The 62,500-nt window shown below is 37.3% G+C and overlaps 1 long non-coding RNA gene across 2 annotated transcripts; it reads right to left on the bottom strand.

The window, feature by feature from the left end:
• Positions 1 to 32,645: 32,645 nt before the first annotated feature.
• LOC135279357 (uncharacterized) lies at positions 32,646 to 53,934 on the bottom strand. Of its 2 annotated transcripts, XR_010346624.1 has the most exons (3): positions 53,798 to 53,934; positions 43,030 to 43,114; positions 32,646 to 42,380 (listed from the first exon to the last, which is right to left on the bottom strand). It is a non-coding gene; the product is annotated as an uncharacterized LOC135279357 (long non-coding RNA). The 2 variants fall into 2 exon arrangements; XR_010346623.1 differs by having other exon boundaries at positions 32,646 to 43,114.
• Positions 53,935 to 62,500: the final 8,566 nt, after the last annotated feature.

Genomic DNA, 62,500 nt, shown 5'->3' with positions numbered 1-62,500 from the left:
GCATATAACGTGCAAGTCCAAGCATCGGGACAAAATGATCTTACACCTCTATAGACACACTAATCCATTAACATTGCAAAAGACTTTGATGCACATTTGGGAATTGTGTTGCATTGATTTTATTGTCATCTTTTTGCACAAATAGTAAATAGGGTAACATTTAAGGAACAGTGTAATTATTCCCAAAAAGCAAGACATCAATGTAAAGTTTATTGTTGTAGAGCAGACATTTTGACAGGAATACTGTAATATCCCAGAGGTGTCACTAGGTTACTGAAAAGGTTAAAAATTGGTGCATTGTGTCGGAGAAGAAAGGCAGTAACAACAAACAGCATTCAAAAAATCACAGGCACTTCTGTAAGAAAGTGGAAATGTGTCATGTAACAACACACAGCTTCTGTAAGTGGATTGCTGCACCGAGGAAGAAAGTGAAACACACCTAATGAAAATGCTTCCTCCACTGCCAGCATTTCAAGGCTTGCTCTCATTATTGAGGTTGCAAAAACAACTTTCTTCTCAGGTTCCTCCTTTTATTGTATCCAAACCCCAAACATCCTCTCTTGTGGAGTTTGAAAGGTCTGTGCCTGAAAATTTCATTTCTCTTCTCTGTTAGTCATGGGAGAAAATTCCCACTTGATAGTTTATTTGCCAAAATCTGCTGTTTTCTCCTTACTAGCCATGTAACCTAAATCAGGAGGACAATGGTATTTTTTTTTACAGAGTGCTATTTGACAAGGAGAAAAGTACTTTTTGTCTTGTGTTATAGTTGACCTGCGGAGCAGCATTCATTAGAATCTGAATGAGAAGAGAGAAGGGGATATATGGCAATTTATGGTATGTAACCAAGAGCAACATGTTTTATGTTTAAGTATATTGTTGTTAAGCATTCTAGAAGACTAGGAAAGAGGCACATGGGTCCCCTAGTATGCTGAATATAGTATGTCATTGGATCAGGATTAAAATGTATTTATAGTGACATTTTGAGTGTTGTACAGTGTCAAGAACTGTAAGGTTTGATTTCTTTTTCCAACCAAATTTATTTCCATTATTAGCTCCCAAATCCTAGTTCTGACTTTGAACATTTTCTTAGCATTTCCAATATTTTTTTCAAGCTACTCAGCTCGATGTGCAATTGTGTTTACTTCAAGAAGGAAATAGGAAGTGTAGAAAATGTCTATCATTGAGGCATCAGTATGGCTTGAATTTGGGAGCCTAAACACCACTCTTCAGTGCTTGTTTGTGCCAAGGGAAGAAGTCTGCTATCTGGCAGCACTGGCTTTTACCCTGCACTTGGATTAGTCCTTTCATGTGCTGCACAACATATTTTACAAGCATTATACAAAAGCATAAGATGAAATATGCATATGGTATGTGCCAGACATTTCCAAGAGTACTGATATGAATACACTTAACAATATGTCAGTCCCTCACCTTTGGGCTCCGTTTCCATGTTATTCTAAATTCTAAAGGGTTTAAAACCCCTTATCAGTTGGTTAGGTGCCTCCCAACACAGCACCTTGAGCAGCTTATGGCAGGGGTGGTGTTTTGGGAGGCTGGTGAAGGCACCTTTCATTTATGCAGTCCCTGGAGGTTGTCATTAAGGCTCCTGCTGGCAGAAAGGAACTTTTGGTTTTACATATGCAATGCCACTCCTTCCTTCCCTTGTGAGTTTAGAGCTAACTTTTTCCATCTGTTCATGGATAGGTCTTCTTCTCTGGTGCCACAGGCCATGAAACCCCAGGACAGATTTCAGCTGGAGACCTGCCACAAAAAGTGGGATTATGGCATTCCCTGCTTTATATCCAGTGCCTTTGGAGTTTTTCCAGTGAGGTGGGGTTGTGTTTTCCAGAGCGCTGTAAGGTGTGTATGTAGCATAGTGGCTCTACTAGTTCTTGGAGGAATCACAGCCAGGAGCTGTCACTTGAAATGCACTGTTCTAAAGTTTTGAATAAATAATTGGTGTGTGAATCCTGCATCCTCAGCTGACCTAGATGTGGTAGATCTAATTATGTCAAGGCCGCACACTTTTAAATGATTTTTTTTTTGGCCAATACATTTATTGTATTTCTTCTTAATTAACCAGGACAGAAAAAGGGATTTAGCCATGTTTTTCTTTATTTTTATAGGGTTGTAATGGGAGAATTCTTACTCTTTTAACATAGGAAAATATTGTTTTTTATTTTACAGAAACTATGAACAACTTATGTCTTAATGTAAAAACAAAGTCTTCAGTTGTCTAGGAAATCTAGCACTGTTATACAGAAAACAATGAATGAATCCTTTTTTTCTTGCATGTTCACAGAATGTGTGAGGTCTGCTAACCTCAAATCACTCTGTTTAGGAAGCTGTGGAAAAACTATTCCTAAACTTCCCACTAAGCTGTACCAACTTGCAGAATGATACAGAGCTCTTTTGGCTACTGATGGGGCATACTGCTGATTCCGTGTCCAGAAAATCTGGAGAGAATTCAGGGCACACAGACTGGTTTCCCTTCAGCCAAGATGAAAAAGCCTGAATTCATTTCTCCAGATTGGAAGATTAAGAGGTGCTTAGCTGCCCAGATTGCATCCCCACTTCTATGTACAAAATTGGCCCTTGCTATATTTATGTAATTTTGAAACAGAGAGAAATTAATGCAGTCTCTAAAATATTAGGGATACAATTCTGTTAGGGATACAATTGAAGAGAAGCTCTATAAAATTTGTGAAATGAATACATTTGGAAGTGAGTATGGCATGTTAATAATCATAAAACAAACTCAGGAAAAGCTGTATTCCTTCAGTGAGCATTCTCACTTTGCCATTCATGTCCAGGTCATATGAGCACTATTTTGGTACAATCCATAAAAAGCAGAAGCATTTCTCCATAGTGGGAAAGTCCATATTTGTGACATGGATTATTAGTTCATTTCTTAAAGTGGTGTCTTCTCACAATGGCCTGTTCACTGTTATGTTTCTGTGGTGGCTTTTTTTTTTCTGGTTTCAGGGAAATGTGAGCCCCTTTACACACTGCCAGCTTTTAAAGGAAAGGCAAAGCTTCCCCTTAGGTATAATTAATATGTTATTATTGCTTGTGGTACAAATAAAGAGGGGTGTCCCGTGCTCTTAATAGAAACAGGGAGTTCTCTTAACTCTGTTTCAACCACTTGTAGCAGTTGTGTGTACCTCCAGTGTGCTTTTGCAGGCAGCAGTGACCACCAGTATCCATCTGCATTGGACTTGGATTAGAGAAAAATGAAGAATACAGAAAAAATTAGTAAAAAATTGATCAAATAAGGTGGCACTTCTTAGGATAATTCAGGTGGAGAGGGAGCTCAGGAGGTCCCCTCAGTCAGTCCCCAGCCCAAGCTGCTCTGTCAGTGTTTATGGCTGTTCTTATTTCAGCCCTCTAACTCTTCATTCATGCTTCTAACTCTACATTCACTGATGCTGTGGGGAGCTGGGTTCATCTCAATAGTTAGCACTTCTTGAACGTCTGTCCAATCTGCCTGTGAAGGTTGCATTCAATTCCTTGTAACCTTAGAAGAGTTTTTATTGGGTCTAGATACAGCAAAGACAGACTTGTCTTCTCACTCAGCTCTGAAAGCTTTCGTTTTGTTTGACAACATTTATACTGAGCTTGGCTCATTCTCTCACAAGGAGAAAGTATGCAAACTTTACATAGAAGTGGGCAGAAAATTTGGCTACACTTGTTTGCTATAGCAAACACCAACTCACAGAAAGGCAAACATTGTACTGATTTTGTTCAAACTTGAAGAAAACATGCCTGGTGCCCAGTATGGAATTTTGGATCAAAATGACAAAGGAAAATGAAGAAGCAACTGCAGTTTGAGACCCAGAGTATTTATATGGAAGCTGCCTACTTGGAATTCTCATGTTTTATTGTTTACTCCCACCATCTCTCTCAGTCCTATGAATCATGCTTTTTCCAGGTGTAATACTTTTGAAATGTCAAATTCTTTGTGGCTTGGAAGAAAAAAACAACCAAAAAAACCCTCACCATTTCCATCGATACCACATCTAAATATGAAACCTCATCTTTTGTGGACTGAAGTCCTGCTTCCAGAGAAGCAGCATGTGGCTGTGCTGGTTTGATGACCCCGTGCCATCCCTGGAATACAGTGGAGGAGACTGCTTAGAACATTTTGTGCCACTCTGGAGTGAATTTCACAGCCAGGCCCTGCTCTGACACATTTCCATCCATCCCCTGCAATGCATGTGGCAGCAGTATTCCATCTGTTTCTAATGAGGCATAGCGGGGGAGGAAATCTTATGCATAAACATCTCCCACATCACTTATGATTCCATTGAAGAAGATCTCTTCAACACTGTTTGTGACAAAGATTTTTAGCTATTTGTTTATTTTAATACCTGTGGATGTCAAACAGAAGAGATTAGCCAGTTCCTAAACCTGGCAAATTCCTTGGCTGAAACTTTCCCTGTATTTTGAGAGCCAATTCCAGCACAAATTCTTGTTGTAAAGGTCTCGCCTATATTCTCCAAAATATAGATAATAATTTTGTATGTATCTATTCTATTTCAGGGATGAGGCAGTTGTAGCTAGATTTAACTCTAAACAAAGAGCAAGCTGTTCTTTATTTAAATCAGTTCTAAACGTGTTATAGCAAAATATAAATGGAGGGCGAAACAAAGGAACAAAAACTACCACTTTGGAGAGGAATTCTTTGAAAATGTATGTTTCTTTGTAGGGAAGAGCGCTGCAATGTTTTTTTAAGAGGCAAATAGTTTACTGTGATGTGTATGAAATAGAATTTTGATAGACAGAATAAGCTGCAATCCAGTTCTAAACTATAGATTTTCAAGCAGATTGATGCAACAAATTGTTAGCAAATAGCAGTTTGCAATTTGATGCTAATTAGACATAAGGCAAATATGTGCCATGACAAATTAGCAGCAAACCATACTGAAAAGGATTAGCAAGAGCTGGCACAGAGACTGCTCGATTTTGCATACTTCCTTGTCTTAGTCTAGGAGGTCTGAGCCAGTTTTCCTTCTCTGTAAATAAGAAACCAGAGCAGAGATCACAGGCATGCTAGAATGCCTTTAATTGCATATTTGAAATGTTTTAACTCTCTCTTAATCCCATGGAGGCTTTTCTCCATACCACCAGCTTTATTATCCTGGGAGATGATCAAGTACTTTATCCATTTAATATTATAACTAAATACATTATGAGGTAAGTAACTCACAGGGTTATTTACTTTAGCAAGTCTATTGTACTTATAGATTTAAGAAAAAGCCCCATTCTTATTCAAAACACCTTTGCTTGACTTCCTGCAAATGTGTTTTTCAGCAGATTTAATTATTCATTTCATTAATAAATTAATTTTTGCTAGAGGATTATCACAGTTCTTTATTGATGTGCACAATGCCATTGTAGTAGTTAGTGTATATCAAACTCATCACCATATCCAGACGAGATAATGCAGTTGTGTTTTCAAACCAGAGAGAAACAGGAGGTGATTTTCAAGCCAGTTCTTCAGACCTATGCCTGAATACCAGCACAGCTGTAAGTGTGACTTCAGAACTATAGCAAAAACTGCTCTTGAATCTTTGAAGGGTGACATAATTTCACTAGGATCAAGAATGGTAAAGAAAAAACATAGTAAAAATACATGTTTTTTAAAATTTAACCAGCTTGTTCTTTCTTTATGTGGCTGTTTTTTTGTTTAGTTGTTTTAAATTAAGAGTTTCTGAGGTAAACCATCACATTCCCCAAGCTTTCTACTCATATTTGCTGGTGTGTACTTCAGTTTGGATATGTAAAATGACATGTTTATACTTCAAGGAATCATTGGGTAGATCAGAGGTTCTTCAATACAGTTTCTCATTCAAATCTGACTTTCTAGGGCATAAAAGACGTTTAACTTACTAGGCTGGTGGTTGTTGTCTAAAATTATATATATATATTACATTCCCAGCATTCCTATGTCTATATATGGATGAAAAAGATTGTTAGAAATAGTTCAAAGGTGCTAAAACATTATGTAGTTAGATGTAAACACACATTTCAGTTACCAAAATAGATGAAGTGGGAAAATAAAAGGATATTATGCACAAAAGATTGTTCTTTCATAAGTCTTAGAGAGAATTCCTCAGACAATTTCAACCACGATCAGTAACAAGTTTTGCCACAGACTGTCTTCCCACATAAACAGTATGATAACACACTATTAAGGATTTACAAAAAGGTGATGAAAGTAGTTGTGCTGTTTAAAAAGAAAAAAGTGAAAACTCCAGGTTTTCCCTGCAATTTCTGAAGGCATCTATATATTATTCACATGAAAAGCACTGTCCTGTAAAAGCTCCTGTGTGCACTGAGGCCTGGAGAAGATATTTCTAGTGTTGCCAGGCTGTCTCACTGAGTGTTTGCCTGCTCCCTTTTGCCAGTGATTTGCCCACTTGCCACATCACATCAAAAATTTGGGCAGTGATCTTCATGCTGGGGCAAAATCTTAGAAAAGTGAATTGATTTCCCTCTGGGCACAAAACTTTGTTTCCTTTTTGTTGTCCCTGCACAGGCTCGTGGTAAATTCTTGGTAGGCAGCTATTTGCCTGTATTAAAAGAGTGTGGCAAGCTATCAGCAGGCAAATGTAGGCTGAAAATTGTAGTAGTTAAAAGAGATGTTGTTAAGAGTTTTAGGATTCCATGCAATGTATAAATGGTTATAATTTCCGAAGGGCAACTCATTTCTAGTCAAGCCTTTCCACATGCTATCTTCCCTGACAAAATTATCACCAATTTTCTGCCCATGAAGTTTCTCCCAAACACCCCCACTGCTCAGTTCAATGACAGCTTTCCTGGCAGTGCCTGAGCAGATTTTACATTTTCCTGTAGATGCAGTGTCAGCCCAGATACTGCCTGGGAGAGCTTTTCTGCCTTTGGCTGCTGTGGCAAACCCTTGTGCAGGGGTACAGTTGTTCTGCACCATGCAGGGGACCTGGGTCATGCAGCACCCATGGACTTGGAGCATGTTGGCTGCTGGGAATCTCCTCTGAGGCAGCCACTGGTCACAGCCACCTCCCATTCCAGGCCTTGTCACCAGCTGTGAATAGGGTGTTGTTTTGGTTTTTTTGGGATTTGGCTTGGATTTTTCTGTTCTGGTTTCTCCCACATGCTTTTGGGGAATACAAAGCAGTTGTGAGTTTTTTGAATGTACATTTATTTATAAAAATAACAATCATGGGGCAGGAAAAAATACTTGATGAAAAAGAAACCTACATAAATTTCTTAAACTGCTAGAAAGCAACACAAACAGACAAAAAGCCCCATAATAAAGAAAGCAGTACTTTTATGGGTTTGTGCAGGTTATTTCATCTGGCTTGGAAAAGGTTGTAGGTGTTAGGTTAGAGCAAATTCATCCTGATAAAGCACATATTTTTCGACAAATGTATTATCTCTTTAGATCATGGGATTAATAAGATACATTGTCCCCAGGAAAATATGTGCACTCATGGAGAACCTCATTGACATTGCTGCAGAGAGGTGAGTTCAAAAGGCCAGATATTAAAAACAGCTTTTTGAGGCCATGAAGACAATTTTTTTTTTACTTAAAACCATAGAATTTGCATTTGTATCACTTATAGGGGGTTACTGTACACTTACCTAAGTTATGTGCACATTTATTTGTGTAAAGGTACATATGCATGAAAAATGCAGATGTGCTGCAAATTTGACTTTCCAAGTCCTGTTTGTTTCTGTTGCACCTGGGAATGAGAATCAGAGGATGGTTGTGGCTGGAAGGGATCTCTGAAGATCACTGAGTCCATCCCCCTGCCAAGGCAGGGTCACCTGGAGCAGGTGACACAGGACCATGTCCAGGTGGGTTTGGGACATCTCCAGAGAGGGGGGCTCCCCAAACTCCCTGAGCAGCTGTTCCAGTGCTCTGTCAGCCTCCAAGTAAATGCTGATGGGTGCTTAGCTGTGTTAAAAATAACTTTGACAGTTTTACTTTAAAATAATTTAAGTTATTCTTATCAATATTATTAGTATTTGCAATGGAGATGGTATGATAGAATCTGACACTTCTCCCAGACATTGAAATATTTAGGGTTGCCTGGGGATTCTGGAATGCTCATAATAATAATGAAACATTTATTGTCTTTATCTGCATATCTAAAATTCATCACTGAATAAAACCAGGAAATCTTTAAAAAAATAAAACAAAATATTATCCTGCCGTAATTTGTAGTTGCTTTCTTTTATCTGTTTAAGATGCTTCAATTCACTTTGTTAGCAAATTTCTCTTGACAAGCACACCTATTTATTATTACTAAGCATCCTTTTTAGGAATGTCTGAAATGACACATGTATTGTTTTAAATAAGATCATAGAGTTAATTTTTAACCACACAAGCAATGCAGTAAGAATAGCACGAACAAAGCATAATTAATACTTTTATGCCATTCGTCAGGATCATTTTATTTGCTGCCAGCATATGCCAAATGAAAGCATTTTTGCTTCAATTAAAAATTTTAAACAAGATTAAACCTGTTGTCATTGAAACCATAGAACATATATGCTTCTAGGTATTGTGTGCATTCCTGAATATTTGCATGTCTTCAGCAAGGAGATGTCCCTGGGACAGCAGAGGTGTGTGAGAACTTCAACACTCTGCAGAGGAGAAGGCAACAGTTTCTGCATTCCCCCACTTACAGTGACACAACTTCCCTCTGGTCTCAAATCCACATTTCATTATTCTCTGGAAAAGGAAATGAAAGAAATAGCACCGCATCTATATTTTGTGTTTTATGGAAAAAATTATGATACCACAGTATATTAGGTGTATGAAGAAAAAAAATTTTTTACTTCTCTGCATGTGTTCTTTTTTTCTTGCTTAGGGCTTTATTATTGTTATAATTAATTTGATTTGGTATTTTTTGATTTTTAGAAAAAAAATGTATCATGTTTCACGATATCTGTATTATTGCTGCCTCACTAGATAGGATCTTATCACTGCCAGGCATCCAACTGTCTTGCTGAGTTACTGTCACAGCAAAGGATATTTTAAACATGAAAGACCTGTTTCATCCTGGATTTGTGGCTAGTCAGAGTTTGAGTTTGGGTACCAGTGCCACCTCAGCAATTTGAAACCAAGAGCATGACCTAGAGGAAATGAAGTAGTACATATTGTCAGACTCCTGCTTAGTAAAACACTTAAGTGCTTATTTAACTTTAAACATCCCTAAACCATATTAATTCCTTATTAATTGCTGATTTGTTAATTTTAGTGGATTTATTAAATTGAAGACTCAAGAAATGAAGAGCCCCATAGGATGATAGGACTGAGGAAGATCCTTACTGAATATCTGAGCTAGTTCCCCTAAGGGCCCTCAACTGCCTGTTTACTTAGGCATGCAACAACATGCAGATTTCCTGCCTAGTGCATGGGGAAAATCCCAGATTATTTGCTACCAAGTTGGTACCTTTGATGTGATACTGTGCAAACCATGCAAAAGCAATTCCTGCCCACACCAATGGGGCTATCTCAGTGTAAACCTTCCCCATGGGCCATCAAGAAATGGTGTTGGTAATGCTACCAAAGTTTGCACTTGTTATTAAGGGGTTGGAACAGAGATTGTGTTCTGCTCCTACATTGCTTAATTCTGAAATTGATAGTTGGATAGCAGCAGATAGCAGAGACTTCTGCAAATGCATGGTATTTTCAAAATAAATACACTGTATGGGACTGAGCCACAGAGCAGCATTGTAAATGGTAGATATGCAGTGAGGACTGCAACTTTTCTAGCTGTCAATTTAGCTTTTGTTCTCTGTTCCGTTCTGGAACAGAAAATCTTCATCGGTTTGTGAATTTAGGTTCACCAGAAAGGGAGGAAAAGATATCTGAATTTAAAACACTAGCAACAATAATAACAGTTTAAAAATACTTATAAGAGGGCACAGGTAGTAAGAATGGAGAAATCATCATAAATGATACCTCTGAGGCTACTAGAAATATTTGCATTTGCTGAGGAAAGGGCAGTTAGAGAAAGGAACCAGCTTAATCAAATGCATGTGGACCCTTGGAAAGATAATAGAGATTGCAGAACTGTCCAGTGTTGGGCACAGGTACAAGTTAACAGGGCTCCCACAGACCCAGGATTAACAGTGATGTAGTCAGTATATTTATTGGATTTATTTGCATTGTAAAGACTCAAGTGAAGGTGTGTATGGAATGCAAAATAAAAGGCAAAAATATACATGACAACAATTTTTGCTTAGTCAAGTTCATAGCAGCCACTGAGGAATTCTGGACATGTAACTGACTGAGGCAATTAGGGAGCAAAAAATCCAAATATACTCAGTTTTGACAAATTTCCTGCAATGTAAATTTTACAGAATTATTTGCAGTATTCATAACCATTGATTGAATTCTAAATTAGCTACAATGACTTGATAGAAAAAACTTCAGTGAAATTCAGCTCCTACTGAAGTCTCTGGGAGTTTTGCCTTTTCTTTCAGTGGGGATAGAGTTTCCCCATGATCATCATTACTGCAGACAGCTCAATAGAAAAGGCTGCTCAGTTCACAGCGGTGGTCTGAGCAGCCAGCAAAATGGTTGGGTGAATAAAGAATGGCTTGGAAAATAATACTGCAAATATTATGATACCTATCAGAGATATCCCCTTGCCTTGAATACACTGCTGAATTCATACCTTTCTGCTTGAAAATTTACATCAGAACGGAAAGAGTAAAGCAATAGTAATAAAAAGTGTCCAGAAGCATAGAGAATTTTATGTGCAAAGAGTAAAAATAGGGGGACTTATGTTAAGTGAATGAGAAGATAAGTAAGGTTTTGAGAAGATAAGGTTTAGTAGGAAAGGAATGATTTACACACGGTAAATCTGATTTCTTTCTTGGCTTTGTCCCATACTGCAAACAGAGAAGTGTGCCAACAAATTGGAAATTGATAAGGAGGAGGTTTTGATGGTATGCAGGATAGGACATAGAGCTGAAAGAAGTCTTTGGAGTGAAAAGTGTGACAGGATTAGGCAAGAAAACTGGACATCCATGTTTATAAGGCAGGTCTCAGAGATGCAGTGAAATAAAGTAGGAAAGCACAAGCTAATTCTTATCATTTGACAACAATTTCTGTCTCCCTTTGGGATAGTGATGATTTTGTTGTTGGTTTTGGTTTTTTTCCCACAAATCCTGGAACCTGTTTGCTATGGGCAATGGGGTGGGATACTGAATTAGGTTTGTGTAACTTCTCCCTCCAGCACCTGGGGCTGTCACGGGGGTGCAGTTCAGGGGGGAGGGAGCCAGGCTGCTCAGAGTGTCACAGGCTGGCTCTGCCCTCCTGCTCTCCAGAGCTGAGGAGCTCTGCAGAAATCTTGTGCTGAAGGAGGTTTCCCTTCTCCCCATCAGAGCTCAGGGAATCTTTAGCCTTTGATGGAAAGTAGGATTTGCACTTATAAATTTGTCTTTTGTCTTGGGACAATAAATAAAGTCCCAAAGGAAAGACTACAGACTCTTCTGGTAGATAACTTCAGTCTCTAAATGTCCTATTTCAACTTTTCAAGTAAAACATATTCTGATTTGATGAATGCTTGTGCCACACAATGTACTAGGAGTGGGTTCATAACATCCAGATGTTGTCAATGTGCAAGTTTGGTTTTCTATTTTTCCTGGTATTTTTTTAATGCTACAGTACAGTTTTGTATAAAAACCAGCAGAAACAACTTAGAATAGCTAGAAATGCTTAGTGATTAGGGTGGTGCACAGCTGAAGCATTTCCAGTGGAGTTGCTTGCTCACTGATTTGTTGCCAGGTAGCCAGCCAATTAGCAGTGCTGGTTATTATTTACTTTTCATGCTATATATCACTAAAATTGTGCTGTTGATTTATCATTTATATTGTTGTATTGTCAGCATAATTTATTCAGATCATGCTGAGATACCTGGGAAATTAAGTAATAAAGAGAATGGCATAGAATGTGTCTGTATTCAGAGATATTTACTTTGTTTTTAATGAGAATGCATGTTCAGGTAAAACATAGATCATTTAGAAATTAAATTGTTTTTTAAATAAACCTGTTAAAAGTTTGTACCTTGGATTTTCTATAAATAAAAAGGCTTGGTTTCAATTCTAACCTGTTTTTTAACATTAAATAAGAAAATTTCACAGGTTAATAACTAAATTTGCCAGCTTAGTTGATTAATGATTTGCAGGATGCTGTAGTAGCTGAAATATTACTGAGGTATCCAGTGTTCTATATATATTTGATATTACTTCAACTTTTTTGGCAAATACATCATAGATTTTTATTGAAAATCCTTCCTAATTGCTTGAATTCTTAAAAAAATAAAGGAAAATTGAAAGCCAGTATTTTACAAGCAATGAATATTTTGAATACATTCAGCTGACTAGAAAAGGTCACTTTAGAATGCTTTGAGTTTAAATGCTTTTTGTACATTTTTTTCTTAGCTGGGACTAGAACTTGTCAGAGGTATTTGTACAGCTTCATCTTATCTCTTACTTTGAATCATCCTGTCTAATTCTTTTAAATGTTTTGAGTGACAGATGGATCTGTGTGGGTATGCAGGTGCTTGGCTCTAGTGGTTCTCTCCTGAGTGTTCCATCCAGGAAGAAGTGCCTGCTGCTTCCAGTGGCTGGATGCACCTTTGCATGATGACACTGGTGTTTCTTTCTAAGCTTGTGAAAATTAACATCCAAATGAGGCAATAATTCAAAGCAAAGTGGAAGAGGATATTATTTTTCTTAAGCTATTACAACCCCCTTGTCTTTTTCAGTTGCCTTTGCCTTTAGTTTCTGTTCTCAGTGGTGGTTCTAACACACCAGTAAAACCACACAAACCCCACTTATTTCTACTCAGTCTTGATAGGAATCTTTTGAACAGCTCTAGTGACTCCAGAAGTTGAATTTTCTGCCAGTCTTGTGTCATGATTTTCAGTTTTCACAACACTGCTCCTTTGCAGTGACTGTCTGGGGTATGGTCAGACCTGAGAATGAAAAAGCCCAAGGAGCAAACGTAAGTAATCCCTGAGCGATCATCTAATTTTCTGTTTATCTTTAGTTGATCATCTTTGCATACATGTGGTATGAAGGAATTTTTATGTATCTTCAAGAATCAAGGGGAAGAAGTTTCTGTCAAAGGACACAATCCTGAAAATGGTGGTTCTTGGTGTTAAAGTATCTCTAATAATCCTCTGTATGAATATTGATACAAGATTGAGGTCAGGTTGTATGATGGTATGAATGAAAAATGTCAAGGAAAAAATGACTACTGAGCTAGAAACGTTGCAGTAACAAGGCTCAGAACAATTTGAATCAATCCTGTGTCTTTACAGTTAAGAAGTGTGAAGGGAAATTTAAATGATACCTGTCTTCTTTCATTGCTTGCAGTAGGAGACACTTTTATTCTTTTGCAATCTTGTATAGCAGAAGCACAGCACTTGCTGTAGGTAGGTGTAAAAGCATTTTCAGAGGCTGAAATAATGGGGGCACTGTGGTTTGTGTTAAATTTTCTTAAAGGGTAGAAGGTATGTGCATTCAACTGGATTATCTCGAGGCTGAATAACTTTGTAAATTAAGAACCAGCAGACCTCTAGTGAAATGTTTATTGTATTACTAAAAAGGATACTTCATTTACTTATTTTGACAACCATAGGTTAGTTTCAGTTGGAAGTTATTCCTGAAATATGAGAGCACTTAAGTAATATTTTATGAAAATATTGAAATCTGAACTCGAGACAGGCAGCATTGCACAGTAAAACATTGGGAGCCTGTGTGTCTGTGTGGAGAAGATGGAAAAACTCCTTTAGTTTGGCCATAAGATGTGTGAGTCAGCTGGGAGTAAGTGACACTCCACTCTGCAGGTTTACTGGGTGTCTGCTGTGAGGATTTCAGGAGGACAGCAGGTTTTCTGCTTTCCACATTTCTCCTGAAACCTCTGCATGTCATTACACAGCTGAAACAGAATACAGGATGGGCTGTAGGAAGATGTAGCATTATTCCATCTGTGAGAGAAAAAAAGTCACTTAACATGCTCTTAGCTGTGTTATTTGAGATTCACAGGATCTCTCCTCACTTGAATGATAAATGTCAAATTCCCACAGAACCCACCCCTTATTCTCTTTAAATATAATGACAAACATTTGTCCATGGCAGTTAGTGGTTTTGTACTTTAATTTTATAATATTGGTGAAATTCAAGTGCTCTATTTTAATGTTATTTACTACAAAAGTCAATTGCTTAATCAAAAGCTGATTCCTTTAGGCAGAAAATTTGCTTCCCCAAATTCCAGACATTTTAGTGTTTATTCTTTTGAACTTGGATAATGCATGTTCTGCATCTTAAGCTTCCCTAGTCTGTCTCAGGACTTCATTAACATTAGTTGTAATATTAGCATGTTTCTGAATTTGTGTGCTCCTCTGTGCTGCTTGTACTACCAAGCAATATTGTATTGCTCCCAGTTTTCTCAGCTGCTGTGGACACTCAGAATGCACCTTGGAGTATCACTAGCACTGATGGACATCTTTTCAGTAACTCTAGATGGAGCATATCTGACATTCAGCTAAGATGGTCCTGTGTCTTTAAAAAGGGCTTAATACCCTTTTGAATTATGAAATCAAATTAACAGTTGACAGAATGTATCATGTTAAACTTTTGCCAGTTTCATCTTGGCTTTCCTCTCCAGGAAAAGCCAGTTCTGTACAGAACAGATCTTTTGCAGTCATACACTCTGGCTTCTCGATGAGTTGATTTATATTAAATCTGGGTTGTTTGGCCAAATTTTCTGTACTGAGTCAGGAGATAGGATAAGAGCAAAGAAGATACTAAGAAATATTCAGTTGCCTTTTAATCCCTTTATTTCCTTTTAATTGTATTTTCTTTGCATAGTTCTAGACACGTGAGTTTTAATGATTTTATTCTCCTGATCGCAGATTCTGGTGAGAAATACTCATTTGGAAGGTAAGAGTCCAACCAAAAGTTGATTTTGTGTTGAAATAAGAACTACTAAGTTCTAAGTACTACTATAAAGTCATCAGAGCAACTGCATGAAGGAGAACTGGCCTTTAAAAAGCAGATTTGAGAAAGAGAGGTGTCAGGTAGGATTCATGAGAGAAATGAATAGAAGAGAGGAATTTCAACAGGGAAGTTTGCAGATTACAGAAAGAAGCAGATAGGATGATAAGAAAGATTAATTTCTTTGGGTGGAGATCATGGCTTTCCCATGATTTATAGAGTTTTTCAGAATTCAAAGTAAAGCTCATGCTGTCAATATTGAGACATCTCATGAACCCAAACCAGAAAGGCTTATGGAGCTCTGGTACAAGCAGAACTTTAGCATGCCCCATCCCCACCTACCCTCCCTCCCCACCATGAATATATCTGGAGAATTCAAAAAGTCTCAAATGAAATCATTATTTTATAAGAGATCACATGATGAAGTCAAAGCTGAAGGAGAGTTTATCCTGACCCTGACTTCTTTTCCTTTACCAGGATGATTCAGGCCTGAATTTCTTGAACAAAACAGAACAGTAGTTCATGCCTCCTCTCTTTATGCTCCCAGCACTGCTGGCTCACACTTTCCTGTGCAAAATGCTTCCCTTGGATGTACATCCAGGACAACATGTGCTGTACTAAAGCAGATCTGTTTAGCTGAGGCTGAAATCTTAGGTCAAGAAGTCTTTAGGAGAGAAGAAATCTCATATTTCACTCTATAGTTTCTTAGGGGAAAAAAATTGGCATTAAATATTGCTCTCTAGCTGATTTTATTGCTTCCATTGCCTTCTACTCTTTCCTATTCTTTCTTTGACAAGTGTGAAACAAAAGTCAGACTGAGTTTTAGAAGCAAATCAAGCATGTCTGGCTCAGTTGCCAAATTCTAATGTACATAGCCACTCAGTAACTAAAGCTCTTGTTGGTAGGCAGTGGTCTGAACTCTTCCCTCAGAACTTCATGGAGCCCTAATGTCAAATCATTACCTACTGCATCTGTGGAGATCAGTGCTGGGGCTGCCCCAGTGGTTTCAGGGTGGGTGTTAGTGGTTTTCTGAGAGTAAATATCAGAATAAGGTGAAATGTCTGCTTAAAGTTACCACTCTGAACCAGCTGTTTAGTCACTTAATACCTGAACCATGTATATTTGCAGTACTCTGGAAATACTGAAAAGCATAAAACTATAAGTTTTAAAGGGTTAAATTAGGAAACAGTGTATTATTTTGTGTGCTGTACTAGGTAGATTTATCTCTTTATCATTTTGATCTCTTTCCAAGAGGAAGTAGAAACTGAGCAAAGAAAGATTAATGGTCACCAGGCAGGGAGGCAGTGATTGGAGTGATGTTGTATGTGTTACCTTGGTCCCAATTATTTCATTCAATAGCAGGATTTAGTTATATACTTGCATTTTGGAGACGTTTTCAATTTGTCATTGTTGTGACAAGGTGAAAGTTGCTCATTTAGATCAACCCAAATCTTCTTTATTTGGATAATTCTGCTTCCTGTTTAATTTCCAAAGACAAAGCAGAGGTTGTCTTTGAGGATGAGTTGCACCCGGTGATTTTGCATTATTGTGGTTTCTATCACAGGTGAAGAGAGAGCCAGGGTAGGGGTGTGTAGACCTTGGCTTCATTAAGTTGCCTTACCTGGGAACTCTGATTATCATGATTTTGATTTTAATTGTGACTATTTGCTGCACAGTCCAGTTGCTTCACAGTTTGCTGTTAGTCTTTCTGCCCTCTTCTCACAGAGGATTTTAAGGGCTGAAAAATGGGATTTTGTCACCATTCATTAAAATCCTCATCCTATCCTTCACCTTCTTTAAAAACATGCTTTTCCTTAAGTCTCCTGGTTGTAAGAAAATCACTACTAAACCAGTGCCTGCACTAGATTATTTCATTAGTGCTACTGGATACTGCTACTTAGCTTAGCAGCCTCCTCTTTTACTGAATCTGGTCAAGCTGTTTCCTTCCAAAACATGGAGAACATATATCTGCTCTGTGCTTGGAGATGTAAGCTGGTTTCCTCAAATAATTGAGAGCTATATGTTTGATAAGTAATTGCTGACACACCCCCTTCTTAATTGTTGATTTGTCTTCTGGCTTTGGCAGCTCTGGAAGCCTTGTAACTCTGTTCTGCTCTCTTGTTCAGGATCAGAGTTAAATTAAAAAACATGACATATGAATAATCTTTCTGCTTAAAATGAAATACTTTACCTCACATGGCTGCTAACCAGCCTCAGAAAGTAACAAACACAATGCTACCCGTCTGTTTCAAAAATCACATGCTAATCTGGAAATTTGGTCCCACTGGGTGAAGATCAAATGAACAATATTATCCTTCTGCACTCAGCCACACGTGCCCTGTGTACACAATCCAGAGGGAAGGTGTAAATAGGCAGTGTTTGAGATCTATGAATTGTTAGCTTATTTTGCCAAGCAGGCTGATGTGCTCAGGGTATAAACAGATCAGTCTCTACTTGATCCTCTGCACCTCATGCTTTTTGACATCACCATAAATCCATATTGTATTTTTATGGAAGCTGTAGAAAAGAAGTGGCACAGCTTTGGCAGCCTTGGCACAATTTTGTTTTGCTTTGACTGTAATATTCTATTTTTTTCCTATGCTGCTGTAGTTCTGGGGCTCCTTTTATCATTTTGGTATTTAAGCCACTCTTGCATATATGTTCTTTTTGTTAAAGCATCAGTTGTCTTTTTATTTACCTGTGAAGGAGAAAATGACTGTTACCATGTATGTTTGATTCTGCTACAGGGTCTCTCTCAAGTCTTGTCACCACAGAATGTGGGAAAAGCCCTCATAATAAAAGTCATCTTTAAATTCCATGGGTTTTCCTAGCAAGTACTCGTGCTATAAAACTGTTACAGAAAGAGTTTAGTTTTTGTAGTTTTCTGTCTTAATGTATCCTTCAGGAAAAGATTATCTCCACATCTCTTAATGGTGTGATAGCTTTCAAATGTGTTGTTGTCTGAACCCTTGATTAAACAAAATGGTGCTGATTGCAGCAGGGTGGCTGAACGTGGACAGAAGTGGCTATTGCAGCCTGCTCACTAAGAAGTCATTTATCAAAGTTTTATCTGATTTCAGAGGCATTAGGTTTATCAGTCACAGTTTATAAATGGCATGTCATCAGCATCAAACCAGAGCAATGCCTTGCTCAAGTGCTGCTGTAGAGCAAGTGTAAACATCCCCTGCAGATGCACTGTGTCCTCACACTAGGAGCTGTGTCATGCACCACATTGCAACCTTTAGCTTTTTGCTTAGCTCTGGAATTGCTTGGATGTTGTTGTGTTGGTGATCAGAGTTTGATTCCTCCTTCTCATCCAACCCAAAAACATTAACGGTTGAACTCTTGATGAGGAAAGCAAAGGCTTTTGGTGCAATTTGTAGAAATATGCAGCGGAATGTGTCGAAATGGACAACTGGTAAAGTTGTAGATGTTGGATCCAGCAGGTGATGAAACCATTTGACATTCAAAATGGAGGGAGTTTTATTAAACCTATGCATCCATTTGAGCCTAAATTAACCTTGGTGTTCTTTGCACCAGCCTAGGGAGAAAAAGTGCTGAACCCCAGCTAGACAGACACCCTGACTGCTCACTTGGTTCTTGGGGTATATTCTAAAAATTTCAGCATTCAATTCTGTGTTTGCAAATTTAAGCTCCAAATTGTTTATTAATGGTGAGAAGATTGTTTCAGACCCTTGAAAGCATATACAACTTCTTTAAGTGATTGCAAAGGTAAATCTTATTGTCTGGGGAAATGACTTCTGCACAGCTATTTCTTTTATTGCTGTGCTGAATGTGAAGGCATTACTCACTTTAATAAATCCTACTGTATCTCTCAGTCTGTGTAGGCTGATATAAATATCTCCAGTTATGTCATATTACCACCTTTGTACAGCTAATGTTACATTCTTGATGACTGGTGGCTGATAAATGCAAAACCTCATTTGGTTTGTGAGTGATTGAATGCTAACACTGTTTAGATTTCTTAATATACTTGTATTAGCATGAATAAGTAATGAGCATGCCAGGCTTTTTTGAATATTTGATTGTATCTTTATAATGGATTTGTGTCTCTCTCTTTGTGCTAATGTCATTGTAACTTTGTTGGTGTCATAATTCCAAACCCCAGCAATCGATCTTTATCAGAATATCTTAAGTCAATTACCCTCTCATGGCCAAATTACTGTGTCATAATACTTTTCTTATAAAAGTATTCTGCATATTGCATTTAGGATACAAATAGGTACTAATTCCATCTGCAGTATATTCCTCATTTCCCCATTGTGTCTCCTGTGAGTGTTTCAACCTGTCCTGTCTCTAGAAGCACGTATGTGCATACATGAAACACTAAAGCTTCTCCTACTTCTACTCTTTATTAATAGACTGCCTGACCCTCACTACTCAAATTCAGCCATCTCTCATGTGCCCTCGACTTCTGCTGCTTCTAAAGGAATTAAGCCCTAATGTTTGCTGTTTCTTGGAAATCATAATCCATCATTTTGGATAGTGACTATTGTAGAGAGAAAATATTAGTTTGCCAGAGACTTCTAGTTATTCCATTATCCTAAAAAAGACTTGCACCTCCAGTGTAGTGGATTTTCTTTCATCATCTTCTGTCCTGTTTGCTGACTGACACATTAAACAAGTGAAAGAATTGGAAGAAAGGTTATTTTGTTAGCTTATTAGTGCTTCCCAAATATATATTGCTATTTCTATGAAAACATACATCAAGAGAAGACTGCTGGACCAGTGATTCTGGCATGGACCAGGGATTATCTGGGCATGAACAGTTCTGTCTCAGTGCTTCTGAATTTATGCTTCTGTTCTGAGGTCCCAAACAGTGTTTTTGGTCATGGAAAACTCAGGACCTGTTCTGTGCACTTTGGTTCATGACAGACTTAAAACACTGCTGCTTCATGTCAGGTGTTGGGTCCATACTTCCACTGTTACTATAGTATAGTATAGATAGTATAGTAACTATTTCCCTGATTCAGCAGCTCTGTTTGACCCAGCTGCTGCATTTAATTACTGGGTTGTATCTGCAGAACCAATGTGAGCTAGAATATGGGACTACCAGAGGAGGATCTGCCCCTGCTCTTTCCTTTAAAATCAGCAAGCCAAAATGCTTCCCATTTTTAAAGATATATTAGTCAAAATACACTAATAATAATGTAAAGCAAACTAACTCTGTAACAAGGCACAAACAGAAATGCTGAATGAGGGAAATCCTCCACAAAATGGGATTAAAATAAATTACACCTGCCTGCCAGAGCCTGGAAAAGAGATAGTCCCTCCTATTTTGCTTTTTAGTCCATTAGCTTAGTGGCTTCTGGAATAAACCAAACTTCAGAGTCTCTCTGATTTCTAGAAAATTTCCTTTTACTCAACTCCTCAGGTTGGATCCGTGATGTTGCCAGACACTTTCTTTTTTCCTGGAAATTTCCAGTCTGGCTTCTGCTGTAATCTGTCCCCAGTGTCCTGTTCTGGCTGTTGCTCCCATGGGCTGGCAGGGCTGGAGCTCAGCTCTCCAAGGGCAGGACAAGTCCCTGCCTTGCTTCTGCACGGGGCTCAGTCTGAGCACATAAAGCTTTGGAACAGGGCAGTCACACAGCCTTCCTCTGCCACCCACCCACAGAACATCCCAAACCAGCTGTTTGCAGTAACTGAGAGGAAACACATCAGATTCTTTTTGTCACAAACTGCCACCTTTCAGGACGGGCACAGCATCTTGGTCTGCCTTGTATCTCGAAAAAAGGATATAGGAGGTTAATAACAGTGAATTTAATATTTTATGTGATGTAATGCAGGAGAATGTTGTGATTAACAAATGAGAACCTGAGAAAATGGCCTTCATGCCCAGAAATTTTGTCCATCTTCACTGAAGAGAGTAAAAATGCTTCCTGGGATTTTCCTCCTTATATTCCAGGAATAAGTTATGGACCATTCTTGCTGGGAGAAGTCCATGAAGGTACATCTCTGTTTTCCTGCAGACTTAAAAGATGTGCTATCAAGGTGTGCCAAGATAAGCCCATGGGACTGTTACAAAAAGCCATAATGAAAATATCTAGAAACACCTCAGACTTTCACAGGCTTCTCAGTGATTAGTCCAAAGATGGAACTTCAGAAAAAAAAAGGTGAGCCTTCCTTGCCTGGTTTATTTATTTATTTATTTTTAAACTCTCACTCCATCTTCCCTTCAGCTTGCAGCCTGTATTGCCTGCTTGCATTCACACTCTGCATTCCTTCTTGCACATCATTTGTTCAGGCCTGTTTCCCGTGAGTTTTTATTCCATGTACTTATGTCCCATGTTTCATACACAAGCAGCATGGCCTCTGGATCAGCAACAGCTCACATGGAGTTTTACAGATCTTGTCCTATTAGAACAAGTCATATATTTTGTACTTTATAGAGTTATGTGGGAGAATCAGAAGGGTCACATCTCCCTCTGTTTTTCCACAGAAGAAAATGAATGTGGTATAGTTCATATTGATGCCAAGTACATAATCATATTTCCCTCCTACTTAGGAAACCTTAGCCTCAGAATTTTATGGTAGATGAGCAGATGCATTGCATGGGATGTTTTCCAGGTTCCTTTTAAAAAATCTGAGTCACTCAGCGTTTGCCATGCAAAGTCCTTTAGTCTGTGACAATGTCTCTGGGCCATTTGAATGTGCACCAGGAAACATGCTGAGCAAATTACTAGATTGAATAACAAATCTTAAGTAAAGTTTGTCATTCAAGTTAACAAAATGACAAGAGTGCCAAAAGAAAAAAAAAATATGTAAAAGGTCTTTGTTTGTACCCACTTTTGAAAAAAGCTTTGCACTTTTGCTTCCTGGAACATGCCCAGCCCTGCCCTATGTGGTGGCATCGTGGGGACCAGCTCTGGTCATTTGAGTGTTTCATAAACCTGCTCCTTTGAAAGAGTGACAAATGAAATTGAGCTAGTGGAGAGTTTCAGAGCATTCCTCATTGGTCAAAATTTCAGTATCACTACAACTTTTCTGCAATGCTTTGTATTTGTTGTGTTGAGCATCTCTCCGTTATGCAGGATGGATTTTGAGGATCTCTTTCTATGTACTTTCCTTTTCTAAGTACTGTGCAAAAAGGCATCACTGGGTGTTGTTCAGGCATTCAGGGTCAGCCCTAAGACCCTCTTCTTTGAGGAATTATGTTGCAAGGAATTATGTCCTGAGGTTTACTTTTTTTTGACTCTTCTCTCCTTACTACAGTTTACCTTGCGAATACTTTGCCATGACTGATGATTTCAGTGTTGGTAATCTCATGTTCTATTAATTCTCTGAAGATTTCAGTGAAGTTCTCTCTAGTGAAAAATAATTCATTCTGTTAACTTTAGGGAAAGAATTTCAGAACACTTTGTAAGAACATGTTTCTGGTGAACTGTGTTTGTAAGAATTTTGGGAGTAAAACATTATTGAGAATGGTGCATGGCTTTAAATAGCATGATAAGCTTACAGATCACAAGAAGACTTATGAAATCAAGAGTTTTACAGTGTCCATATACCTATAACTGTCCTTGCACATCTGTTTTGTATTTTTGTATTTTCCCAGCACTTTCTGAGCCACAATTCCAATTGTGGTTTTATTAAATGAAGTAGAAAGAGATTGCTCTAGGTGCAGGTGAAAGCAACATCTGGCTTGCTAATGTTATGATTGTCAGAGAATAAAGACAGCTTTTCTCTCTGATTGTAATGTTATGCCTCTTGTCTTGCTAAAATGAAGAAAAAGAGAAAAAAAGTATTTTCTTTGAGGTGGTTTGTCTATGAAAGGGCTTTATGACCTCATAGAAATTATTTTTGAATGCCTCCTTAAATGCTAGTAACCTAAAGATACAAACTTCAGCAATAGGAAAGAAAACCTACTTTCTTAAGAAATTGATAGCATTTCATTTTATTTGAATGCTTTTCTTCAATGGAAGATTGAAAGTGGCATTTTTCAAAAGGAGGCTTGACAGTGGTCAGCAGCTGGAGCAGGAGGAGCTGCTGTGCCTGGTAAAGCTCAGCCCAGAACCCTGTGCTCACTGCTGCACCTCAGCCTGGCACAGAGCACCAGCACTGCAGTCACACAGACAGAGCTCTTTCTTACTCTTTGAGGATTTATCTTTAGTGTTTGGTTTTATTCTGATTCCCCATCTGATGAGGGAAAGTGCTACCTGCTCTTCTAGACAATCCTTCCTGTGACAATCTGTGTGGCAGAGTTACAGGCCTTGAGAACAAGACCCAGGTGGCTGAGGGATGATAAACTTGGAGTTGGTAGTCCTGGATTCCTGGCTCTGCAGCAGCCCACTTTGTGAGCTTTCATGTAATTCCCAGCCCAGATATAATCTAGAAATCATATGCTCTTTTGTTGGATACCTTCTAATTTCTCTTTCTTTAATAAACTGTGTTATTCTTGTCAAGATTTTTGAGAATTGTCAAGACACTGTATTTCCCTCTGTTGAAAAACTTTGTTTAATTTAGTTGTATGAGATGTGTTAAGTTGGAAATTTAGTGTCTGTTTTCCTCAGGAGTTTATGGTTTTATATGTTGTAAGCTTTTCTGGGTGAGCAAGAATTTTTTGTTAAGTTCCTTGGTAGAGTGGTTTCTCCTAGGTTTCCTGGTTGAAAATTCCTTCTCCTTTTGATTGCTGAAAGACCGTTATCAGCTCTTTTTTTCCTCCCATGATTTAAAAGCAAGTTAGGGGAAGTTAATTAACAGTCTGTCCTTTTCCATATTTTAAGGGTTTTAAAATATATTTAGCTCCTGGAAGAAGTTTGTATTAAAATAGAATATTGCATGGAAAAGCCACCTACAGATATTAGTTCTCTGGTAAAAGACACAATAAAGGAGACAGTGACTTTGTCTTTCTTGATGGGAATATATACTAGACATTTCCATGGTGATTAGTGTTTTATAAATGTCAGAGATAAATGGTCACAAGGAACTGCTGTAAACAGTAATAACTGTTGAAATAAAGGCTTAAAAATTTCTCCCAGTTTCCCCTTGTGATTCATTCCCTGTGAAACTGCAACTTGTGGACCTACCTGACCAACCTAAAGAGCTCATCTATGATATCAATACATTTATATATTATAATGTTGACATCATTCATTATCAACATGTACTCTCCATTTGTGAGAGAAGGTCAGAATTAGAGCACAGGTCATGGAAGTGGTAAATGCCCCCTCCAGTCTGTGGATCCCTGCTGGATGCAGAGCCTGTCCCTGTCACTGGAGAGGCACTGCTGGTGTCAGCTGGCAGGTCACCAGTGAGGGCAGAGCTGCAATGATGATGGTGGTGGCACCATTGTGTAATGTGAAGCCTTTGTATTGTGTATTATAAGCCCAAACTGTATAAAATTGTCCAGATCCCAGACTGAATGTCATATCTAGGCATTTTTTGTGTTTGTACCTGGGAGTCTGTGGTGCTTGGGAAGGGAAGGTGGTGCCTGTCTGGCACTTTCTCTCCTAAAGGGGTGTAAATGGAGCCAGTCTCTGTTTACTGCTAAGGAAGTGCTTCTATGCACAAATTGCATTTATTACAATAAATGCACAGTTCCAGGGTGAGGCTTTTCAAGAGAATAATTTCTCATTAAGAGGATGAGCTTAACTCATACAAAGTTAGTTGGAAACAAGCACCTTGATTTCCAGTCAAAATCAACATTGGTAAAATCTGTGATTAACATTTATCTTATTTATTCCAGAGTGGTATCTTTTCCTAATTTGCCATGGTCAAGCATCTGAATCCTATTTATTTCTCCTATGATGGTAGCTTGATATTCAAATTCAGAAAGAAGTGTCTTTGTGAGTCCAGGATTTCCAGGATATCAGAGCCTCTTCCTGGTCTTACCACAGTGTGTGGGAATGCTTTGCCAGCTATTTAAACATCCTATAAAAGAAGAAAACACTTGTAACTTCAGGGTTCTCATGTTCTGAACTCTTATTTCATCTTGTCTGAAGCAGAAACAGTAACATGAATATTCTACTTATTTAGTCTTTTTTTCTCTGCTGTGTTTAATTTTGTTCCACTTATTGTGGACACCAGAGGACTTACAAGTGAGTTCAAAATGCCATTCTATATGATTTAATCCCTCTGGTAGTTACTGGGTTTGAGTGCCTGTAACAAACCAATTGCTCTTAGTTGTTTCCCCTCATTATTAGATGTTTGATGGGATGACTTAGAACCTTGTAAGCTTGAGGTTTTGAGGCAACAGTAACGAAAATAAAAATTACCTCATCCTTTTGATTGTTATGTGCTCTGCATTAATTCATACAATGGATTTTTTTATACCAAAGTTTTCTTAAGATATGACAAGTGATTATTTCTTTAAGTATGTACTCTATCCATTATTAAATTGATTATTCAAATCTCATTTAAAACAAGAGGCCAGATGGCAATATTCCAGTATTTGTTGCTACTAGCAACCAAAAAGCCCAAACTGAATGATTTTCCATTTTTCACTGTGGATGAAGGAATCTCTTCATTTTACATGCAATAAAAAGAAGCTACAGCTCACCAATTATGAAACCAGATTGTTATACTAATACTTTTTAAAAATCATTCACTGACATTCTGTTACACTTGATGACCTCCTGATGTATGTGATCTAATTCTAGGTTTGTTAACTTTGTTACCAATTATAATTTTTAGTTAGAATAATATTGTCAGGAAAGGAAGGTTTTTTCTTTTTTGTTATCTTGCTCAGATTATGAGACTCTAATTAATGAGATTATGGCTATTCTAAGAAAGTATAAGAAAAAATAATATTAAGAAGGGTGCAGAAGATAATTTACCTGGAAGCTGGTACCTATGATTCAAGTAAAATAAATTTATTTTGAGAGTAAACTTTAATGTGATATAAAAATGTCCTTCAAAAAAATAACTGGGGAATGAGTGATTGATGTCTTCAGAAGTATCTGTGGTTTAAAAAATGGGGACTGAGACAATATCCAGAACTTACTCAATGTCTCACTTGCTAGCATGTAGGAGTCCCAGAGCTGACCACTTTGGCTAATTAGCCAAAAAATGACAGTGAGGCAGGGACTCTGGGTCTCCTCCTTAATGGGGACTTGCTGTGTGATGGCAAAACATGAAGTCAGCCTAACTCATTAATTGGTATCAGACAAGAGATAATGACAATAATAAAGACAAATATGCAGAAACAACTTTTTAATTTTCATAGAAGGGACTGTTTTGCATACAACTAATTTCTTTATATGCACTTATAAGAGTCTAAACAGAATTGCTGCCTTTGTGAACCTTGTCACTGCAGATGTGAAAGCAGGGTATTTTAATAATACCCTCTTGAAGCTCTATTTTGGCCATAGAATTAAATGGTCTTGAGGTGCATTTATTTTGCTACTTCGTGCATGTTCTTGATTCCCTATGAAATCAGTAGTAAAATTCCCAGTAAGATTTTTGGCCAATAGCCTATATTTCTTCAAAACTTTAGACACTATATACTTCATACAAGTAATAGATATACTCTGTACAAATTATATTTAGTGTTATTTATTAAATATAATTTGACCTTTTTCTCACTCTGAGTAGGAGATGAGAAGAGGAATCCTAAATGGCTGATGAGAGATTGCTTAATGTGCTATCAGGAAGATCTGAGAGATTGTAGTAAACAGTGTAGCACGAGAAAGAGAAAGGAGAGACAAATATAAAAGTGCCCTTTTGTTATTTATTGAATTTAGCAAGAGATTTTAGTAAGTTAAAAATTCTCACAAATAACTTTGGAAATAAAATGCCTTCTCAATAGTAAACATGCTCAGCCCCATAAACCAGGGACTGTTTATACTCTGGTAATTTCAAGAAACAAATATTATCTTATAAATGCAGTGATGGCAAAATGTGCTAGCATACATGTTAAGTTTCTAATCAAACATCGCAAAAATTCATTAATCAGTATTTCATAGTTCATTACAGTCTGACTAATTTTGAAATCCTTCATGTAAATTGATTAAATGTCTTCAATATTCAGATAAATGGGCTTTTGTTTTAAGCAACCTTTACTGTGAAGTCCATATTTCTCCAGGATTGAGTTCTGGTAACATTTGAGTGTCATGTCTGACATCCTAGACAGTTGCCATTTCACCCCTTCTCCTTCCCCTTCTCTCTGTTCCAAATATCTCATTGAGCAATTGTGAGAAAAATATTCTTAAATCTTCTTTAGACGTACCAGGTCATGGGTAGAAAGTGCTCCATCTTCTGCTGTCATCAGTCACCAAAGCCTTTTTTTTTTCTTTTTATAAATACAACTTTGCTTGTATTTGAAGGAACTGCTTTGCTGCAAAAACTGCAGACGTGAACACCTCGGGTTGGTGATCAAGCCTTGTTTTACACAAGAGAATACGTGTGAAAAGTACTCTGGGGACAGCAGCTCAGCTGCTGCACTCAGATCTGTGTGCACAGCCAGGTACCCAGGGGAATTGTCCATCCCTGTGTCCCCAGCCCCAGCAGCCACTGCCAAATTCCAGCGCCCAGGCAGAGAGGCACAGCTTTGTGCCTCCCAGACCAAGAAAGGAGGAAAGGCTCTGCTTCCACTGAGCACTGTTAGGGCTCAGATTTTACAGCTTTATGGGAGACTGTGATGGGAGATTAATGGAGCTACTACAGCACATAGTGCTTTTTATTAGAGAGACCCCATTCCTTCTGTGTAAACATCCAGCAGCTCGTCTGCATGGCAAGTGCAGAGAACAGTCTCACAGAGTCTTCTGCAAACTAAATCCTCCTGAAAGCAAAGTGCTGGCTGCAAAAGTAATGGCTATGTTCTTGTTTGCTTTACTGGACAATTGAAAACTTTCTACTGTGAATTTTCAAGTGGCTTTTCAAAAGTGTTCATCACAGTTTAATTATTTCAGAGCTCGTACAGAATGAATGTGAGGGTAGCCAGTATGTATTAAACCCTCAAGTCAAAATCTGACTCCCAGGAGCAGTGCTGTTTAGCAGAGCCTTTTTGAGATAAAATGGGTGTTGAGTTCTTATTCTTATGAACAGCCTTGGTTGTTTCTTGGAACTTGTACTATAAGAACCGCAGAACAAAGCCCAGTAGACATGAGCCATCTCACAGACGGATCTGCCTTCCTCCTAATCAGTGTAATTAAAAGTGTAAAGGTTGGATTCAACTGAAGGAACTGGGAGGAGTTCAAGGGGATTTAATGATAATCTTTGACCAAGCTATTAAATGGAGACTTTCAGAGGGGTTAAGTACTTGCCTGAAATCCCGTGGTGTATCTGAGCTGAGATGCTCACTCTTGTCTCTTGCTGGATTTTGGTGTACAGCTGATACCAAGAGCTGTCAGAGAATTCATGGGCATTTTGACCATAATGTGCAGGGAGAGAAAGGCATTCTTCTCTTTTTCAAACTTCTCTTTCTGCAGACTCTTCGATCTTAATAGTAAAATTTCATCTGTTTCATGTCATGTCAGTCTAGAGGGAAAAAAAAAGGAAAAATCTGGAAAAGAATTATTTCAAGTAAATTGTTTTATACTTAGCAGATCCCAAATTACATTTATTTCTTCAATGCTATTCATAGGAAGCATTTTATTTAGCAAATTAATAAATCTTTCCAAAGTCACTTCATATGATAGTCGTATACCAGTCTGGTGGTTTCTGGAGTAAGTTCTTCTTTAAGGTTTGCAAGTCTTATTTCCACTTGTATTTTTTTTTTAATCTTCAAGCAGCAGCCTGATCAGTAACTGTGCAATAGTATGAGCTCCAGCCTCATTTCCTTTAGCAATTTCATAGCAGGTGCCTTCAGTAAAGATGTATCTACAAGTGTAAGGTGAGCAGAATACAGAGAATACACCTTTGAGTTATCTGGGAGAGATACCAACATGTATGAGAGAAAAAAATGTTGAAGAAATATGTACTTTTACCTAGCTTTTATGAACATGAAGTTTTGAAAAAATTTAACCCTCATTTCAGTAAGATTTGTGTCTTTCATAAATCATATTTACATATATTTTATGGAAAAATAGCTTTCCTTACTGCTTCTCTAATAAAAGTCTTTACAAATCGGCTCCCCAATAAATTAAAAGTACCTGGCCACATCTGTTTTGAAAGTCATAAAGGGGAATTAAGTGCCCAGCTCCTATTAACTTTTGATGATGCCTGAGAAAGTCTGCCAGAAGATTTCTACAGAACTAGTAGTTGAGAGCGTATTTTGATTTTAGGAGCAAGTATTTTTCTATGTTACACTCTTTTTGTCTTGAGAAGGATCTTTATTTGGTGATGTGCCCATGCTTGACGCTGTGGTGTCTATTCATGTTGGCATTCAAAACTGGCGGGTGCTTTCCTTTTCCCAGTGCTGGCTTTGCCCTTAGAGGTGGCTGCAGAGAGATGTTCCTTTCTGCTTGTGAGGTGTGCCTTTGAAGAAATATCCAACACCCCCAAATTAGTGATTTTATTTACTTTGACTGTAAATATGCTTGTTTCAGATCACAATATATCTGTTATTGCTTACTAGTGTGTTTTCACATTTAGCTACATATTCCATGGACCAGCCTCTCCTACCAGAGTGAGATGGAGAAATCAGCCTTGGGAAAAGGCAAGAAAAGGTCTGGGAAGGGTGGTGCTTGGAAGTGTTTCTTGCATGCCATGAATTCCCAGTTTCTTACCTGGTTTGTAGTGGAGCCAGGCAGTGTTATCAAAAAAGAGAGGAGGAAGAGTTTTGGGCAAGTCTGTAGTAGAAGATGGCACCCTGGTTTCTCCCAGGTGTGTAAAACTGGAAAAGCCATCCCAGTTAGAATGTTCAGGGGAGTTAACTGTTTGCTTTAGGAAATAAAGCAAAAAAAACCTATAAAAATCATGAATGTTTTGTTCCTCTCCTCTGCTGCTGAATTTTCCACCCCACAGTCCCACATCACTGTCTCCTGGTATAAATTGTGTCATTCTGTTGCAGGGAAAGGATGGAAAAGCACCAGGCCAGAGTACCTTGTGTTCTGGACCAGGTCTGACCAAACCCAGCTCTGCAATCTCAGACGTTTCAGGTTTTTCATGGCTCCCCCAACATCAGCTGAATCCTTTACCCTTGGTGATGGCAGCAGCTGCTGGAAATGTGGCCACAGTAGAAATAAAATTGCTGTAGTTCTGTAGGCAATGAGGTAAAAATGAGCAATCATGGCCTAAAACAATCTACAGACTTGGGGAGTAAAATATTCCAAATGGTTTAATTAAGTCCTTGTGCAGCTGAATGGTTGATCCAGAGATGAGTGTCTAAAAAAGGTTTATTTTCCTGGATTAAAAATTGTGAAGTAAAAGAAAATAAAAAATGGAGGTTTGCCTATAATTAAATTTTTTTCATGTATGCTGAGAGTATTTTTCCTCCTCAGACTTTAAACCTATTAAACTGAAAAGCAAAGTAAACTACTGAAATCTGTATATGTGCAGTACCCAATAGTTTTATTTGAATTAATTTGCTTTGGAAATGAAAGTAAGCCATATGAAGTTTTTCAAATAAAATCAAGAGAAACTTTGCAATCTAATGGTGATGTAAGTACTTTTTGTTCTCATTTAGACTGGCAAATTTGAGCCAGATTAGGTAGGAGGACCTGCATATTTAATAAAACATTTCACAAAAAATTAGAGAGAGTGTCATTTTATCAAAACTAAAAAAAATTGCTTTCTGAAAATATTGTCAATACACTAATAGGAATTATTTTAAAATGTTTGGCTAGACTTTGAATCTAAGCAGCTAACATTCGACAAGGGCTATGTAAATCCAACTTGAGTTTCCATTATTAACCATTTATCTTAAAATAGATGAATCCACAGACATTGGAATCATACACTGATAATTTAATATAAATGTATTAGACTTGCTAATAATATTCTGCCAAGGACTGTTTTAAGCATCTGAAAAAAAAAATAAAAGAAAGTACAGACTAATTCATAGTAATAAAATAATTTTAGACAGCATCTTAGTTTGGGGAAATATGTTTTCTGTTGTAGATTTTCAAAAGATAAAAATATTTTTAAGTGTTCTCCTTATGCTTCTATTGTATTTTTACTTTATTGCTGGTGATTTCTACTTTTGACTAGCTAATGGGAATGTATTTTTTCTCTGTATTGCTATTACCTCTTCCTGCTACTTTCCAGGTCACTAATTTTTCTGCTTAGAGTTCATTCTGCTTAGACCGATATGCTGTCTTTTTTAATGAGGTTATTTCTGGGTTATTAGCCTTCCTGTTATATGATACCTTATGTGAAAGATCTAATTGATGTAAATCAAACATAGCTTGCAGAAAAAAATCAAAATGATCCTTTAGATATTTTTTAGCTTTGTATGTATCTCAGAAATTTTGTATTTAAAGCTACTTTTTAGACAAGAGGGTTATATGTGGCAAATAACACGAATAAATCTTTTTTTATTCATACATTAACAGGTTCAAAGAAGTGGAAATTGAAGAAATGCATTGGCATTTTGGTTTGCTGAATAAGCTTTAGATGGAAATTGCACTGAAAAGTATTTAGTGGGAGGGGTTTAATTGTACAGTTCAATAACCTCAGTAGCATTTTTTTATTAAAGCATTCTTACATAAGCCGTTAAGCTTTAGGTTAATTTTTACTGTTATGTTCTGGTTTCATTTAAAAACAGAGTTTGGAAATGCAACTAAGACTCTGCTATACCTTGTTAACACTTTTAAGTGGATTACATGTATGCTGCCTTTTATAATTATTTTTGATGCAAATTTTGCAGTCAAGAGGATTGTGTTGTTATTTTACAGGAGTTAACAGCTTGTTGTTTGCCAGGCAGTTTGCTTGTGGCAATCCATAGTGCCAAAGGGAGCTCTGTGTGTTTTGTATGAACATTATAACTATATAGGAAAATACAATGTGATTTATTCTTTCTCACGTTGGCTTTCCCCTCCTTTGCCTCAACTGAAATGTCCTAGTTTAGAGATACGTGAGTGACTTTTATGTATGTACTGTTTTATATTCTTCTATAGTACCTGTGCATGTTTTACATAATATACACACAAAAGACATGTTGTTTCTTGCAAAATATCTGGCACAATATAGCCCAATTTATCTAGATATGAATGTGTAGATTTGTATTGTGCTGGATTTTAAAGTTTTCTTGTCGGCTGTCAAGGTTTTTGTTTATTTTTTACTTTGCCAGTGGTTTAGGGTTGGATTATATAGCAGTGTCAACCTCTGCTGCCACACCTTAGTTCTATTTAATGCATATACAAAATTGTTTTTCATGCAGAAAACTGGGACAAAATCCCATTTTGATCAGCTTTACAGTTCTGTAATGAGAGGCAGTCTCTAATAAAAAAAAAGCCTTTCAAGCTAATAGGACACATTTTGTTTTGCTTTTGCTCAGAGCTAGCAAGCTACCAATCCTTAGAATTATTTTATTTCCCAAGATCTTGGAAAATTCCTGGTTTGGTGGAATGCAAACACACACAAAAAAATATTGGAATCTTTGCTAAAACCTGTGCTGATATTTTGAGCCCGCTTAGAGTCAATGAAGTATTTTATTGGAATGTGAATGGCGTGTTCTTCAAACTAATTAGATTTATTTAATTTACTTTGTGTTTTCACACAAAAATTCCTGGTGAGTTTTTGATGAACAGTAGATTGTGTGAGAAATTTTAGTGAATAAAAATATACATAACAGAAAATGACGTCAGCAACAATTTAATATTTACTTTCTTGTTTCCAGTGAGTACAGAAGAAATCACAACAGTTCAAGTAAAGACATTTCCCTGCTGAAGGTGAGTTACGTGAAATGGTGATAATAATGTCAGCTGATTTCCAAGAAGGCAGAGTTTTGTGGTTGTCAAACCAGACGTGTTTTGGCAAGCAGAGTTAGATGTGGTAGGTTCTAATATAGTTACTTCCAGCCACCATTTGGATGTTGCAGGTTTAAATTACCGGCATTACTTTCACTGACATACTTTTCCCAAAAGTTGCTGCATGGTTCATGAAATTTGAAAGTATTGACATTTTTGTTGTTTAATTTGAAATAAGGAAGTCAAAAGACATAGCAAAAGATCTTGACAAAACTGCATTTGATGCATAAACTGAGATATTACAATTTATTTTCTTCAAGCATGTGAAAAAAGGAGGCAAAAGGCAAAAAATAAAAGTCAAAAAAGAAAAAAGTTGACACTTGGAAGTATCTGGCATTCCCTCTGCAATATAAAGTTAATCCAAACTGACATCTGCTTGGGAAATCTTTTTACAGGTACATCAGATATAAAAAACTCTTGGGAAAAGTGTTGGACGGTGGCATTGTCTGGCATGTCAGACAGGTGGATTTGTGTTTCTAAAGCTACAGAAAAATTCCTACAATGAGTGAAGGCGAGTGAAGTTGTGAGCATTCTGGAAGGTTCCTTCTGCAGCCTCTCGCTGCTCTGTGGTGCTGTGACTGCCAGAAGCTCCTTTACAAAGTCCATTTATGTTGTACCAATTTTGCCTCTTCCACGTGCAGCAGCTGCCATGAAGAACCCTCCCTCTTTTCCAGCAGTTCCAGAGGTGCAATGCACTGGTGCTGCATTTTCAAACAGCCCTGGAAACCTCTGGCTCTTGTACCTGGGGTCCTTGCTAAAATATCTGGTGTAGTCTTACATGTTAACCCGAGTGTGAAATTGCTCTGCAGGTTACAGCAGAAGCAGAGAGCCTTTAATCCTGAACGGTATCTCGTGCAGTTCAGCTGTGCCCAGCCCTCAGGAGGGTGCTTTGGACTGCCTCGGGAGCCAGAGAGGCTCAGGGGGCTGGGCTGTGCTGCCCTGGCATGAACTGAGGAGCCTGTTGGAAGCCTGGGAGAGCCTGAACAGAGCTGGCTGTAGCAGTGTCCTCCTCAAGGCTGCATGTGCAGAAATAGGCAGAGATTCCTGAGGCTTGCAGAGACTTTGGTCCTTAAATGTTGCCATAGCAGGTGTCTGTGTGGAAGGTGTTGAGATCCACCAGCATTATGCAGCTGAAACTGCTTTTATTTCTCATTCCTGTCTAGACAGGGCTCCCCACTGAGGAACAAAGCCTTAACTGATGGGTTGCTGAGCAGGGCAGTCCTAGGGCTGAACAGGATCACTTTGGCACTTGGGACACCAATATATCTGCAAGACCTCAAAAAGTGAATCCTTGTAGAACACTGTATGTATATGTGCGTTTTACCTAAGATTTGAACTTGCAGGTATATCCTTTGCAATATAACATAGTAAATATTTTTCTTCTTCATTACACCTTGTGTTTTACTGCCCACAGCAGCTCAGTTTTGTTTAAATGAGGATTGCTTGTCAACAGCAATAATGTACGATGGTCTGAAAACAGTTTATTTATCAAGTTCTGTTAATTCTGAAGTTTATCTGATGATCAATTATTTTAAGGATAATATATTGATAACAGAGGAAAATAGGAAGTTTTCATTTATGCAAGCACTCAATTTGCATTCTTTTATATAGTTTCTGGTGCTTGCACATATCTACATGCAGTCACACAACTACTGAGTGCTGGAAGGTCTTTGCATTTCCCAGTGACAAAAGACAGGCACTGTAAAACTTCCAAAGCATGTTTCCATCTCTTTCTTGTCACAAAGGAGGTGGGTGGAAGACTGTCTCAAACTGGTCTGTTAGGCCCACAACAAGTGTATCTCAATTCATCCTCATAATGCTTGGTGAAAAAAAGTCTGAAGAAGCAAATATTGGTAACTTGTTTGTCAGAAGTTTAACTGAAAACAAATGATGAAGTTTTTAGTGCTTTCAACCTGTATTTGTTTCACATGTTAGTGGTATTAAATGAATAGTTAGCATCTGGATGATAGTAAGGTTTGGGTAGTATTAATATTTGGGCCAAATGACATACATTTATTTACAATATGTAGGGAGAAAAATGGTGATGTGACTTTGTTCTTTCCACACTTTTCTGATCCATGCTGAAGCAGTAATGAGAAAGAAAATGACTGACTGGTTTTTTCCCATCTGTACTAATTGTTTGAATTCCTTAGATGTTTCATTACCTTGGGTATTGAAGAGGCAGATTGTTCATAATTTAAAGTCTGTTTGCAGGACTTCAGCCCTTTTCACATGTTCGAAGAGATGCCCACTAACCACCACAGTCCTCTGCTATGTAGCATGTGTTTTTTCCACATTGTAGGTTTTAAAAGGTTGAATCTTCAAAGGTGGTCATGTAGCACATTTTTGCTTTGTTTTCAAACAGAAAAAAACTACTCCCTTTCATTAATATTCTGGTCCTGGATTAGGGCTCTGGGTTTAAATGACCAGAGGATTTGTGAGGTTCAGGCACTTGGAGTTTCAATCTTACAGCAGGAGAACAAGTGCGATGATTCAGGAAATGTCATTGATGGTTCACCTTCTGCTAGAAACACTTTTGTCTTTGGCTGATTTAAGTTTCAAATATATTTCTGGACACTTGGAAGGAATCCTCTATTTCAGACTGTTTCCGTTCCTCTCAAGGAAATCTTTATCTTCAAAGTAAGGATGTAATGGTGGGCATGTTTACGAGCTCGTTAAAGAGTGAAAGTGTTGGTACAAATGTCTTGGCTCTTCAGAACTCAGTGGAGAATCCTTTTTGTTTTGTTTGGAGACAAAGGAAAGGAAGTTGCTTACCAAATTTATGGAAGTACTTAAACATGTGCTTTTTCAGGTGTGTGAAATGCTTGGCACTTATATCCAGGTCTATATCATAATCTAATAAACCTTTAATCCAGAAAAGTCTTTAAACTACTCTTTCTGAGTAATTTAAACTGTTGTACCTGCCTACCTGTAAAAGATGGATAATATTACCATTCACCTGGGAACAATCTTCATTAATAAATTTCAATGGAATTCCATTCAGTCTTTTCATCTGTGCTTGATACAGAATTCTGCAGGTGCAGTCAAAAGTGAAATTGGGAGGGCAGAGGAGGAAAAAAGAATGTCTAACTTCATAGCAGAAGATTTTTCCCTTTAGTTTTTAACATACTGATATATAACTTTGAATGTTCACTCTTCCTACCGCAGCACCAAAACTAGGCATTCAACAGGTTCTTATAACATCACTGTGAATGTTCTTTTTCCTGTGTTGATAATAATTAAATGCGATAGAGATTATTCCAATTTGAAAGTACAGGCCATGTTTCAGAACTGGGATGGACAGATTTAGAGTATCCATATTTTTTGTCATTCATACTTCACAAGTATGTACAATTCTGTGAATTCTGCTTCACTTCTGTGATTTATGTACAATTCAACAAAAAAGGAGATAATGGAAAGACCTCATATAACTTTTAGTAATCAAAATAATAGAAATCTGAGCCTCATCTTTTGCTCCTCTGTTTAAAGCAAGATTCAGCAAGCTGAAGGAGTCTTGAAGATCATATGCTTTACATTTGTTCAGTTCCCTAATCAGCAGAAATTACAATGTGAAGAACATTTAATTTTCTGGCCTGTGAAATCGTTTACTTTATAATGCATTTTATTTCAGGGGTGCATATCCTTCTCCAGTCAGATAGCACCTCTGTGCCAAATGAGTGGCCATGGGAGCCCCAGGTATCCTGCCCCGTTCACAAAATATGTGTTGTGCCTGTCCTGGCAGTCAGCCCTGTGGGAACCTCCAGGAGACAAAGCCAGGAGCAATCTGGAATGGCTCACAAATTGTTGTCTGACATGTGGGTTGATTTGCCAGCTAAAATTACCTCAGATTCATGAGGATACCCAGAGAAGTCAGTCTCCCCTTAAAACATGCTGAATTTCATCTCTGTGAAAGCTGAAATGAGAAGGGCTTCTAGCACTTTACAGATTTGGTTGGAAGAGGCCAGAGGTGCAGTGGTCAGTGCCATGTCAAAGATGGGCAGAGGTAGTTGTAGAAGCCTTGCTTTTGTAAGGAAGGAGTTTTCTGCCTTGGTGAGTTTAGGAAGTACTGAAATATTTCTAAAACTTTAGAAAGAAGTTTCCTTTATTCTCATTTTACATCTGATAAAAAAGTGATCACTGTGCCCCCTCCCCACTGTGGATTCTGCTAGAGAGAAGGGACTCATCAGATGAGCCAACTGATGAACATATTTAGTCTTTAAGTGTTTTAGAACTTTAGAATCACCAGCTTTGGGTTCACCTACAGATGATGAAGACTCAGGATAATTATGAGTGTCATGTGAAAGCAGATTCTACTTCCATTGAGTTTATAAGCTTAACAATGTGAATATTTTAATTTTTCTCAATATTTTCTACTGCTTTCTATCGAAGATTCTGAATGGACCAAATTATGCTACATGCCCCATGAATGCCAACTAGTTCTTTATCCACCTACCACTGGAATATTATAGGTCAATTTAGCAAGATCGTTAACAGCAACCATTTTTATTCCCTTTGCTCCTATTTCAAATCCCAGAAGATGAATTCTTATGCAGTCAGTTCAACATGTAGATGACCAATTTATGTTGTAATTCCTAAAACAGTGTGTTTAGAATTTATGCAAGCAATGGCTCACCAGTGCTGAGCATTCTGTTTCCCTTTCTTTACTTGCATGGATTCTGGAAGAAAATAATATTCATTTTGGTTAACCTGTCTTTCAAAGGTAATTAATTTGTATTTAGAGCATTCAAAAAAATCTAACTAAAAATTACATTTATGTCAGAAGGTTTCCTGGGATCCTGGGTTTTCTTGCTGTTTTGTACTGTGTGTATACTTTTTCAGAATGCTGCAGTTATTCTACCACCATGTAACATGTTCTGCACCTCTTAGAGATATCCTAGGAAAGTCAATTTTACCTACTGTTTTTTTCCAGATTAGATTGGTTTATAAATTGGTCTGGGATGTGAATTTCCTTCTCTACTGTGGTCTTTCATTAAAAGCTATCTTTACATCATGATAAAACTTTTCTTTAAAAAACAAAATACTTAATTTCATTAATCTGTTTAGCAATACCAATATAATGAGCCATAATATTGATTTTTTTACTTAGGATTTAAAATCTCTATTTCTTTCCACAGAATTAAATGCTTCAAACTGATACTCAACCTCCTTACAGTCCCCTCTTTAATTTAGTTGTTATAATTAGGCATTAACTGGTGTCGGTGGTATAGCCAGTTACAAGCCATTCTGTTCTGCTTGTCTTGATTATCACAGTTTGGATGTAAAGTAAATTAGAATGAAAGACTATACAGTCCAATTACAGATAAAAGCAGCAAACTCTACTGCTGTAATTAGATGCCAGTACTATTTTTCTTAGATATTCTATCTCTGAGGGCATTTCTTGTAGCTACTTTGCTGAAGCTAATGTTTAAAGATTTTATAAATGCTTTGTGTCTTTGTGGCATCATCTTTGCTCCTTAAACTTTAAATGGCATGTTTTGATGTGCAGGATCTGTCTCTATACGTTCCTTGCCCATGATTCATTTTTATTTCAAGCTGATGTAATGTGTTATCCATGTTATGAGTGTGTGGACCTTAATAAGCAGGAGTGTTAAATTGTTTTCATCCTTTCCAGGGCTCAGACCTTTCCAGTGAGGAGGTACCTGCTTTTTGCCACAATGCAAAATAATTCCACCCATTTCTGCTTTGTTACAGGGTTCTGCTGTCTCCCAGCTGTGTGACTCCTTTACCAGGACGGTTCTGTTGACAGAGCTGTTCTGAGTCTCTAGTATACCTCACTGACAGTCACAAATGTTAAATAGCACCTTCCAGAGGTATTCATTAAAAAGAGCCTTTGGCTTCTTGGGATATGGGGAAGGAAAACACCCTCAGCAGGCAGTGGACTCAAGGTCATGTAAATTTTCTTGACTGCCATTCCAGCATCCTACAAACCAGCTATTGTCTTCATCAGGAATCTTTATAAATTGGCATGCAAGCATCCATAAAACAGTGAAAGCCAATGTAAATTGGATTGGCTTTGGTACATTTTGCAGTAAAAAAATCTGGCTTCTTTATGAATGGTAAAAAAGCTTTAGCTCCAAAATCACTGAAAAGTGATGAAATAGACAAGAACCATTTAATACTTAGCAAGGTCACTGTAAACACAATATTTTTGGTACTTTTACTTGCAGACAGTGTTAAATCACTCTGTAGATGCAAAAAATACTTTATGGCCAGCAAAAAATGCAAACTCTGCTATATTAATCTTCTAAGTCCTTGAGGTAAAAAAGGAAGTACCTTTCAAATAATTGAGGGAAAATCTGGTGTTTGCTGCAGCTGATCAAAAGCACCTTACGGAATAATTTTTTGTACTGAAAAATTCAAATATCTAGTTTTGTTAAGGGAAAAACTTAGATTCAGCTAACATGTTGTTAGAACACTGCATCAAAATAATTGGCTTCAACTGTTTTGTTTTGGCAAAGTTGTTTCAAGTCATTCCAGCACATTCTAAGTATTACAATTAGTGAGTGTTAGTATCACATGTGCTACTCAATGTTTCACATGCTACAAAATCTACAACTATTTGCATCAAAGTAAGTTTGCTGAAGAAACAATATATTTATGATTTTTTTTGGTGGAGTAATATTTTACTAGGAAATAAACAATTGTTATTTTGTAAGAATTTCAGTTCCCTTTTTTCTATTGAAATAATTGAATAGTCAGTTGTTGAGTAGTTTTCTAGCTCTTTAGCAACGACTAATATAAATTATGTGACTGACTGTACAAAGTGTTATTCTGTAAAGTCATAAAATACCATTTATACATGATAAAACTTTCAAATTCGTACAAATGTGTATGAGGCTAGTACCAGAAACAATCTCAAACAAGGAAAATGAGGAGCATATTGCTCGTTATGTGTGAAATTTGCCCATTGAGGGCACAGTCCACCTGCTTGGATGTGAGGTCAGTCTTAGAGATGCACTGAGCCTCTGGAGGACAGCCTGGGAGTCAGGCTGTACCAATGGTGACTGAAATGGCAGCAACAACTCTCCAGAACCACCTGAATAACATACTTGAAACACCGAAGTCTTCTGTGTAAGAGCTCCACAATGGACTTTACATTGTCTGGAGACAGGAAATTTAAAGAAATTATATGTGAGTATCATGATATTAGAGACAATTATTGGGCTGATATTATAGCTGGCACTAAAAGAGATTTAAAAAACGTACTTGTATTATTGATGTTTCTTCCTGACACATCATGTTTGGGTATGGTTATAATGTACCCGTACAGCATAAAAGACTCACGTTGTTTGATTCTCTAGGGTAAAGTTAATTGGTAATTTAAACAGAAATGATAATCAAAAAAACATTTAGCAAGTTGCATTTTTCAAAGCGAAGTTAAAACTTCCTGTTTCACAGCAAAGGTACAGAAAATTATATGTGTTGATTTAAGGAGATTCAGTTTTATGTGATTAATTTTCTAAAGATCATTTAAGGTGTAAGCATAGCATATATTTCCTTGTGGAATTGAATTGGTCCAACCCCTCGCTAATTTTGCCTACAATTAGTTTGGTGTAATTATCACAGCGTACAATTTAGTCTGCTTCCACAAAAAATTATTGTTCACAGGACCATAAAACTCTTTAAAAATTGCTTAATGAACAACTCAGCTATGAGTATGTCTTAGAAGATGAGAACTGCTATTAAATATGTAGAACATGAAGATGCAATATGTGTACATTGCACATAACAAACTTGGTATAAAACCAACCTCCTGGACACTACAGCATGGAAGAGTAGCACGAGGTCACAAAATGAAAGGCTGTATCCAAACGCACCAGACTGAAGCAAGATGACATGCAAGCTAAATCCTGGTATCTCCTGATTTCTAATGGTTTGGATTTTCCACATTAGTATTGTCTTACTATGAACTCAGGCTTTGTTTTGGTGGGTTTTGTTTAGTTTGTTTTTTTTCATCGTGGTGGTTTTTTTTTGTTTTAATACCTTCATTAATGCCTTTGTTTTTAATGCCATCATTTGTATTTGGGATTTAGACTGAGTTGCATACTAATAGTTGAGGTAAAATTGATTGGTGCCACTGCTTCCTAAAGCTAGAAGACCCACATGCCAAGCACCAGACATGGTGATTTTGATTTCTTTCTTCAAGGAAATTGATGAAACTTCTGCCAGACTTGAATCATCTGGCAGTCCAGAACTGAGGATCAGTTCCATAGCAAGAATATTCAGATATCTCTACAACACCTGTACATTCATCAGGACTGTTTCATATAATATTTTTGCTGCATAAATCCACACAATTATCTTCTGATTTATAATTCTTATGCTTTTCTCATAAGAGAAAGCAAACCAGTTTTCTTCTGTAATTAATTCTTACAAAACCTGAGGGAATTTTTTCCTTTATTTCCTCTGTAGACAATGGTAAAGAGAAACATACCAGCTGTCACTGAACCTTTTCCCCCCTCCCCCAGGTTCAAAAGCAAGAAGAAAAAAAAAACCACAAACCAAAATATCTGGAGTTTTATAGGCATGGCCAGAGTGACACACCTCCCTTAGCTCTCAGCTTTGTCAGAGATGAACCCTTTCCATGACATCTCAAAGGGTACATAGAAAGTGACAAAGAAACTCATATTTCTGTAGCTGTTGACTTTCAGCACAAGAGTTACTGATATTTTGTCTCCTATTATGGAAACCAGTGCTGCTAGAGGGGAGTCATTCCTTGGAACTGGAGTGTTTTGTGGGACAGCTCTGCAGATAGGTCTGGATTGACTCTATGTTTGTAGTATAATCCTATTGAAAAACAGCTCCCAAACATGCCAGAGTCTGAAATGAGATTTCCAAAGAGAGATAGAGTCCCAAAAGAAAACTTGGGTTTTTAGGTAAGGGTTAAACTACATGGTGTTTGTATTACATCTCCAAAATTAGGGGGAAAGAATACTTTCTCTCTTCATTTAGCAAGAAAAACTTGAATCTTAACCTGTGCATTTTCTATAGCATCTATTACCACAGCAGCAAGATGCTGACTTAGGATTTCTCCTCTTTTAAAACCTTTTGCCTTAAACCACTTGTATGTGTTGAAATCTGATCATGATTTCCTACTGCCAGAGCATATTAAGAAACCTGTTTCCATTGCCAGTTTGCAGCAGGAAAAATGTAATTGAGCTTTAAAATATTGTTTCTATCCTACATTTTGTCAACAGCCTACAATAAAGTCTTTTGGGTGAGATTTTCAAGATGCACACAATATTAGCCAAAATAGTGTCAGTCATAAAAGTCCCCTTGTCTTTAGTGGACAAAAGGTAAATTGTGCCTTTTTAATTTTTTTTTTAACCGTACTGTCATTTATTTTAATACTTTGTGGCTTCATAAGATCTTATTTCATTGATTGCCATACAGCCAAAACATCTTGTGCACGACTCAAGACCTCTTTCCCTAGAAAACGAATGGAGTACCTTTTGGAAACCTTCCAGCTAATAGTCTGGTCCAGATGGTGTTGCTTGCAACTTCTAAGAAGCACAGGAACAGACAGCAAGTGCCTTATTCTTTCTGTCAAATAAACAATCCATGTTTTGGTAGGTTGGGATGTGGTAAAAATAAATCAAACTTCACGAGCATGAGCAGTAAGCTGAACTTGTAAGTCCGACTTTGGAGGTCGGGTTGCCTACCATCAAGTTCAGAAAGGAATTCCAGATAATACCTTGTGGCCAGCCAAGTGGTGGGCTCAGTTTCTAGCCTGGCTTCTCTCTAAGGGAAAAGAGCCATGTTCTTTTTAAAAAGTGGTGCCTGGAGGTGACAAGACTAGCAGGGTCAGGGCTACTGTTTAAATAGCTCCACAGCTACTGTTTAAACAGCTCTACAGCTCATCTCTTTTGGCAACTTAGATACTGGAAGTCTAATCATGATGCGTTGTGATGCAGCTGTGTGCATTCTGATACATGCTGAAAGTGTGGGGAAAGGCAAAACCTTCTGATTGCTTAAGTAACAGTACATTCACCATGTTATCAAAGTGGCCAGTCTGTAAGTGCAATTAACAGTTTGCTTTTTCCTACTCTTTTATTCTTTGCAAAATGTAAGTAAAGATCTATCAGCAATACAGGAGAGTTAAACTCTGAAAAGCATTGTTATGAGTGTGTTGTGTAGAAAACAATAGCGTAATTGAGATTATTTGTCCATTTAATAGCAAGAGTCACAATACCTGTAAATATGTTGATTCTATCTTTAATTCTTTGTTTTCCTGGTATGTACTCATTGCGTATCATTTTCTTGGTCTTTCAGAAGGCCTCAAAATAGAAGTAATTAATTTTTAGTGATAGAGAGTATTCTATTAGCTGTGAATAATAACTTTTACTTTCACTAAGAGTTTTTTTTAAACCTCTGAGGAATGCAAAGTATTGTTCTCAATTAGTTATGATGATGAGAGAAATATAAACTGTAGTCATGGGAAAGTTACTATAAGCAACTCAGACTAAATGTTTAATTGGCATAGACTGGCCCTGCTCCATGTTTTTTGTGCAATTATAGACACCTTCCTGAAACCTAGATTTTGCCCTTGTAGACAGTAATTTGAGATATTTTTCCCCTACAGATGTTTTTTCTCCATTTTTTTACTGTTTGTCTGCACAACTCACAATTGTACCTGGGTATCAGGCTAGGGAAAAAACTCACTCTTTTTTAGAGATGCAACAGAGAAGAATTATAGGAAACTTGCATGTTCTGTAAACAACTACTTGATTAAGCAAAAAATTACGTTAATATCCATTGCACCTTATAGATCTTATGTTTGAATCTTTCCACAGAAATGAATGGCAAAACTCACATAAAAATTACTTTGGAATAAAGAGCAGTCCCTGGCTCTGAAGGATTTTTCTCTCTGTCATCCCACACTTTACTTTCACCTACAAGAATGACAGTCATGACTATTTATGTTGGAAACTCTACACTTAAGTCTCCTGGAATTTACATGGCCCAGATATTTAAACAAGTGGTTGTAATATTTTACAGTCTTTTAAGTATCGGCTGGAGTTCAAATTCTTGTGATTTGGAATATGAAATTACTTAATTTCATTGAGGAAATTGGTTCAATAATTTAGGGTTGGGAAGGATAGTTTAAAATTTGTAAATACTGCAAAAGTTTGTATCACAGTTTGATAACAGTTTATTGTTTAGAGCAATTCTACTTCTTTTCAACAATAGAGACAATGCAAGTTATGAGAGATTTCTAAAATAATATGTGTGTATATATATATACACACATATATATGTGTAAAGGTGTTTATGCATATTCAATGTATGTACACTTGTGTACACAGTAAACGGTATCAAACTAATGTGAAAAGTAGTAAAAAGTATGAATAGGACCAGGATAAAAAAGTAAGAAGAAAAAAAAATAAACCAATAACTATTCAATTCATTCTGAGCACATCACACAGAATTGCATTAGGAAAAACAATAAAAAATGTGCTTTTAATCTGATAGTAAAAAACCCCAATAAAATAAAAATGAGATCCATTAATGAAAATAATGGATTTTATCCAAACTAGTTATATACTTAGCTTTTTTTCTTTTTTTTTTTTTTAATACAGTACTTTCAGCTAAATACTGGGTTGCTAGTGTGCAATTAGTACCAGTGTGTAAGTTTAAGAACAGGATGAATTGAGATAGATAGATAGATATGTTCTTAATGATTCCTGGATAGCTGTGGTTAATAAAAGAGGAAAAGAAACTTTTTGTTGGATGGCATCTTAAAATGAAATGGCTAAGACATTTTGGAATGTGTTAAGTCCTGAGGAAATGGATTAATGGGCCAATAATGTGATAGTACTACCTAAAGGCAGTTTGGTTTAAGAGATACTTCATTTTTGGTCACAAAATTCCTCCTGCAGACTCAGATTTTGGAATCCTTTCAGCTGACAAATTGAAATTATTGTTTTCAGAAATAATGGATCAGAAACTAGGTTATGAAAATGAATTTACATTGGTGAAACCTTTTCTTTCTTTACTTTGTCTCATTTTGGTCTTTCTTGTGTGTTTTCCTATTTGGTCTTTTGTGTCCTGAAGGACTAGATGTGATTAGAAGTTAAATTTAAATTGCATGGATAAATTGCATGATTAGCTTATTAGAAATCACAATTCACAACTTAATTTATCACATGCCTCCCTAATTTTTCACATGGTGATTACAAATGGGGGCTATATGAAAAATTTGAGACATATAAGACAAATTGCAAACCCACGTGATAAATGTACTTATCATGCACCTTTTGGCAGCTTTACCTCCTCTCTGCTCGCTCATCCATCTCTCCTGGGACTCATGGAGAAACCTATGAGCAGAGTCAATAAATCACTGAAATTTTAAAATCAAATTCTCCTAGAAATATTTTGTCCCCTCTTTGCCAGGTGGAGATTTGCCTTGTCCAGTGTCACTCCTGCCAGGTTTCTGTGCAGCAGTTCTGTGGTCATTGTGTGGTCAATAGCTTTTTGGCTGTGGAACATGGTGATTCCTGACATCCCAAGGGAATACAGACTTGGCTTTCTCACACTTTTCCTGCAAGATACTTACTATACCCATGGGATGAGACATCTCTGTGCATGCCTACTCCAGAGCTAGCTAGTGCAATGAAACCTATTGGATCATAGTTTTAATTGTGTTTTACATGCCCGTGACATAATTTGCAGAAGTTTATCACTGAGCAGTTCTCTAACATGCTTTCAGAAACACTTTTCTAAAACCAAATTTCAATTTGTATCAAGAGTGGTTATGCAGAACATATTGAAAATTATTTGACATAATAAATAAAGGGTTTTTTCAATCTCTCTTTGTATGCAAACTGGGGAAGAAACCCCTTATACATGTTTCAAAACAACTTCCTTGACTAGAAAAAAAACTATTGAAAGGGAAAAAGGTAAGGGGTAAAACTAAGTAAAAATAATTAAAACACAGTAGGGATTTTCTATTTTTACTTATTGATATTCCAGATATTTTACATATTCTATATGGTCACATCTATTAAAGTATAATATAGTATGTTATTGTTAATATCTATATCATAAATGTTTATGTAATATATGTAATTTCATATATTATGTATGTTTTTAGATATTTCAGTACCATGTAAACGTTTTAAGAGTAACTTTTTTTCACAATGGAAGAGCAACGTTACAGTTCCTGTAAAACTGGTTAGAGTTTTAGTTTGTCAGCTCATTTACATGGTATTTTTCTCTGTGCAGGGAGGAATGATTCCTTCTTGTCTTTATATTCTTTGGATAGTAGTGGAACCAGATGAGAGAAATGCTTGTTTTGGCACTTCCCCAAAGAGAAATATAGATTTTGATGTTGGCAAAGATGACTTCAGCAAATAGTGCACATAAAAAGCCAGCATTTCATGCAAGTTCATAAGGAAAAACTACAGAATAGAATAACTTTTATGAAGAAATTCTATGTCTTACTTTGTGAATAGGTCCCAGTGCTACCATAATAATGCCCAGTTCTACAACTACAAACACTTATTTGTTCAAAGTGAATATTAACATTGTAATTTACTATCTAATTACAATTTTATAGTAATAACTGAAAATGTGTTGTTAAAAAGCATTGCATTCACTGCCTCACACTCTCAGGCTGTTCAGGCTGTTCTTAGCAGCATAGTGTGTGATTTTTGCCATTCTGAAAGGACTCATAGGAAGCATTGATGTGGATTTTTTTGAAGTTTCATGCTCAAATCCTTTTATAAAAAAGTGTTTTAGAAAGCTGCCCTAAATGCTCCAATATCGCTATTACATTGCAGCTGAGGAATAATTTCTGTGAGCTTTAATGGAGCAGGATTGAACCCTGTGAAAAATCAGTTTGCATAGCAAGTCTTCTTCATGTTAAAGGCTTTGCATTTTATTTCTCAAGTAACAACATATCTCACTAATTTGAACGTTCCAAAGGAATGGGTTATCTTGTAAAGGTTGTTATTTTTGTCAGCTAATCTGAAAGACCTTTCACTTAAAACTACAGAATTAAAAGCCAATTGAAAAAAAATTAATGCAGTATCGATACTTAGAAATAAGGCATTCATAAAATGTAGTTAGCTGGTGGTGATTATTACTAAAAGATTCCCTTTTTTTTGTTAAGAAAATTATTGTAAAAGAACTGCAAAAATGAGATTTATTAGTGATATCAGTAGTGTACTTAAAAAAATGTACTGACTGAATCATAACTTACATCAACAGGAAAATTTTAATAAGTTAAATTCTATTTATTTGATGTTGATATAAATTAATTTTTATTCAATTATATTCGTAACTGTAATTTGCAATAAAATAATAATTTATAATTTTGGTATGAATATGGTGCAGACTGAAAAATAGCTGAGGAGTTTCATGGTGTAAAAATCCTGATACATCTCAGATAAAAGTATGTGGTAGCTGCCAATAGGTGTATCTCTCTTTTAAGACCTGACCTACCTAATTATACCAGGATGCTTGTGGGAAAGATGTAGGCCTGCAGATTTCTTCACACACCTGGACTGTGTGTGAGTACTCACACATACCTCTTTAATGAATATCTGTTAGGGGCTTCATACAGCTTTTTTTTCTGATAGGCAAAAGAAAGTACTTAGTACTTGCTACTTAGTACTTCTTGTCTTTAATATAAAGCTAAAAATGCTGTCATAACTCAGCAGTCAGTTACTGTTTCATTTGCAATAGGAAATATTGTGAGTTCCTCTGATGGTATCAGATTGCTGCCTTGTAGAGCATGCTGTGGTAGGTTTTTCCCACCTCTCTGTGGATAAATGCAGCACCAAACCCCAAGCTATTGTGTGCTATTTACAGAAGAAATTAATCATTCCTTCTTATTATCAATAAGGTTCAAATGTAAATTTCCCTCAGACACAAGAGTGCTTTTTGTGTGACATTTCCCTTAGAAATCCTCTCTGCTGGTTTTGCTCCTGAGAGAAAGGTGAAGGAGTACCATGACCATCGTTTCCAATCTTCCTCTTATCATTTATGCCATCACAGAAAGAGAGGCTCCAAAGTTCAGATGGGAGAAAGCAAGCAGTATCTTGGGGAATAGCTGATATTTAATTGATTTTGTTGCTTTGCTAAATTGATTGTTTTCTTGCTAAGGAAATGAACAACCGTGCACCATTCTTTATTGTTATCAGCTGATTGTACTTGTTTTACTGCACAGTTTTGCCAGAGAGGGGTTTTTGCAAATATTGTGCAGTGGAATGAGTCTGAACTAAAATAAGTGAAAACATTTAATGTTCACAATGCAGCATGCACAAAAGCCCATGAGAATTTGCAGATAAATTTGCCTAGATAAGCAGTTTTTAAGCTATCATAAAATATAGGGTTTCAGCCTCATGAAATAATGCATGGAACAGACTGGGTTTGTTGAAGAGCAAATTGGCATCTGTGTAGCTGGACAGATGTAAGGTGGTACCATTATCAGTGGAGGCAGATAAAGGTGTCACTGGGGTAGGCAAGCAGCTTGAGGGACAGTCAGGGGGATTTTCAAGGGACAAGAGAGATTTTTCCTTCTAAGTAGAATACAGTTCATTAACCAGAACAAAACCAAGCCAAGTGCCTGTGCTGCATGTGAGGAGTGGGGCTTTGTGTCCCTGGGGAATGCTATTCAAAAATTATTAGACAGTTGTGGGAAGGGCACCCTGAAAAGCTGATGTGGGAGAGTCTGCTGGGAATCCTATCTTTTTGAGGGGTATAAAATTTTCTTGTAGGGAAATGTATTATTTCTCATTCTTCAGAGGGACTTTGTTTCTGTGAAAATCCTGCTAAGACAGCTGCAGTCATCAGAGAGACATCTGCTTGTAAGGTCATCTTCTGTTGAAAGTGTTTTGTCACAGAATGGAGAGGGCTTCTTTCACTGCCAAAAAGCCACTTTGAAAGATTGACAAGAGAGATTAGAGAGGATACAGAAATTTTGGAAGACGTACTTTTAACCTTTTTACACAGTGCCATCTTGGCAGTAGCAAATCTATGGCAGGATTAGTTAGGGACCAAGCATTTCTAGAATTGTGTTCCTTTTTTTTCTTTTCTCTTTCCATTTGGGGTATCAATTAACTGCAATTTCACCAGGGCAGTAAAGCAAGAGAGCAAACAGTAAATAAGCAGCAAGCAAAATTAAAAACAGTAATGAACCTTATGAATACAAGAGTGTTATAATGTTTGAAATGCATTTATTTTGGAGCTTCGCATGTTCTAGGAAAACATGATGCTTTTGTGAATGTATTGTCTCATTTTACATTGCAGAGACTCTGTTTATTGGCCCTGGAGGCTGACAAGGAACTGACACCTGTGCCAAAACCTTGGCAGCAACAGGCACGTTCATTATGCAGTAGATCCATGTATCCTCAAGGCAGGGGAGAGGAGCAGACTTTACCCTTGCAAGGAAAAACAGGTTAAATAGCAAAATGACTGGGGCAGTGGATTTCCTAACACAGCTGATCCTCATGGAAACTGGTGCTTCTGTGTCTGTGCACCACTGTATTGCTAACTGCTATTTTGGGGATGCTTCTTTTTGGGAACTGAATACTGGGCACAGGAGAGCTCATCGGAGCTGGGAAACCTCAAGATATTCAGTTTCTCTATCACTTAAAGGAATTTTTAAAAATTCATGTTTATAGTGCCTTTTTGCATGAATCTTAGCTGCAAACTGTATTTGCATACTGAGAAGGGAGTAGGTTTAGTTTAGATACTGGAAGAAATACTTCCCTGTGAGGGAACTGGCACAGATTGCCCAGAGAAGCTGTGACTACCCTCTCGCTGGAAGTGTCCAAGATCAGGTTGGAGGGGCCTTGAAGCAATCTGGGATGGTGGAAGTTGTCCCTGCCCATAGCAGAGGTTGGACCTGGATAATCTTTAAAGTCCCTTCCAACACAAAGCATCCCAATTAATCCATGGGAAAGGATTAATTGTTTTTTTAGGGCCCCTAAAGAAAATCTAGCAGAGAAAGGGGAAACAGTATAGATCTGTGCTATGCTAAATAAGGCTTGTAAATATCTTGAATTATCTAAAAAATAGTTCAATGAAAACTTACACCAAAATACACAGCTGTGCAATCCCCAGCATTTGGCAAAGGAGAGATTAGTGTTTTACCTATTGATAACTTCAAGGTTGATTACTTTAGAAAAAATGTAATTTTTTCATTTGAAAAAGCATTTTCCAAAAGTGAACATTATGGTCTGTAATGTCACTTCCATGGTTTCTGTGTGGCCATATCTACAATAAGGGTAGACTTTCATTAAAGTAAGGCCTGAAGCATACACAGGTAGATTTTATTTTAAACAGGACTATCTATATAGATTATAAGAGGAAAGTTTTGTAAATGTATTTCAGAAGAACTGGGAAGCAATTAGAATCATCCATTTAGTGAATTTTGGTGGTCAGAAAGGCATTACTAGGATCAGGTTTACTCATTCATCATACCCTGTAAGTTATGGATAAACAGGGTGATATGGTGTCTTGCTAATTCTCAGATATCATTATATAATATAATTATGTTCTTGAGATGCTGTTGAAGGCCATTTGCAATTACCATTGTATATAGGAAACACAGGTTTAAAACAGTGAGGTTAAGTGTGACCCAGCAAACAAAGCAGTCGGGTTGCTGGTGTGTGGGCTGCACTGGGAGCGTGGTTATTCCTGTGTGTGTGCTCTGCAGGAGACAGCAAGGTTGTATGGAAAGCTTGAACCCACCGTGACACTAACAAAGGTATTTAGCCTTTTAAAGATAGAATTTTAGATGCCAAGATCACTGGCTTCATGCTACTTTTCAGATGAGTCTGGGAGTGTGCCAGGAAGCTAAAAGCAGTTGATAAACCCCAGAAGAAAAGCAGTAAATCAAAAGCAAGAAAGCTTTTGAAAAATTTAAAAAGTGGCATATATGTAGGGGTGATCATATAATTCTGCAAAAGAGCTTGATTGTCTCACAGAGATTGCTGTGTGCCAGCATATTAATGGTCAGACCCTGAGAGCTTTGCACTTTGATTCTAATGAAAGTCTCAGAAGTTTGGATGTTTATATGAACATTATCTCTGTCTAAAACGGTGAGCTTAAAACCTTTACTCTGCTGGGGTTTGATGTGTATCCTTTAATCTAGACTCTGTATTGATGGGATTATTCACATCAATGAGGTTTTGCCAGCTTAGTCCCAACATTTATGTGATGGATTATATCCATGCATTTGTTCCATCATTGGTCAGACTGATTTCAGCTGAGGTTTTGCTGCATGAACTGGAACTCCCTTTCCCGTGAGATCATCCAGTAAGGAACATGGGTTAAATGCTGCACTATGCTACCTCACCAAAAAAGCAAAAGGCAGAGCTCAGATCATCTCTTCCACTGCTTTCAACTTCATTCAGGAGTGTGATCGGATACTGAATAGTTCTCTAATTAATTAATTAATTGTTTCAAAGGCAAGATCCCCATGTGCCACTAAGCTACCTGTTCCAGAAGCACAAAAGTTCTGAGTCTTTGGTGCAAAAGAGAATGAAAAGCTTTCTATAGGCTTTATGTACATCTTGATTATGTGTTCTTGAAGTGTTTTCGTGACCACTTACTAATATTCTTCTGTCTCCTTCCTTCTGCTTCCAATGCCTGTAATATGATAATGTCCTTATCATACTTCTGGCCTTTCATGTCCCTTTTTCCTCTGAGTTTAGTCTGGTCTCTTACTTGGCATTATGGGTATGTGGATGATTCATGTCAAAAACATTGTCAATTCCACTGATATCAAAAGTACTATTGGAATGCAATTAGTTTGCACATACCTAAGTACCTGCTGAGTTGTAGCTTTATGCATTCAGAAATATGATGTACTTGCAAAGTCCAAGGATTTCAATCCACATCAGTTGAACTGTTCCTATTTTCAGTAATGAGATTTTGAAAAGGGTCGGCATGAAAAAGGTTTTAGCTACTTATACAATGGCCAATCTCAGAAAGTGCCTGAAAAAATGGCACACACTGGGAAATTAATGTTACTAAAGAGCAATTCAGACCTGAAAACTATGGCAGATGCCACAGCAGTCATCACAACTTGTATGCCATGGGCTTTTCATGACTGCGCTTCTAATTCATGAGTTCTTTTGCATCAAAATCAGTTAAATAGGTATATGGTTCATTATTACAGAAAACTGCATTAAAACAAAACCTTGCAGCTGGAAAGTTAGTAATACCTAATTAAGGTAAGACTTGAGTTAGTAGCCTTTCTTCATCTCCTTTGTCTGTACTTACAATGCTGCACCATGTTTTGTCTTGGAGACATTAAGCTATAGAATTTGACTCCCAATTCTCATGCTTTACCCTGTTTCCATCTTAGCTGTTCATTGGATTGCTGTTGCTGCATTTTATTGCATGTAATTCCTCCACCCAATCTCTATAGTAATCCAGTTTTAATGTCCTTTGTTTTTTTTCTTTATCTCCACAGCAGCTTGTCTGATCTCGACATTATTTCTGAAACTTGGAAGCCAAAAGAGGAGGAGGCTGAGAACATACTGAGGTTCACAGTGGCCGGAAAAAGGTCATGTTCAAACTGGAAGTGGGGAAGATCTGCCTAGATTCAAGGAAAAATAAATTTGCTAAGAAGGTAATTAAGTTTTGGACTGCTAGAGTTGTACACTCTTCAATTTATATAGCTTTTCAAGACCCAAATGGACAAAGCTGTGAGAAATCTGATCTGAGTTCTGGACTGACCCTGCTTTGAGCAACAGATTGGACTGTAGGTCCCACAAGGTCCCTTCCAACCTGAGTGATGCCACAGCTCTGTGAGAGCATTGCTGGGGTTCTCTGATATGGCTTTGTAAGTTGCTGTTAAGTGTTAGAGAATTGGTTTTCTTTTTTTTTCCCTCCAGTTTTGGATTTGGCTAATTTGATTTATTGAAGAGAGTTGTCCCTCAGGTTCTTTCTTTCATTATTTTCCTTCTTTTACAATTTCAACTTCCCTTCCCTGCCTCTGTTTCTTATACCTTTGCCCTCAAGTTTGGAAGTGCAAAAGCATTTAAAGGAATGAGTTGCCAGATTTTGCTAACACTGGCAAAGCATCTTTGTTGCATTTTTGAAATGAGCTGTTTTGGCTGCAACTTTGAGAAAGTATTAATAATCTGGAGGCAAGCACTCAGGAGAGAAAATTGTATCCTGATGTATTGTAATTCCTTAAAGGGCAAATGAAAATTGTGTTATAATTAGAAGTCTGAAGAGCTTCATTTCTGATAAAGCTGATTGGGGGCTTCAGCTAGGATCTAAATCAATAAGAGATTCCTGGGAAAATGTTTTTTAATCATAGGTGCTAAAGAGATTCTTTGCTAAACTTGCCCTAGAAAAAAGATTCATACCAGGTGTTTAAATGCTTCTCTTGCTCATGGATATGCAGGTGTCTGTTTGGAGATGCGTGAGGGGAAGCTCACTCCCCTGAAAATATAACACACAATTAAGGAAGCAAACTCAGTGTTTGAAATAAATCTGTAGAAATAGATAGAAATATTTAAAATTGGAGAAGAAGTTAACTGTGAGGGCTTCTATCTCACAGTCAAAGATTAAAGATTTTCATTTAATCGATTATTTTAATCTATTATAATCTATATTTGAAATATACTTTTATAAGAATTTTTAAGAACATTAAGATGGCACATTTCTTTATATTACATTTGTAAGACATTAGTTTGTCTTACTGCTACATAATTTAGTTAGAAATTTTCAAAATGCTAAATGAAGTGCAAAGACATTGAAAATATTAAAAAAATAATTAAGCAATTTTGTTTTTTCCAGAATAATGTTTCTCAGTACATTGGTATGATGTGCAACACAAGATGAATTAATTGAGTCAGGGCCACACATTATTGATTACTGTCCATCCTTACAACTATATATAGATATACTTTTTTCCATGTCTCAAATGTGTTTACATTTTCTCAGGGTTTTAACATCATTGATATTTTCAGACGTATTACTGTACCACTCACCTTCAGTAAAACTTTGCTTGGTTATAAATAGTTCAAAACCACTAATGAAGAAGAAAAAGTCTTTTTCTTCTCTGACTGGGATTTGGTTGTTGAATCTCACTTTGAAATCCTGTTGGTAAAGGAATCTGAATCTGTTGCTAAAGTTTTCATTAGTTTTATAAGGAGAGGATTGTTCAGACAGAGACTCTGGAAAAGTGAGTTGGGTAGCACATGAGTCACTGAAAGTGAATAAATTTGTAAAATTCTGTGTGTCACCAGCACAGCTGATGCTGGGGTGTCCTAGGAGGTGGGCTGTCAGAAAAAAAAAATGGTTGTAGAGCTCACTGTATGGGCAGAATAACATAATAATGAAAAAAGTCAAAACCAGCAGGTGCTGGTGGTGGCTCTTCCCCTCACATGGCCTCCATGTTCCTGCCAGTGCTGCCACCCTGGGCCTGTGGGGTTATTGCCACCCAATGGACCCCCCCCGGATATCCAGGCCAAAAGGTGTCTGTGCTGGAGCAAATAGGGAATTCCAGAGGGAATTCATCACTGTCCAGGCTGGGAAGGGGCTCTGTCAGGGAGGGTGGGCAGCCAGGTGTCCCTGGCCAGCAGCGTGTCCTGGGGGACAGGGCCAGGGGATCCTGGGGTGCACACGGAATGGCACTGATGGCAGCTGAGGGAGGGGATCCTGATCCTCTGCTCAGCCCTTTGTCCAGTCCTGGGCTGAGGGAGCTGGGCCTGTTTAGCCTGGAGGAGACTCAGAGCAATCTTATCTTTATCCATAAGAGGATGGACCAGGCTCTGCTCTGTGGGGCCCAGGAATAGGACAAGAGGCAATGGGGCAGAAACTAAAACACAGGCTAAACCTTCCACACAATTATCAGGAAAACCTCCTCTTTCAGGGTGACAGGAACAGACTGCCCAGAGACCTTGGGCGGCCTCCCTCACAGGAGATACTCAAACCCCACCTGGACACAGCCCTGTGCCTTGTGCTGTGGGCTGGCCCTGCTTGAGCAGGAAGGTCACACCAAATAACCTGATGTAGTTCTTTCCAACCTGCTCCATTCTGTGATCAGGTGAGGATACACAGCCAAAAGCCAATTTAATTGTCTGGTCCGGTCTTTGTGGCCTTTCAACATCAAATATGCTGCTTCCTTCTCTTTTCTCCCTAGATCTCAGAGGCATTTCTTCATAGCAGCCCTGTATTTAGGCAGCTACCTCATCATTATTCATCTAAGTCATCAAAATTGTAAAAAGGACTAAAAACCCTGATGTGTTATAAATAAAATATGGGAAGGAGGACAGTAATAGAATAAGAGTTCATATATTTGAGGGAATACTCACCCAAAAGCTCTCCCACAGCAGTTGCAATGTTTTCTTACTGTTTAAATATTTCAATCAAAGAATGAAATGCAATATGATCAATAGTTGGAGCTGAAATCCTGTAGATGTTGTGTGACAGTATATGTACTCAATCTTCATTCAAAATTTACACAGTTTGTATTTCCTCCGATGTAATTGCCTCTGTACTATGGCTTTCAATAGCTGTAAATTAACTCTGTCATAATTGCTCTCTTTTGTTTCTCGAATATTTCTATCCTTGCTGTAAATTATATTTCTGTTACTTCCAGTATTGATATTATGACGTGTCCACAAGACAGCCCAGTATCTGGAGACATATATATATCTTTTTGGAATAGCTTTCTTTCACCCTCCCCATTTGTTCAAGCCGTTGATTTCTCCTGGCTCTGAGCCCAGTTTGGTTTAATTTTTGTTTTATTTTGTACAGGACTCCAGACTCTGCTTTGAGATGGGCACTGTATAAATTAATAAATAAATTCAATACATGCTTCCTTTAATTGGGTTGCTTGGCACATCTGTTTTTCAGAGTTTTCTAAATCTTCATAATATGCATAAGATACCTTTAGTTACATAGGATTAGGAACTGTATCGTATTTTTAACATGTACAGGGTTTCCCATTAAAAAGACATAGTTTAATAACTGTTTCAGTGCTCTGGCATATTGGACACTGAAGTATGTCTTAGTTGTTGGAACGTAGAATAATGGGTCTGTTTAAGACACTATGGGTATCTTAAGTATGGTAAATACTTGGTTTTGATGCTGAAAACTTGTTTGCTCTCAGAAGGTTTTTAGGGACTATTGTGTATGTAAATATAGATGTTGCATCCAGTTTAAAATACTGACATGCCTTCAGTATTATTAACAGCATTCACAGGCAGAACTGTGAAACAAAACCATGTTCAACTTATTGGTTATGGCCAATTGCATTGCTTTGGCATAACCAAAAGCACTTTAATGGAAATCCAGGGGCATTTCCCAGTAAAAAATTTCCAATTTGCATGATTATTTTATGTCAAGATATCAAGGAAACAGTTAAAGAAGTAGTCAGCAAACATTATGGCACCAGATTAAGTCACAAATAGCTCAGAAAAGAGAAGAGACTGCTGCTGAGGCAGGAACCAGTTAGAGACTTTGTTCTGCAGAAGAGCGGGGAGATTTGAGACACACAGAGATGTAAAAGTATCATGTGTAAAATTGAGAGTCAAAGATAACATTTGAGAGAAATGGAGAAAAAGCTTTCTGTGATGAACTGTATAATCTCAGGGATTGCCTTACTCATACTAAAGTCAGCAACACAAATTGCTCTCCTCACAGGGCACCACATTCTTCCAGTACTCTAAATGAATGGATAGGTTCTATGTATGACTTCTGGGTTGCAATTTTTATTGCAATACTTGAAGTGAAGGTGGGAAGAAAGGAGAGGCTCAGGGAGAAGGATGATGTGCTGATCAGTGCATACAGAATGAGCAGTTAGCTCTCGTTAGTCACTGAGTGGGGATGTCACAGGTGTTTGTAGGTGTTCAGAACACAAAGGTGTGCTACCATCCCATGATCTTCCGACTCCATCTTTTGTATGGAACCTAATTAGACAGGTGATGAACATCCACTGAAGGCAGTGTGGGAGGCAGAGGAATACTTGTGAATCCAGTGGGGTTTAAGGTCTGACCAGAGCATTGAGTTTATCAGCAATGAGGAGAGTGCTTCCAGGCATGCCCAAATGTAAACCCTCAGGTACATAAGGAGCTCTCCATGGAAGAACCATTGATGACTGTGATTTTGTTAGTAATGGTCAATAAACTGTGGGATTAGGTGTTAATTCAGCTGAGATTCTGGAGGATTTGAGTTCTGTACTAGTTCTTGTCTCCTATCTAAGAATGCTAATGGTTTACGTGTTTAATCTTAAGCCTTCAAACAACTTCTTGCTACTCTGGAGAACTCTTTCCAGATGTGCAGTTAATTCCTGGGTAAGAAAACACAGATATTTCAGTAAAATCTCTGCATCTGGATCCTCACTAATGCATTCATCAAATCAGTTCTCTAATATCTGTGGTTTCTGAGACCAAAGTCTTCTAGAGCTCTTGACCACTGCTGGAAAAAAAAGGTTTATCTGCCTATTTATCGCCCATTTATGACCCACGCAGATGGCAACAGGTATGTGCACAATATACCTTTCATGCTCCCAATTATGCTTACTATCCAAAAGGCTGGAAGTCCTGGATATTTCTCATTGATTGTATTATACTTGGATAATGTAATTGCCTCTAATATGGCAAGCCTAAGACAAGGGAAAATAGTACCTGGGTTCTTCCAAGGTCTGCTAGAGACAGGACAATGAACTACGAACTGCACACTTCATGTAGTCCTAGTATGAGGTCCTTAGTTGCACAAATCCCTCCAGCACAACTGTCTCATGGTTAGATGGAATGCTGTAGAGGAAGCAGGGCCACATTTTTGCTGACACTGCTTCATGATATAAATAAAATGTTTTAAACGGGTTTTTTTGGTGCTTTATCATTATGGTGTCCTTATATTGAATGGCTAGCATTTTGATACAAGACCTTACAGAAAAAAATAAAAATGAAAAATGTGTGGAAAATTAGTTCCTAGTTACAAAATATAAGTTGTTCAAAAATGGAGAAAAGAGGGGGGGAAGAACCATGTGTCTGATACACCAAGACGTATTAAAATAGAGTGATGCTGTGCACCTTAAATACAGCCACATAAACCAACCCTAAAATGCCTTTATTTGTGGAGGGAACACATGGAAGCATTTCTTTAGAAAGCTATTTGGAATTTAAACATTTGGTATCACCGCTACTGGAAGTAACCCAGTCCATGGCCACAGGGATGGTCAGGAATCAGGAACATGGTGATGAAATGGAAGAAAAGGGGCAAGAATGGGAGCAGAATTAAAATGCTGCAGGCAGGCAACTCGTTGAGAGGCAATGTTTCCCATTTCTTTCCTTAGCACATCCCTACTTAGTTTCCAAGAAAGCAGGAAGGACACATAGGCAAATTGCCAACCAGATGGTGCAATCGAATAGGAAGAATGCTTTCAGAAGGGCAGTATAACACAGAATTTAAAAATGCTACAGTTTCGTTTCCTGATACAATATAGGACAAAATTCACATGGAAAGAGTTAATGTTAACTATATACTCGTGCCTTCTAGTCATCTTTGTGACTTAGCTTCAGAAAAATGCCCACCTTTGAGTTCTCCTGTGGTATCCCCTCTGCCAAAGTAATTTAATGTGCTCCAATCATGTGTTTCTTTGCAGATTTTACAAAACTGCCTTATTATTCCCTAAATATGTTTCTGGGAATGTACAAAATTTACTGTGATAGAAGGGTGAAGTCCATTTTGAGGACTTTTGTAGTTATTATTATTATATAACATGAAGAAAAGAAAATAGTATTTGCTATGTAGGCTTCTGTATACTCACTAGATAAAGATAATATCAGTGTGGAATTAGTGGCAGACCAAGGAATTATAGTATTTTTCATGTTATGTAATTTCCAATTTATTACTGAAACCATGTGGTGAGTATTGTTTGCATCTCATCCTTGGAAGAATTTTATATTCTTTTTTACTTATAATGTATTTTTATTTCACTTGGAATATATTTTTTTTCTATCATAATTTGACTCTTAAAATCAGCCTGAGTGTCTATTGCATAATTATGCACATATAGAAATAAAGATTCCCACCCTGCTCTTCTGACTTGTGTTTAAATCTCAGAAGATACACATAGAAATTCATAGATTTGTAGCAAGAATATTTTAGAATTATTTTAATGTAATTTTTCTTATTAGTAGCTCAGTTTTGATTATGTGATTGGATGTAACAATTTATGTCAATATATAATCAGAACTTGATAAATCTAGTCATAATTGAAGAGAGGATGCACATCCTGGCAAAAATGTAAGAACCAGCCATCTGTCCTGATGTCAGCCTTTTTGTTATGTATTTTATGTCTATATCTTGATGTTCTATAAATATATATATGGCATATCTATCCTCTACCTTAATTCCTGTGAATGGCTTCCAAATGAGATTCAGCATATGAGCATTACCTTCAAGAACCTAAACAAGAGCTGCCACCTCTTTTCTCTGCCCAGTCCCAGCTTGTCTTTATGTACTCTTGTTGACAAGTATTTGTGGACTACAAATAAATCTGGAAATAAAAGGAAATTCATAATCCATTGAATAAAATTTTTATTAACTGTTTTTTTAAAAAAATAATTTTTGAAGCACTTTTTTGTGTTTTCATTATCTGGATTATGGAGAACTGTGTTGCCATGTTTTTTCTTAGATGTACTGATTTCTGAATCTATTTATTTAGATTAGATTTTTTTTTCTTCAGTGCTTGAAAATCCAGTCTGGATTATGAGAAACTAAATATAATGTTCATTCTTTCCTTCTTGGAAATTCCTTTTGGTTATAAAGAGTTTACAGCTGATTTTTGACATGGATGGGCATATCTCTGTTGTATTCAGACTGCCTTCCCTGTAGCACAGGTATAACCTTATTTTTTTTCCCAGGTAGGATGAATAATATTTGAAATCTTACCTGCAATGGTAAAATCTTACCTGAGCTGGACAATCAGAGACAATGCTGCAGTTCAGCTGGTAGAACTGCATTGCTGATTGAGTCAGTGTTAAGGTATTTTTGTAAAATTAATGTTTCTTCTGATGATTTTGTCTGTTGGAGAGAGAAGCTAATTTCCATTTCAGTTTTCTGGGTTCTAAATGCCTCTGTCACTGTTTCCCCTCACTTTCAGAGTTCCTCTAATCTTTTGAGTTTAGTTAAATCAGCCATTGGTTGAGATTTTGTGTCTTTGGACAGAGCACAAATTTATTTTTGCTTACATCAAGGTCCCCAAAGGTTTTGTCTTTGTACATAGCAAGTAGTTTTAGCCCCAGTTTCTAGGTAACAGCAAACTTCACTCTTGCCAAGCTTTTCTGTGAGGTTCTGCTTTTATTTCCTACAGAAAATACCAAAAGAACTACTTGACAACTCATCTTTGGATAAATAGAAGAGTTTGATGCCATGTTCTGTGTGAAAATAATGTGTTGAAAACTTAACTGGACAGCTGAAAATCACAAATAGCAGGCAATGTCTTTTAAAAGAAACAGAGGTATCATGTGTTGACATCATCAGTGTTGGTAGTTGCTGTGGGGACAACTGGGCACAATGTTAAATAACAGAAGTTGAGTAATTCCCAGCTCCATTGACTTCAGGTGAATTGGTCAGAAGAAAAAAAAACACACAGAAGCTGAGTTAGGAGTTATTACCAAAAAAAAAAAAAAAAAAAAGAAGACAAATTGGAAAACATAAGAAGACAAATTCGAAAACATGACTCTTAGAGTTCTGGTTTATTCTGCTTCCACAGTGCTATGAGTAATTCTCATGCTCCCATTTCAGAGTGAATATGTGAAGAGTGATAAAGGTGATCAGGTTTCTGGAGCAGCTTCCATGTGATGAAGGAAATTTGACACCCTCAGCCTGGAGTAAAATCAGCTGACGGAGAATTTGACAGAAATCTACAGGACTGGCAATGACATTAAAAAAAGGCAAGTGGAAGATGACTGTATCTCCTTCACATGTAGGAGCTGAGCATCAAGTGAAACTAACAGGGCAGTTCAAAACATAGGAGCTTTTTATTCATACTCACATCTTAAGGAATGGAACTCCATTTCAGAGGTCGTTAAGGGTGCTGAAAGTTGACATAGATTCAAAACTGAAACAAACAAGTTCAATCCCTTCAAATCTATTAAGTATAAACATGCTAACTCTTCAGAAAAACCCTGAGCCATAAATGAGTGGAAGCTGGGGAAGGATAAATAAGTTTAGTAGCATTTATGTACTTTTTTTTCCTTTTTTTTTCCTCTGAGTTCACTCTTGCTACTATGATACATAAAATTAGGCATGTGCTGGTTCAATACCTCTCAGAGCATATCTGTTTAACTTGTTATTTCAGGTTCAGGGTCATAGGAAATAAATGATTTTAGGAAAGGCAACAAAAGAAACCACAGCTTTGCCTTTCCTTTTTTTGGTGGGCAGTGCTTTGCCTCCAGAGTCAATCCTGAGTGCACAAGCATGGTGTTAATGGATGGCTTTACTGGAGCTGTCAGCATTCAGAGGGATAAGGCATGACACCGTGATTTTGACCATTTGTGTTCATTAAAGTTATCGTGTACTTATCACAGGACAGTGGAAATTAGCCCTGGTGTCCTGGTCTAATTCCAGCCTATATGCCTCCTGCAGTTTGACTTGGATAGGTTCCTTTTTCACCCTTCACTGTGTGCTGCTGGTTTAGTGGAGAACTATAAAGATTCCATGTGACTAAAAATTCAGTGTAGATTATTTCTTGTCTAACACAACAAACACAGTAAACTGCAACAATTCTTTAACATAACAGAAATACAACGGATAAGTGAACAGTTGTATGTTCTGTAAAACACTGGATATAATATCCACTAAAAAAGACTCAACAATCTCAGTGAATTGTGTTGAAACCAGCAGAGCTGCATGTCTGTACATCTGTGAAGACTCTGGTGTATTATGAATGACTAGATGTGCCTGATGAGGTAGTGTTCTGAATTTTGCACTGGAACTTTATTGACACACTCTCCTTGGAATATGCTATGAAATTTCTTTAACATAGAAGAAAACATGACATGAGTTGGAATTGTACTCTTATATAGGTTTTTTCCTCCTTTTTGCATCAAAAGGCTTTGTATGCATCATCAATGTAAGGCAAAGGAGAGAATCATCTGTCTTTGGGGGAATGATTGTCCACATTCTCAGTGAAAGGTCAATGAGTAGTGGGTATTAATTAATCCAGCTGGGCACACAGCATCCCAGGTTTAACAATGTCCAAGCTTTTTATAATGATGATAGATTTTAAGGACCTGCCTTTTAGTAATGGCATCCCATCTGTTTGGGGTTAGAGCTTTCAGCACATTAAGGTTTGTTTTTTTTGATTCTTCTTTGTAAAGTGTGTCTGGTTTGTGGGATAGTACCAAACATCATTTATTTCACAGAAAAAAAAACAACTGAATATTTAAGGCCAAAGTCATGAGGAAGAAATATTTTAAAATTATTCTAAGAAAATAGAGCAAACGTATTTTCTTTTGAAAGCAAAGTCTCCATTGGAGGCTATCAATTTTTTATTAACATCCTTCTGAATTTCTTCTTTAATCTTGAACTATGAAATATGTTGCTATTTGATAGGACACAGCTGAATGACTACTTTCTCATAGTGCCCAAGTGCCTTTTTTCCCAGATATCCATAGTACTGGATTGAAGATCCAGTTCTCTGATACTCTGAAGAATCATGTTCTTGATAGAACACA

The sequence above is a fragment of the Passer domesticus genome, chromosome 12 (genome assembly GCF_036417665.1).
Source record: "Passer domesticus isolate bPasDom1 chromosome 12, bPasDom1.hap1, whole genome shotgun sequence".
NCBI classification, from domain to species: Eukaryota; Metazoa; Chordata; class Aves; order Passeriformes; family Passeridae; genus Passer; species Passer domesticus.
Note: the sequence above shows the minus strand (reverse complement) of the source record. Positions and strands in the feature narration are given on the sequence as shown.